We start from the raw sequence: 67,780 nt of genomic DNA on the forward strand, positions 1-67,780 counted from the left end.
AGCATCCTTATAAGTTCAAGACTCTTTTAAGGGTTATATCCCCACACTTCTTAGATATCATAATTTCACAATTTGAGTTTCTAAACCCTCACGTTTGGGTTTTCAACCATTTCAAAATTCACATGTATATACACATTGTAATTACATACATCAAAATGTAATAATCAAACGTAGTGAATTTCTTTAAAATTATATGAATGATTTAAAAAAAATATCAAACTAATAACACAAATATTTATTAGTGCATAGATATTAAAATCTATCTTTTCCTTTTTCAAACCTTCTACAACTAATCTTAGGCCAAAAGATTTTATATCTTGTTCTAATACTCCACTCTCAACCAATTGGCTTTGAAATTAGAGGGAGATCCATTAAGACCCAATTATTATTAAATATTATTGAGTCTATCTCAACATTAGTAGCTTTTATATTAGAAAGCTACATCTTTTAGAAGCACAAAGCTCTTTCAAAGTTTAGGATCACTTCCCTCAAAGAATAATATAGGCATTTGTTTGGGACTACATTTTAATTACCTTAAAAAATGTAAACAAGAGCTTCTCATGAAATAAAATTTGAATCGAAATCCTTTTATTTCTTACACTTCTACTCCACCTTTGTTCACTTGGTGAACCACATTTGAATCTTTAATATAACTTACTGTGATATTTAACATTGGAGTAATTTATTCGTGTTAAGTAGATATCAGGGTATCCTTGAAATTATTTTTGAATTTAAACTCAATAAATTCAATCTCTTTTGATTTCACTGTTATATTAGACATAAGTGTCATAAGTTATATACCCATGAATTTTTTTTAAAAAACCTACATATACACTTTATATAGCTCTTTGACTAATTAGTCATTTTTGGTCTATCATTTTACAGAAGGTTAAACACCCCTACACTTTAAAATGATAAGCATTTGGTCACTTTCTCATTTTATATCACATATGAAATACCTTTGAGATGGAACTCTATTATGCACATAGCATATACTAAGCAAAACGTTTTTCTTTTTTTTTTTGTCAAATAGGAATTTAACTGATTGCACTCAAGATTATGGCATTCACCATACCAACTAGAGTTATCTGCTCTTTTCTTTTTGACCAAAACAGTTTATTAGGGTGTATGAGGGACTACACATTGGTGTATTATGACATGTTCCTCACAAAGAAGAATGTCCATTTAGAAATGTTCACAATCTCTAGTTAATACACCATTCAACGTAAATCATGCTTATATAAAATTATATCATGCTTTAATATAAACTTCAAGATTTTGAAATTTAAATGTTCCAGTTTAGCATGCCACAAATAAAAATAATCAACAATATAAGCACAACCAGAACCATCTTAATTAATAATACTCAGTTTGAACATGTCATTAGTTGCATATCCATTGCCTACTAATATCCCATTCTTGGACCAGACCATTCTTAAATAACAAATTAGCTTTTCTTAATATCAAGTATGTGAAAAACATTGGTCAAAAGAACTTATTGCCAAAACTCAATTTCACTTCAACAATGCACTTTTCATGAACTTTAGTCTTGCTGTGGATGCCAACAAGCACCTCTAGTTCTATGAAAAACTCATCATAAGTCTTAAAATATGCCTTATAGTTGCACACCTGCAATATTGCACCCGAATCAAACCACCAATCGAAAGGATTTGTAATTACAACCATATGAATTACAATGATCATATTATTACATACGTCACTCACTATAGCAGTAATGTCCTTAATGACAATTGTTTTATTGACATTTTCATCATCATCCTTCTTATTCTTTTAAGAACTTACATTCTCAAATATAATGATCTTTCTTTCCACAAAGGAAACATGACATATTCTACTTGTCATCGTTGGGATTCTTGGAGTTGTTCTTTTAAAACCACTCACAATCTTATTCACATTCAAGTGCTTATTGGTCTTACTAGAACTTCCACTTTGAACATTGTTCACAATCACTTTTGAATTGATATAAAGTGAGATCTTTTGACATGTTATTTTCAAATAATTTAGAAAAATCCCTTAGGAAAATATTCACATACTCTATCACTTTAAAAGTTTAATTTCTCATCCTTTAGATTTTCTACTTCACTTTACAACATTTAAACATATCAAAAGTTCATTCTTATTTCTCAATTCATATAAATTCGCAATACATGCAAATATTCTAATAAAGAAACTCATCAATCAATTTAAAATTCAAATTGCCCATGAACAAGGAATCCGTACCTTCAATATTCAAACTATGAACATGGTTTTAATGCATCCACAATATGAAAGAATCATCGCCTTGTCTTGCCAAAAATGACACTTTGTTTCTTTAAGCTTTGTTCCATTGAATTTTTTCATTATGATCGATTCATCATTTGAAGTAGGGGTGTCCACGGGTCGATCCGGGGCAGGTTTGTGTCCAACCCAGACTTGACCCGACAAACTCAACTGGGAGAAATCATAACTTGCAATCGACCCGTGTAGAGCTTCAAATCGGCCGAATTTGGTCTTGTCGATTTCAGGTTCACTTCAGGGATCAAACTCTGGCCAAATTTTGGCCGAAATCTGGCCGGATCTTGATAGATCTGGACGGATATTGGCTGAAATCTTGCAAGATCTGGCCATTATTCCTCCATATCCTTCGATATCTGGCCGAGATTTTGCTATATTTGTCAAGATCCAACTGAGATCTCTTTATATCAACGGAGTTTTAAGTTTAGGCTTACTGGTTTTTCGCCGAAACACGAGATCTTTGACTGGAAGAGAGAAAGGCATCGGGCAAGTCAGATGCTTCGGTTTCTCAAACAGGCAAACCAAGACTCGAACCAATGGCATCAGGTCTTCGCGCCAAAGACCTGCAGTCGACTGAACCACCGCTTAGATCGGGCGATTATCAGGTCGGAGAGCGTCAAGCCGGTCGAATGCTTCAGGTCTGGGTGAGTGCTGGACAACTATAATTTGAAGACCTCTTCATATCCAAGCCAATTGCTCTTTCCTCGGAGTAAAATTGGTTCCATCAAAGCGATCCAATTTCATCAAATCATGGTTCAACATCTTCAAAGTTATACCATCATTCACTCCTTGTCTTGTAGCAAATACTGTTTAAGATTGTTAGGGATTTCACCAAATCAAGGAGTAATACTAAAAAAACAAAATGAATACATCAAGTAAATAGAAGTTAGTGATTGACTTGGAGACAAAATTGAATGTTATCCTTAGACAATATTTGTCTCCATATACAAGTTGATAATGGGTTTTTACAAACTTGTCCCCAGGATACAATCAAGTTTATAGGGTTCTACAAATAGCAATTTTAGAAAATACCCACAAAATTTCTTGCGTTTCTTAGAAACTAACTTTTTTAGAAAGAAAAAGTAGTTATTAAGTGAATATAAGCCACTATTTATACCCAAATGATTATAACCCTTTAGTAGGTACATTTTCATCAAAAGACACTTTTGATACACACACACACACAAGGAGATATTGGAATAATGAGATAAGGTTAGAGTGTATTCATTTGTAAAATGAATAAAGTGAAAATTTTGAATATTGGAATTTTCTTTATGAAAATTCAAGTTCCACATATATATATATAATTATATACACACACACACAACAGATGAGAGTTATGAAAGACAGGGAACTACGTGTTTTCAGGGATGCCAATAGAATATATAAATGTATTAAATTATTTATAAGATTTATGAAAAATATTAAATATATATAGAAATAATTTAGACAGTATATTTTAATTAAAAATATATGTGCACGTTTAAGGCAAGAAAAAATCGTGGGAGGTATGGTTGGGTATGGTGGGTCACTACCAGGGCAGGCTAAGGCATTTTACCATCCTTACATTCTACTACCTTATCTTGTAACATCAAAATAAGTTTTAAGATTATTTTTAAACGATGATAAAAAAAAGTTGTCACTTTCGTGAAATGTTAAAACTCTAATCAAGTACACTGCTTCTTATGAATAGGATAAAGTCTTCCTCCAATCGGTGTTGAAGGATTCTCCTCCAAGGTTTATAAGAACACCCATCTATATTAAATAGCATAATTCATTAGATCTTTATTTATTTATGCATACATAATACATATGTATGTATCATGTTTTTTTTTTTTTAAAAAAAAAAAAACTTTCACATGTAATACATGGGTTTTTGACTATGTCAACTTGTTAGTATTCTTATCCCTTATTCTTCACAGACACACAGATGTATCATGGATATCCTGTCACTATTCACTTTCAATGGCAGAATCTCTCAACCAGGGAATCCTTCCAGAAATTGTCCCCGCCGACCCAGACATTTGCAGACAGCAATGGCCTCATCAACACCATTGGGATGTTCAGAGCAGCCAATGGAGAAACATTCAGATACTTTTGCTGCCACACTTCACTACCAAATTGCTTACAGACTTTGGACAATTTTTTGCAAAATGACCGGGCTTGAGATTGTTTAAAGGATGAGGAGCATATCACCTATAATTGACAAGAATGAAATTCCCACAATATATCCAGTTGGACCAATAACAAGGTGCCAATTTTTTTTTTTAAAGACAAGTCATTTCTAATTCACCAATTGATATTTTAAACCATAAACAAAACAACTGTTACTCACTCTCTCTAACAATCGAACAACCCCAAATATTATCGACTAGTTGTCAGCGTACTAGATTTAAAGCCACAACGAGGAACGATTGTGACCCCAGCCACCAAAGGCATCCCGATTAAGGGAAAGAAAGATTGTTTATATTCTAAAATAACATATGGGTTACTACAAATTGGATCTAAAAATTCAGGACTAAAAGAAATACATTATATGTTATGTTATTTTTTTTAATTTTTTTTACATTTCAATTTAATAGCATACTTATGTTATTTTAATGTAATTCTATAAGATCTTTATAAAAAAATCAACTTATTAAACATTTGATATAATTAGTAATTTTTTCTTTAATTTTTATTTGTGTTTTGATTATCAAATACTTAACAAGTTAATAGAGAAGACCGTGTTTCATATATTCCTTTAACAAGCCAAAAACAAAAAACAAAAAAAAAAAACAAAAACAAAATACTGTATCATATTATTATTGTATGGGCCAAAATCCGAAAATCCCGAATAGGTTATTGGGATGAATCAAAGTGCACAATAATTAAATTTATTGGAGTTAATAGTATTGCGGGACCTATTTTTAATAAAAAATTGTTAAAAAAATATATGAACAGTGCGCGCACAGTACGCGCGCTTGTCCCCCGCAGTAGAAAAAAAAAAAAAAAACGTGGACGCAGCAATAAGCTGGATCCAAACTAGCACTAAGTCCACTTAAAAAAGTTTCCTTTTTATTTTTTATTTTTATCAATGAACGGTCCCACTTAAAAAAAGTGTGTGTATTAATACATTTTAGCCAACACAATTAGAGTATATGTTCAATTTTTTTTTTTTGTGTTTATATCATGTTGGCTCTAGTACAATGGAATAAGCCAAATTTAATTATCGGTTTGATATTACTAAAATTATAAAACTGTACAAGTCTTTTAAGTCCAATATTTATTATATAAAATATTGAATGTATCGAAAAATTATGTTTTTTTTTTCAATGAATGGTCCCACTTAAAAAGTAAGATTGAGTAATGTGTATTAGTACATTTGAATTGACATGATTAGAGTACATGTTTAATTCATGTGTTCAAATCATGCCAGCTCTAGTAAAGTGGAGTATTGAAGCCAAATCTTAATTATCAGTTTGATGTTACTAAAACTATAAAATTGTCCTAATCTTTTGAAGTCCAACATTTATTATATAAAGCATCGAATATATCGGAAAATTAAGTTTTTTTTTTCTTTCTATTTTTATCAATGAATGGTCCCACTTAAATAGTAAGATTGAGTGAATTTTGGTTTTGGGATAGACTTATCTAGTTTGTACTAGTGCATTTGAATCAACACAATCAGAGTACGTGTTCAATTCGCGTGTTCAAATCGTGTTGGCTCTAGTATAGTGGAGTATTAGAGTAAAATCTTATTAGTTTGAAGTTAAATTTTATTAACAATGCTTTAGATACCAAAAAAAAAAAATTTCAATATTTTTTTATAATTGTTGATTAATTTGGAAAAATTTTATTAATTTTTATTTGGACTCATCTTTAATGTTATTTTTTTTTTATTACTAATAATTTGTCACATGAGTTTGAGTGTCAAATTTTGTGTGTTAAAAAATTCTCAATTTTATTTGTTTATGTACCACATTTTGAAATTTCTTATCTTATTATATATACAAATAAAGCACAATGATATGTTAAATAACTTTCAATAAATCAACCAAAAAACATTTTAGCAAAAAGACAAAAAGTAGTAGATAAGCGCAAATGGAACATCAATTAAGGATAACATTCTCCTCAGGTAAATCCAAGGATCAACTTCTTGTGTATAAATTTAGTTATGGTTCTTTACAAGGTAATCTTGAATTCTTCTCACTATTCTCTTGTTACATAGAAAATGTTCATCCCCCTTTTTTGGGGGGTTCCCTTCCTTTTATATCTCTTTACCATGCATCCCAGCCCCCCACCTATATGTCTCAAGTCGTTTCTTAGGATACTTGTTCTATCAATATCCTGTTAAAGGTGGTAGAAGGAGCTACTAGTTGTGAAGTTACTATTCAGGGGTAATTTTCACATTAATGCAACTGATAAGATTGGTGTAGGACATTCAATGCGAAGGTGGGTGGTATATCCTTCAGGAAACTTCCTCCCACTATCCTTGCCCTTGTGACTATCTCTTCTCCTTTCCTTGGGCCTTTACAGGATATCAATTGTCCTGATTCTCTTATTCTCCTCGGGTAGGCGGAGTCCTCGGAGTTCACTTACCCTTCTTGGCTTGGATTGGGCAAATTAATTCTCGGTTGGGACTCCTCGGTCCTCGAACCTCACACAATTTTTAATTAAAAAAATTTATAGGTTGTACTCTAAATTGTATAACTAAGAAAAGCAAAGGTAACAGCCCTAAGTCCTATTTTGGGTATTTTAGGGCTCGTAAGTCTTATATAAGAAAGATTACCACACACTCTTAAATATCTTAAATTTGACTCATGCTCATTCTTCAACTCAAACAATGTGATGTCAATTTTCTTATATAGAACCTTATTTAAAACATGACAAGCAGTTTATATTGTTTATACCGAAAGGTTTACGAGAGCACATAATTCTATTAATATAACATTTGTTAACTCAATTATAGCTATTTTTTCTTTCATGCACTCCATTAGAAGTATGTGTGTATGGTTGAATAGTTTTATAGATAATTCCTAAGATTTAGCAAATGAGTAAAATATAATAGATTCATACTCTTGGCATCTATCACTTCTATATCTTCTAATTTTGCTATTGAATTGAATTTCAATTTTTTAAAGAAATACATAGATATTTTCCCAATACCAAAACCAAAACCATTGCACATTTATTTTCAACAAATAAGCAGTTGTTTACCATAAAAAAAAAAGAAAAAGTTATAAAGTGTCTATTTGCTCCATAAGTTAAAATTCCTTAAAATTCACATAAATAAATGTGAATTAATTCAAGATTTCTTTCTAACATTTTAAAATTAATTCAGGATATCTTTCAACACTATACAAGTCCGCATAAAAGAGTGCAAAACTTTTAGTGAGCATTTGCACGTGGAACCTTGCAAGTTGGTGTGTTACAATATATATATATATATATATATATATGTGTGTGTGTGTGTTAATGAAAAGAAAAGAAAAGATATCTTCTATCTTAAAAAAAAAACACTAAAAAAATCTAAAATAAAAATTAATTTAAATAATTATTCATTATATTGATTAAGTGATACCAATTATATTTTTGTGATAATATCAGTTGGTAAATTTTTTTTTAATAAAATTTGTTTGAAATCGTTTTAGTTTTAGTTTTTTTTTTTTAAATTATAAATTTTCACTTGGTTGCTGGTCACATTGTTAGACAAGTTATAGACTTATAGGTGGGAATAGCTTTACTGGTGAGCGATTGATGAGTAGACAAGCACGTCGTATACCTTGGAAGATTGTTTACACAAGCTTTATCATTGATTTTAACAATATTGGGTCCGTTTGGATAGAGCTTATTGCTAAAAATTGAAAACTGAAAACTGAAAACACTGTATCAAAATAATTTTTAAATGTGTAAATAGTGCCGTGGGACCCATTTTTAATAAAAAAAATTTTGTAAAGTGAAGTTTGTGAGTCCCGTGAACAGTACACGGACCCACATATGTGCTGAAAAGTCAGCAAAATGCGGCTACTGTTCATGCACAGTAGCATGAACAGTAGCCACTGTCCCCCTGACCCGTGCAGCAGCAGAAGAAAAAAAAAAAAAAAAAAACACAAAACGCGCAGATGCGGACGCTATAAGCTGTATCCAAACTCAGCTAATATTAAAAGAATTGATAGATGACGAATCTAGAATCACATGTACAAATCAAGTACAAAATTATATTTTAACTTGGGATTACTGTATATTATATAGAGGTACCTTGATGGTAAGAATTTTTATTCTTGTGCTTGCACTTAGAGAGAGCGCGAAGAATCATGTGGTACACGAGATATTACTTATTGTGGTCACGTGACTCGTGTGATACACATAGCGTGTGTTTGGATAACCTGCGTTTGCGTTTTGCTGAGAAATTTCAGCGTTTTTTTTTTTTTTTTTCCCTTCTGCTGCACGCTTTTCACAGGGGACAAGGTTACTGTTCATGCTACTGTACATGAACAGTAGCCGATTTTGTTGACTTTCAGCACATTTGTGGGTCCCGTATACTGTTCACGAGACCCACAAAACTTCACTTTTCAGATTTTTTAAAATTAAAAATGGGACCCACGACACTATTCACACATTTAAAAATTATTTTGGTGCAGTGTTTTTAGTTTTCAGTTTTCAATTTTCAGCAATAAGCTGTATCCAAACGGACCCATAATATCACCCATTATCTTTACGTAGCGGTGGTGTACAATTGAAGACATTTTTTTTTTTTTTTTCATTCAGAAAAAAAAAACACATGGATTACTGTATCAGACTGTGACATCCAGACTTATTTGAGAAGTTAACTCTAAAAAAAAGAAAAAAGAAAAAAAAGAAGACCACTTCTTTGACTCTAGTGTTCTGGTTCAACAGTTGCTTAATTCTTCAACAAATAGTCTTATGTAACTTCTTTTCACTGATTGCAAGAATATGTTCCATGCAATATTCAACAAGCAAATTAGGTTTGCCCAGAAGATAAGAACTACTTTGTTAACTAATTATGTATCTTTTGTTAAACCATTGGATGTGAAGGAACATTGGCAGAACCTAGACACGCTTATAATAGCTAATCTATCATATATCTATTTTTTTTAACCCAAAAAAAAAAAAAAATCCACTACTGCCTGTCTAATCGTACTCTGTATAGTGATTAAAAAGAGGTTTTTTTTTGGTTGATGCTAATTAGTGATTAACAAGACGATAGTAGAATAAAGTTTCTCTCCAAATTAGTTTGGAGAGAAATCCTTCAAATTAGTTTGGAGAGTAATTCTTCAAACTTATCATATATTTTTTTTTTAGGTGTGAATTTTGAAAATCTAACGGTTGAATTTTATGTTCTTTATGTTCTTAACATGTATATCAAATTTAGTTCAAATCGAATTTTATTTATTATTTGATCAATGAGCTTATTTTTTATACGCAATTTTAGATTACAAAAACTTAAAATTTTAACATTTGTTTGATGACATAGCAATTGATTTTTGATTTTCTTGAAATTTTGTAAGCATGAATAATATAATAAGAACATGCAATCCAACGTTTAGATTTTCAAATTTCATACTCAATATAAAGATATTTGATAAATTTAAAGGGTTTCTTTCCAAACTAGTTTTGAGAGAAACTTTTTCCTTAGTAGAAATGTAGAATAGAGGAATAATTATCATTCTTAAAAGAATTCATATATGAAGAATCTAGAATCACACTTGCAAATCAAGTCCAAAATTATATTTTAACTTGGTTTACTGAATACTATATATGGTATGACTTGATGGTAAGAGTTTTTAGTCCTACACTTAGAAAGAAGTGAAGACTTATGTGGTATACATAATATTGTCCATAACATTAGTGGCATGTAGATTGAAAAAAAATGTATATATATATATATATATTTTTTTTTCCATTAAAAAAACACATGGGGTTACTGTATCAGACTGTGACATCCAGACTTCTTTGAGAAGTTAACTCTAAAAGAAAGAAAAAAAAGAAAAAAGAAAAAAAAGAAGACGACTTCGTTGAGAAGTTTGGTGGGAATGGCTTTACCGAGTGATGCATTGAGAAGTCTATATAAGGCACGAAGACTGAGCTCTTCCTACCCAACAAAGACAGACGACCAACACCAACTGCATTCATTTTCTCTGTTCCTGCCTTGTTCTTAAATAGTTTCTGAGTAAAGCTTTGTGTGTGAGTGTGAGTGTGAGTGTGAGTGTGATGGAAAAGTTGAGTTTGGAGTTGCCACCTGGGTACAGATTTAGTCCGAAGGACAAGGAGCTCATCGAAGACTTCCTGAAGCCGAAGATCACTGGGAATGACAAAAAGATTTACTTTGTTACCGAAATCGAGTTTTATGAACATGAGCCCTGGGACTTACAGCGTAATCTTCTTATTTTTATTATCACACACCCACCTTCATTTCTTGGATATTTTATACTTTGTTGTCAAAGGTAGGAAAATGTTATTTTTATTTTTCTTGTATTTGTTTGTTAATTGTTAATGTTGGAATTCTGTTGTAGATTGTTGCTTGTTATAGATTTTTTTTGTTTTTTTTTTGTTTAGCGTATTAGATTAATTAATCAAAACATATGGTTACAGGGATCCTATGGCAGCTACCTGAATCTACATGGACCCACCACTTTTGGTCCATTATTCACCCTCAACAAGTTGTGAAATTGAGAGTGAAAATGGAAGTTATAATGTTTTTGTTTTTGGTTTTTGGATCTTGGTGAAGTCTGGTTGGGTTCATGTAGTGTTAGCAATGGAAGGGTTTTTTAGGCCTGGCCTATACGCATGTAGTTTGCGTTTTATAAAGACTGATGCTTTCTTGGGCTGTGTTCCTCTGCTCTTGTATAGTTGTTTTTCCTTCTTTAATACATTTACAGATTTACTAACCCAGAAAAAAAAGTTGATTGAATTTTGGTTTCTAGTATTTCTTTTGCATAATTGTGACAAGAAAATTGATTTTTTTATTTGTTTGACTACAAAGTATGATTTAGCACTTATTTATGATCTAGCATTGGTAACTTCATAGTTAGTTTTTCAGTATATTTATTTGCTATGTTGAATTTGGTAGTACTATAATTGTGGTAACAGTTTTGGTAGTGCTATTATTTTTCCTTTTTGTTAACTTTGATAACAAAATTATGAATCACTCTTTGTAAGAACTTTTATTTGACTTTCATTGTTTTGTGACTTTTTGGCCTTGCAACATAAATTTCTTAAGTAGTACATTTGCTTAGTTTGCCCATATGATTATCTCATTGTTGAGCAATTAATAATATTTATAAATGCTTATGTGGGTTTCTCATTTTGGGTGTCAAAATTTTGTGCTGAGTCTGGCTTCTTGGTATGTAGATAAATCTGGGATAGATTCAAAGGACCAAGAGTGGTTCTTCTTCAATACACCGAGCTGGAAGCATGGGAGTAAGAGGAACAGGGCAACCAGGGAAGGGTTCTGGAAAACAACTGGTAAAGATAAGGAAATCCGGTCCAGAGAGGGTTTGATTGGAATGAAAAAGATTCTAGTCTACCATAGAGGGCGTACTCCTAATGGAGAAGGGACCAAGTGGGTGATGCATGAATACCGCACAACCCAGGAAGAGTTTGATGGAAATCACCCTGGTCAGGTTGGCTTTTGCTTCTCAGTTTGTTTAATTGATGTGATATTGACCTGAAATTTTTTCTGATTGCTCAAGAGAAATTTTCTTTTGTTTATTTTCTTTTCATTTTTTGTGTTGATTTAAGATCGTTTTGCCTCCAAAATCATTGGAAGGTAACTTTAGAGAGGGTTGATTCAATTAAAAAGGGTTGTGGAAGCTGTTAAAATTTGTTAATTTTAAGTGAGAGTTAACATTCTTGCTGAATTGATGATCTCTTGATATGTTTAATTGGTGAATTAAGCGAGTTATCCTTAATTTGAAAGGTAGGCTGTTGGCTTTTATGATTCTCTTATAACTTCAGAATACGTAGATACTTGTATAACTTGCCAAACCTCTGCTAATGGGATTAAATCTAAGGGCCATTTCCCCTCAACCCTGAAAGTCAGTTTTTTGAGCTTATTTTTGCCGGTTTCACACCAAAAAAAAAAAAAAAAGAAAGCTTTTCCACTTTTTCTTTTCTTTATTTTAAATTTTTAATAGCAATTAGCAAAGTGCATCTAAACTCCACTTTGTTGTGTGTTATGATTCTAAAGAGAAGTAAGAGGATGAGATAGTCTTATAAATAGAGCGTTAGTGTAGCTTTTGTGTTGTGTGTGAGAATTATGACACAATGCTTTGCCAAGTGCATTAATGGCACGAACACCTTGATGTATTAAGTATTTGGGTTGCTTATGTTTGTGTTTGTGGTTGTAATTCATATAATTAATAGTAGATTCTGGTTGGGTACATTACTACTATATATAGGACTATCACATCTCCTCACTTTTACGAATGTGGGATTTATCACTTATAATAGGAATTGATATGCCTCATTAAATTTGTCAGAATTTGGCTCAAATTTGTACTCAGGCTTGATTTGGTTAAAATGGCGTGGAATAAAACTCTATTCCTTGCTAAAGAAGGATTTTGATATTTCTTATCCATTAAAGAAGGTATTCTTAATCCCATATAGGATTAGATGTTGAAATCTTATATAAAGACAGTGTTGTAAGAGATTGGTGGCTTTAGCTCAAGAGTTCTACTTTAAGGAGAGGAGGAGACTCTTAGAAGAATATGGAGTGGTTTTTTTATAGGAAGTAGTCTAATGGTTTCTTTTGGATTGGACAGTACCCACACGTATGAATAGAGAGTTTGTATGTTTTCGTACGCTAAGAGCAATGTTGGATGTATTAAGGTTTGAGATTATGAGTGTCTCCTTGTCAATTGGTATTTAGAGTTTGTTTTGGGTGTTATGGGATTTGTGATAGTCTGTGTTTGTGACATTTGTGTGTGATTCTTGTGAGAGTATGCTAAATTGTTTGAGGTTTTGTTGAAGGTGGTTGTAATTCATATCGTTGATAGTGGGTTTTGATTGGTGTTGTTGCTTGTGGAAGTAGGCATGGAGTTGGCCAAACCTTGTTAAATATGTTATCTTGTATGAGAATTCTTTTTTTTGTGTGAATGCGCTTAAAGATAAGGGTAGCCCTATTGATGAAAATATGAGAGTCGCTTAAGGTAGTTTGGTCAAGTTCAAAGGAGAGTGACTAATGCACCAGTAAAGAAGAGTGAATTGATCTTAATAGAGGGAACAAAAAAAGTAGAAGAAGATCAAAAATCACATTAGTAGAAGTAATAATAAATGACATATCAATTAAGGGAGTAACAGAGAATATGCCTTTAGATAGAGTAGAATGGAGGAGAAGAATATATATGGCCAACCCTAACTAATCTGTCGAGGAGCCATAATTATTCCCCAAATTTTGGTACTAAAACTTTATTTGTTTGTTTGTTTGTTTTGTGAATGTGCTTCCATTAGCCCTAAATCAGAGTATTTTTTTAATCACTGTTGGATTTGAAAACCAATAAGGAAAATTTTAAACTATCCCCTCACTGGACTCAAAACAAAATTTATGTTGATTCCTTTTTTGTTAGTTTTCTTTACTGAAGGTGCTTTCTGAAACCGACACCTATTATTGGGTGCTTTACTTTATGCAGAAGGCCTTTGTCCTCTGCCGATTATTCAATAACGAAGAAGAGAGTAATGAAGGTGGATTTGCGAAGTCTGATGTTACAGTACCTGTTCAGAGTAACAACTACAACTATCATAATGCAGATGTTGCAAAAAATCAAGTGGCAGAATTGACATCTAATGAGGTGATAGGAACTTTGTTCATCATAAGACACTTCCATGTTTTTGTTTTTGGAATTGAGAAGTATTATAAATTAATCAAGTACTTATCTTGTGCACTTATGTCTCTTCCATCAGGATTATTTCAATGTGGCAGAATTGTTGGATATGTCCAATGTCCCGTCCCCAGGGCACACTCCATCAAGTTTATCCCCCATCGCTCTTGACGTTTTGACTCCCGGTATCGCTGAGGATTCAACTCTTATCAATCCTCTTAATAATCTAGGTGAGTGCTTTCATAGCACGTCTTGCAGTCAAAATAATATTGCCGTTGACAATGAGACCCTGAAAAACATGGCCTCTTTTACAGACAATGGGTCATGCGGTGGGTCAGATGCCAATGCACAGGCAAGTGAAAACTCTCAAGATGTTGTTTATTATTTGATCTTGAAAGTTATTCCAGGATATTTTAAATTGTGTTAATTTGCACCTCAAGACTTGTTTTACTCCTTTGTGGGTACAATTGTCATTATTATTATTTTTTGGGGAATTAGAAGTGCAGATAACTAATTATATGCTTATCTTGGTTATTCATTTTTCTTCCATTAGGTTGACCAGGATCTGGATATGAGTGAAGCAGCCTTGCAAACAGGCTATATTTATCTACCAGGGCCATGTTGCAACTCTCTCTCTCCATCAACTTTAAACGATTATAATGCAGGTGTTGCAAAAAAAAAAGCGGCAGAATTGACATCTAATGAGGTGATAGGAACTTTGTTCATCATAAGACACTTCCATGTTTTTGTTTTTGGAATTGAGAAGTATTATAAATTAATCAAGTACTTATCTTGTGCACTTATGTCTCTTCCATCAGGATTATTTCAATGTGGCAGAATTGTTGGATATGTCCAATGTCCCGTCTCCAAGGCACACTCCATCAAGTTTATCCCCCATCGCTCTTGACGTTTTGACTCCCAGTATCGCTGAGGATTCAACTCTTATCAATCCTCTTAATAATCTAGGTGAGTGCTTTCATAGCACGTCTTGCAGTCAAAATAATATTGCTGTTGACAATGAGACCCTGAAAAACATGGCCTCTTTTACAGACAATGGGTCATGCGGTGGGTCAGATGCCAATGCACAGGCAAGTGAAAACTCTCAAGATGTTGTTTATTATTTGATCTTGAAAGTTTTTCCAGGATATTTTAAATTGTGTTAATTTGCACCTCAAGACTTGCTGTACTCCTTTGTGGGTACAATTGTCATTATTATTATTTTTTGGGGAATTAGAAGTGCAGATAACTAATTGTATGCTTATCTTGGTTATTCATTTTTCTTCCATCAGGTTGACCAGGATCTGGATATGAGGGAAGCAGCCTTGCAAACAGGCTATATTTATCTACCAGGGCCATGTTGCAACTCTCTCTCTCCATTAACTTTAAACGATTATAATGCAGATGTTGCAAAAAATCAAGCGGCAGAACTGACATCTAATGAGGTGATAGGAACTTTGTTCATCATAAGACACTTTCTATGTTTTTGTTTTTGGAATTGAGAAGTATTATAAATTAATCAAGTACTTATCTTGTGCACTTATGTTTCTTCCATCAGGATTATTTTAATGTGGCAGAATTGTTGGATATGTCCAATGTCCCGTCTCTAGGGAACACTCCATCAAGTTTATACCCCATCGCTCCTGGCGTTTTGACTCCCACTATCTTTAAGGATTCAACTCTTATCAATCCTCCTAATAATCTAGGTGAGTGCTTTCATAGCACGCCTTGCAGTTAAAATAATATTGCTGTTGACAATGAGACCCTGAAAAAATGGCCTCTTTTACAGACAATGAATCATGCGGTGGGTCAGAGTCCAATGTACAAGCAAGTGAAAACTCTCAAGATGTTGTTTATTATTTGATCTTGAAAGTTTTTCCAGGATATTTTAAATTGTGTTAATTTGCACCTCAAGACTTGCTGTACTCCTTTGTGGGTACAATTGTCATTATTATTACTTTTTGGGGAATTAGAAGTGCAGATAACTAATTGTATTCTTATCTTGGTTATTCATTTTTCTTCCATCAGGTTGACCAGGATCTGGATATGAGGGAAGCAGCCTTGCAAACAGGCTATATTTATCTACCAGGGCCATGTTGCAACTCTCTCTCTCCATCAACTTTAAACGATTATAATGCAGATGTTGCAAAAAATCAAGCGGCAGATCTGACATCTAATGAGGTGATAGGAACTTTGCTCATCATAAGACACTTTCTATGTTTTTGTTTTTGGAATTGAGAAGTATTATAAATTAATCAAGTACTTATCTTGTGCACTTATGTTTCTTCCATCAGGATTATTTTAATGTGGCAGAATTGTTGGATATGTCCAATGTCCCGTCTCTAGGGGACACTCCATCAAGTTTATACCCCATCGCTCCTGGCGTTTTGACTCCCACTATCTTTAAGGATTCAACTCTTATCAATCCTCTTAATAATCTAGGTGAGTGCTTTCATAGCACGCCTTGCAGTCAAAATAATATTGCTGTTGACAATGAGACCCTGAAAAACATGGCCTCTTTTACAGACAATGAATCATGCGGTGGGTCAGAGGCCAATGTACAGGCAAGTGAAAACTCTCAAGATGTTGTTTATTATTTGATCTTGAAAGTTTTTCAAGGATATTTTAAATTGTGTTAATTTGCACCTCAAGACTTGCTGTACTCCTTTGTTGGTACAATTGTCATTATTATTATTTTTTGGGGAATTAGAAGTGCAGATAACTAATAATATGCTTATCTTGGTTATTCATTTTTCTTCCATCAGGTTGAACAGGATTTGGATATGAGGGAAGCAGCCTTAAAAACAGGCTATATCCATCTACCAGGGCCATATTGCAACTCTCTCTCTCCATCAACTTTAAACGATTATTATTGGGACCAATTCCTCATGAGTTGGCCAGGTCCCATTGTCTTTGAGTACTGAGTTTTGGGTCATGCGGTGGGTCGGATGCCAATGCACAGGTATGTCAAAACAAATATGCCAATGCACATCACAGTTGACCCCGCCACACACTAATTAATAATTTATCACATTTTTTTTAATGCATACTCTTACTTTATCAATTATTATAAATTATCACACCAATTAATAATTTGATGTGTATCATATCAACTCATAGCTAAGTGCAGTCCACGGGTGAACAGTGATTTGTATCGATAAAAAATATTTTACTAGTGTTTTCAGCTATAAGTTTTCAGTTTTCAACAAAATAAGCGGTATCCAAACGCACAAACGCACACTGAGTGACAAATATTTGTCTGAATTATATTTGTTGTGTATAGAACTTTTACATTGGTCTGAATATATAGATGTTTTTACAATGAACCTAGACAAACATATTGATAGTGATAGCTTAATCCCATAATTGCAGCTAGACAAAATATATAATTACAGTTGATCGGGAACCCCTTAATTGAGCTGATTGGGAATCCTTTAATTGTCTCTAATACTCCCCCTCAAGGTGGAGTGTGTACACGAGTAACGCCTAGCTTGTTGATAAGACGATGAAAAGAATCTTTACCCTAAGGTTTGGTAAAAAATGTCAGCAATTTGATCATGGGATCGAATATGACAAGGTTGGACCAATTTGGATTGGATTTTCTCTCGTATAAAATGGCAATCAAGTTCAATATGTTTTGTACATTCATGGAACACCGGATTCTCAACAATATGGATTGCCGCTTGGTTATCACAATGAATTGGGATGGGTGAGGTGTGTGAAGCACGAAGATCATCCAAAATATATTTCAGCCATTGGAGTTTGCTTCTTTGTTTTCCATGAGATGGGATTAGAGCCAAGGAAAACACAAAAACCAGTAGTAAAGCGTCGAGTCACAGGGCTGCCTGCCCAATTTGAGTCACAAAAACCACTTAAAGTGAGTGGATTGGTTGAGGAGAGTAATATGCCTTTTCTAGGAGTGCCTTTGAGGTATCGGAGCACCCGAATGGCAACATCCATGTGACTGGTGAGAGGATCTTGCATAAATTGACTCAAAATGTGGATTGAGTAGATGATGTCTAGCCTAGTGACAGTAAGGTGGATGAGATGACCTACAAGTCAACGATATGCAAAGGGATCTGATAAAGAAGTTCCATTTGTGGGAGTCATGTGAAGCTGTTCCATGGGGAAAGCAGATGGTTTAGCACCAAATAACCTTGCATCTTCAAGGATATCCAATGTATATTTTTGTTGACACAAGAAGATGCCTTACTTAGATCGTGCAATGATGTCATTAACATACACCAAGACAAAGGTGGAGGATGTCCTTGTAATCTTGGTAAATAAGGAATAATCTGCCTGTGATTGAGAGAAGCCAGCATTGTGAATAGTTTGAGAAAACTTTACAAACCATTGGCGAGAAGCTTGTTTGAACCCATATATGGACTTACGGAGATTGGAAACTCAAGTCTCCCCATGTCGGGCAAAACGAGGTGGAAGTTTCATGTACACTTCCTTGTCTAAATTACCATGGAGAAAAGCATTGTTGACATCAAGTTGATGGAGGGACTAGTTTTAGCAGAGACAACAGATTTTTGTGTAAAGCCCTTTTCATCCAAATCACCATGGAGAAAAGCATTATTGACATGAAGTTGATGGAGGGAGTAGTTTTTAGCAGAGGCAACAGATAACAAAGTTCGAACAGTGACCAACTTGGCAACAGGAGCAAATGTGTCATGGTAATCCCGCCCTTCTTTTTGTGTAAAGCCCTTTGCAACTAAGCAGACTTTATATCTTTCAATGGTCCCATCAGATAGATACTTGATTTTATATCTTCCAGTTGTTTTTAAGAGCTTCAAGCTTGGTAGTCATGGCATCACGCCAATGTTGCATCTTAAATGCTTGAGAAAATGATTATGGCTCATCATTGGAGGAAATGGCAGAAAGGAAGGCTCGATAGGTACCTGAAAAATTAGTGTAGGAAATGAATTGTTCATGGGGATATAGAATACCTGTTGGTTTGGAATTGTTTGGAGTGGGTAGTGCAGCCCCAGAGACATTTGAGCAATGGTGATTTTGAAGATATGTAGGATTATGCCGGTCTCTAGTAGAGTGGATGATAGGTTGGGAGATGTCTATTTCAGGAATTACTTCTTGAGGTGAAGATGCTGGTGAGATTGATGGAGCCTCAACAGGTGTGGTCGGAGTAGTTTTCTGGCGATGATATGTTTGGATTATGGGGGGTGGCTGTTGTGAAATTTTAAAGTATTTGCAGGTGTATGAACCGTACCGAAGTATAGTTTGACAAGAATAAGGTTGAACTCACATGGACTTGAATGAATGTAGGAAAATTAATCAAATCTTAATCAAATTAGATAAAAATTGATTGTTTGTAATTAAATATACTAAGCGAATAATTATACTAAGCAAATATATGATATAAAGCAATAAAGAGATGTAAACGATCTAGAGAAAGGAATTAAAGTTTTTTATCCGTCTTAATTCATATCAGCATATATTTATGATCATTAATTTTTTCCAACCATTACATGATAATCTAGAAATCAATCTTGAGTGATTGAGTGACAAATATTTGTCTGAATTATATTTGATGTGCATAGAACTTTTACATTGGTTTGAACATATAGATGTTACAATGAACCTAGACAAAAATATTGACAGCCTAATTCCATAATTGCAGCTTGACAGAGTATATAATTACAGTTGATTGGAAACCCGTTAATTGGGCTGATTGGGAATCCCTTAATTGTCTCTAATACTCCCCCTCAAGGTGGAGCATGTACATGAGTAATGCCTAGCTTGCTGATAAGATGATGAAAAGAATCTTTACCCTAGGTTTGGTAAAAATGTCAGCAATTTGGTCATGAGATCGAATATGACAAGGTTGGACCAATTTGGATTGGATTTTCTCTCGTATAAAATGGCAATCAAGTTCAATATGTTTTGTACATTCATGGAACACCGGATTCTCAGCAATATGGATTGCTGCTTGGTTATCACAATGGATTGGGATGGGTGAGGTGTGTGAAACACAAATATCATCCAAAAGATATTTTTGCAACTGGTGTGTTATGTGTTGCCAAGATGGGGAGTCGGTAGACCACCTTCTTCTTCATTGTCTTGTTACTCTTTCCCTATGGTCTCTTATTGTTTTATCATTTTTTTTTCTGGAGTTTTGATGTTAGTATTGCCATGGCACGGTATTCTGCTTTAGCAGTGGAACGGGAGATAGTAGTGTGCTTCTTTGTTTTCCATGAGATGGGATTAGAGCCAAGGAAAACATGAAAACCAATAGTACAGTGAAACTCATGGATAGTACAAAAAAAGTTAATGAGACCCATGAATGGTTGTAAGACTTACTATAACTAGTAAAAAAAGTTGTCTTTTTTAGCTAATGCTAAACGTAGCAAAATAGAAAATGAATACAAACTTTTTATTTTTTTGATACTTTCATTAACATGAAGTAAAAAACCCAAGTTTAACATTACAAAAATGTTGGATGGGTCCAGCTGAGGTGAATTGGCTTCTTAACAGCAATAGAGACCATTTTGTTCCGACTTATATTGTCCCAATGACGAGAAATTAAATCGCTACCAAAATGATTATTAGCATATGTGGAGCCCAATGAATAGTGTTCTTGAGCCCAAAATGATTTGGATGTATGGTCAAGAAAACTATTCTCATAGTTTTCTTGACCATACACACAAAGTTGTGGTAGTCGATTTCAATTGAGGGACCAATCAATCAACATTCCTTTTTTTTTTTTTTTTCTCTTTATTTGTTTTATTGTTATTTTATGTTGTTTTATTGCTTTATTGTTCTTATCAATATGATGCATGGTGTATTTGATGATTCTGTGATAACATGCTCTTTACATATGCTTCATTGTTGCTTTCTATGCACAACATTAATCTGGAAATCGGGTTTAAGTCCTAGGCGTGTACACCAGCATAATGGTGCGTACGCATCCATTATGTTGCGTACGCACTTCTAGGGCAAAATCCGTTCTTCATGGTATTTCTGTTTATTTATTTAGTTTATTTTAATAATGTTGTATAGTTTTTATTTTTTTATTATGTAATTTAATTTATTATTTGCATGTATATATCTTGTTAGTTTGTTTTCTTTTCCTTTTTTATTAATATATCAAAAAAATACCAAAAACACTCAAATTTGTATAATCGATCTGCTTTCCTTTTTTAATAAAATCCTCATTAATTCTCTAGGGTTAGTCAAGGAGCATAAAATCTGAATGATAATCATGGAAGGTTATCAAGCATTAATTGTGAGACATTTCTTAAAAGATAATGGTCTTAAATGCATAGAAGACTAAAAGATAGTCAATTAGATTTTAATGTCAATATTTAAATCTAATTCTTTTTAATAAGGAAGTCCTAATAGTCTAATTCAAGATAAAATCTTTCCAAGAATGAGGCAATCAAGCTTTAATGATAAAATATGAGATATCTGAATTTAAGCCTAGAAGTCAATTAGGGAAAAGATAAGTGATTAATGAGGTATTAATTACAATCTTACCTAAAAGGCTTAAGGGTTGTAATTCGAAAATAGTTGACAATCAAGAGATTATATTGCCTAATATATTGGAGATAGTTGAGTTTGAATCTAAAGGTTAATTAGGAAAGGACAAAGCAATCAATGACTTATTTAATGTGATGATCCTTCCTAAGAGACTTAGATATTTGAAATCGAACTAATTTGATATCTAAGGCAATAAAAGTCAATTGATTAAAGAACACTTCAAAAGGCAAGAGCACATATAAATATGAAGAGCACATTCAATGATTGATGTTGAGTTTAATAAAAGGAAGACATTCAACACTTAATGAAGAGTCCACTGCAATTAAGTGTCACACCTTTATAAGACTTAATCATTAATTTTCATTAAGCGTAAACTCTTTGCTTGTATCCACATGTGCACACACTTGGATGATGATATATCTATAAGCTTGAAGGCTTAAGTGATCATGCAGTTGGACATTCACATGCTCATGCACTTTGATGATTGTGCTTAAATGCTGAGGTGATTGGCGGTAAAAGGTACGTGTTTGGATGCTTATATCTTCGCATGCTTTGATGATCACATGCTCACATGCTTAGATGTTCATATGCTCACATGCTTGAATGCTTGGATGCTCACATGCTTTGATACTCACATGCTTTGATGCTCACAGGTTCACATGTTTTGATGCTCATACGCTCGCATACTTAGATGTTCACATGCTTGTATTGTAACGGCCCCGCCCTAACTGTGTAGATATTGTCCGCCTTGAGGCGGGGTTGTTACAGATGGTATTAGAGCCATGCCCAAGCTGGAAGTGTGGGGCTCACACGCGAGGACTCGTGTGCTCATAAGAGGGTGGATTGTAGTGATCCAAAAGGGGGTTTTGCAATCCATGGAATCCCACATTGGCTAGGGGAGCACACGGGGATGTGCTTATAAGTAGCGACCTCCTTTTAATGTATAGAGGCCTTTTCCCTCACTGCTATGTGCTTTTGGGGAGAACAAAAGCGTGAGGGGTATGGGCCCTAAAGTGGACAATATCTACACAGTTGGGACGAGGTCGTTACATGTATGCTCATGCCCTTACATGCTTGCACATTCACATGCTTACATGCTCATACATTCCTTTGACCTTCACATGATTGATTGCCTTTCACATGTCTATAATGCTTTCCGTATTAGTCTCACATGACTTGTAGACGAACTCTAGGGCTTAGATGCATGTGCACGTTCACATAGGCTCATTAGATAGACACCATTTATCCATTATCCAAGAACGATATATGAAGGCCGACTACGGCTGGGCAGGGTACCTAACCTCTTCTCATTTTGTACCCTAACTCCAGACCTTGTCTGGTAGGTAGACCTTCATGGAGTCCTGTTTTGGTTCCCAGACCTATAACCAGGTGGCGACTCCTTTTGCCTCTTTTTTTAGAGGCACCACGTACTCCCAGGCCCACGTCAGGTTGAGTCTAAAATCGCTTTTTAGGGAGATTTAAGTACTGCGTACCCCGCCTTCGCAAGAAGGAACTGACGTGCCGAAATGTCATCTAAAGGGGGTACGGATCATGGAACTTACACTTAGCAACATCATATAAAATTGGTTTGGGAACTACAATGACCTGGAAAGACATTCCCTGCTGTTGAAGAAAATTAATATCAATTAGCATAACTTGATCACTCTAGTGGGGACTCTTCTTGTTACATAGCTGTTCCAAGCTCTTTCTTTCGGTGAGTATGATGATGTGATGAAAGCCTTGGCTCTTAGCCTGTAAACTTGTCTCCACCAATGCTTCCTGAGTCGCCAAGTGAGCAGTGCGTGCTTCTGTGCTGTGGCACTCATTAAACATGATTCTTTCTTCATTTTTCCTAGCTTTATAAGCATCCTGCATAAGAGATTTTGAGATGTGAGTAAGACCTCTGTTGGATTGGGACATTTCCCATTATGTACAACTTGGTTTCTATAGTTTGAGATTGTCCACATGGTAGTGAAAATTGTTTGCAAGTAGAGCATTTGATCATGCTCAAGTTTTTTCTATGATGCAACTAGCCAGTGAAGTTTAGACCTTGATATCATTGATCTCTCTAGTTCTGATAGGAAAAACAGACCCAAGCCGGCTCTAGCCATAGGGCAATAGAGAAAGAGATGTGAAGAAGTTTCACTGCTTTCATTACACATGGGTCACATATCTGTAACTGAGATGCCTTTACCGTTAAGATTTGAGAACACAGGAAGGCAGTCATGAAGAAGTCCCCATGTAAAATGAAGAATTTTCAAAGGGAGTTTAACTTTCCAGAATAGTGACCAAATTTATTTTGGAAAATTTAGGTGTCTCCTCTGTTGTGAATTGCCTTCCAGATGACACAGTAGCTCATAGCTCATAAACTTTTTACACTTGATACTCTCCCGAGCTAGAATACTTCCACAATAACCTATCCCTTTCACCGGCGGTTTTAGTTGGGGGATTTTGTAAGATTTCCTCACAAGTAGGTTGTTCATACAAATTCCTTACCAGTTTGGGTTGCCAACAGTTGGATGAATTGTTTATAAGATCAGAAACGGATTGAAGGTTTGGATGGTTTTCAATAGGTTGCCTGGAAAGATTAGGAAACCAATCCGGATGATTGATGGGTATATCTTTTCCAGAACCTACTAACCATTTACCATGATGTAGGGTAGAGTTATTTTACACAGAATATTTCTCCATGTCCAAGAATGATAAGTTTTTGGTTTGAAATTGGAGATATTGTTCCTTGGGAAGTATTTAGCTTTGAAAGTTCTGGCGAGAAGGGAGTTTGGATGATGGACAATTCAAGAAGGGAGTTTGTTTGGCTAGCATTGCTTGATTGAATTTCTTGAGCCCCAGACCATCATCACTCATAGGTTGACATATGGTATCCCTGAGACGCAGCTTTCTTTGATTTGGCTTATGACCCCACCAAAAAGCTTTTGAGATGGAGTCCATCTTCTTGCATATAGTCTCAGGAACTTCAAAACAAGAAAAAGTACAGAGTGACATTGCTTGAACGACAGAAGATATGAATACAACTTTTCAACATATTCATTTTCTGCAAAAACGAACACATGGAATTCTTGTAATAAAACTGAAAACGAGTGGGCCCACTTCCATGCCTTGTCTCACTCAAGTCAACTTTGCTGTAAATGGACTTAATGAGCCAACGGCTCTTTCTCCCTAAACATAACTACTCTATTTAGTCTCTCCTTTCTTTCAAGCTGGTGCCTCTCATCTTAATGAGGTTTGGGTTTTCATCGAGGAATTGGTTATGTGATTTTTTCTGATGAGTGGGTCAGTGGAGTTTCTGATGATTTTTCTTCATATCTATCAGTTTGTCTACATATCAGTTTGTCTGATGTAGGACAAATTAGGGATTTGTCTAATTTTAGTTTTAGTGGGTATAGGGTTAGGAATGAAGAATAATTAGAGAGAAGTGGGGCTGTGTGAACAATACCCGTGAACAGCAACCTTAGATAGAAAGAAGAGAAAACAAAGAGATGAGAGAAGGAGAGAGAAACAACAAAAGCAAACATGCCTTTTGCTCAATACACTGAATTTTATTAATCAACTCATTTTACTTCTTTGAATACATTAAACACTGTATATAAAGACTCTTACTTGTACTAGTAGTAATATGATTCCTTCTTGTATTAGGACTACTAATAAATACTTAACTTGGACCCTAAGAAAATAAACCTAAGATACTTAGAAACCTAGAAGATTCTAGAATCAAGAAAATTACCAAAATACCCTTAATTTGCAGTAATTCCAGAAATTACAGATTTGCCCCTGAATATAAAATTGACCATAACTAATAAAAAATAAAAACCCAAATTAAAAACTGGTTTAACCCTAAAAAACTCATACATAGATCATTAAACAGGTACAACCTTCACCTCAATTGGAGTTCACACAAGGACACAATAAAATAATTCTTGAATAGGCAAATTTGCAAAATAATAGCATATTAATCTTCCATGATTCCATCATTGTCTCTCTCGTTATCTCATTTAAGCATGTGATTTTTCTGATGAGGTATCTCGGCCTTGGGCGTGTCATTTTTTCAACTTAAGGTTTATTCACAAACCATATTTGTAAAGAGAGTACTGAAATCATGAGATATTTGTAAACAAAATCATAAATTACAAGTCAAAAGAAAATCCACAAATCACAAGTCAAAAGAAAACCCCAATTAGTGCCGATGTTGCTGGTCTGGGCTGATCTAGATGAGAGATGAGAGATATGTTGCTGTTCTGAGAGTTGAAAGAAAAATTTTGGTGGGAGAAGAAAATTGTTTGGTTCTTTACGCAGGTGGGATCTTCTGAATAGGCATGTGTAAGTGAAAAAAGTTGCTTTCTTTTAAGTGAAAAAAAGAAGGGAACAAGTGCTAAACTGGTATGTATAGAAAATGAATGTGAAAATGGGTCCTTTATTGTGTATTCATATTTAAAAAATGAATACACAAAAATGAAAATGAAAATTGAATACCATTTTTTTTTAACCAAACAGCACCTTATTATTTGATCTTGCAAGTTTTTCCAGGATATTTTGTGTTAATTTGCACCTCAAGACTAGTTATACTCCATTGTGGGTGTTTTAACCAGTTCAAAGTGGTTTATATGTGTATTTAGTCTTCGGATAAATTGGTGTTTGAAAAACTAACCTTGCATTGTTTTTATGTACAACAGTTTGAGCAAGAGTATCAAGGTTTTGTGAGGCTTGAAGAGATCACCAATCCAAAGGTTTCATCATCTGTGTGAGGGTCTTCGGATCTGATTGAAGATCATAAAATTTTACAACTAAAAAAGCGTTAATGATTTAGATAGATAAATAATTATTAATATTACTTTAAAGACAAGGCTAAAACCAAAAGAATTATTAATCTTTGTACAAAAGAACTCATAAGATTTTTTTTTCCTCAGAAAGTATATAAGAATTTTTAATACTCTTTGAAGACAAATCTATAAAACTCAAAAGAATACTCTCTCTCTCTCTCTCTCTGTTTTTTGAAACCAAAAGAATGCTATTTCTTAAAAAGTTCAAAACAAAGTTTAAATATTTTTTGAAGACAAAGCTAAAAGTCAAAAAGATCTATTAATAATCTCTAAAGTCTAGTATGCATCGTTACGTTCCACCAAAATTTTGGGGATTTTGCTGAAAAATGGAAGCTCTTCCTTTTCCCACTTACATGTGCAAACATTCTCCAAAGTCTATTCAAAGAGATACACTCTTTTTCAACTCAAACAGACTTGTAGTCTTTTTTGAACTCAAAAGAGACATATAGCCTTTTCCAAGTCAAACAGACTTAACAGTCTTCTACTCCTTTTCAAACCACAGACCCGCATGGTCTGTTACATTCAAAGGCCTATGGCCTCCTTTACAACTCAAACGGACTTACAGTCATTGGAACTTGGGTTATTTCTCTCCCCCACTCCACCCTCTACCCAAAAAAGAAGTACAAATTTTTTTTACCAAATTGGGGTCCTTATTTTAGCTCTTATGTTAAATTTAAAGGTTTCTCTAAAAGAAACCACAATCTGGGTTGGCATTTTTAAAAATCCTAATCTTAGAAGACTCTAATTGCGGTTTAAATCATTGTACGTTCTAGAATTGTGGAATTATGAGATTCAAGATTTTAACAACCGTCAGACTCCGTTACAGAGAAACAACTATGGTAGATTATTGTACTGTCACTTCTGTGTATAATATTGCAGAGCACTGGTAGTGTGTCCTCAGTTGCTGGTGCTGTGAACAAATTCTATATGTATATAATAAATTTCGCTATCGATTGGAATTAGTATGAGGATTTGGCAACTACGAAATTGGAAGCAAGGCTTCATTGTTGTTAAATCTGTATGCTGTGTGAATTATATTTAAGCTGTACTGATAATTGTCTACTTCTGTAAACATGTAATGATATGTACTCTTAAGTCAACCGATGATTTTTGCTGGTGTTATCATCTTTAAAGCTTGGGATGGTTAAAATTTGTATGCTGGAATGTGGTTGTTTTTTTATGCTTCTGTGTGTTTAGACAAGAAGAATGCATGAAAGCTGAAATCAAGTTGAGCTAGAATTGAAGCCTGTACAATGAAAAAGGCTGATGTACACATGATTGGAATGAGTGACATGGTCCAGGGCCTCCAGATTGAAGGTGCCATAATCAGGTTATAATCCAGTAGTTAAATGCAGGAATGTCTTTAGGTAAAGCTTTAATGGTTGTTGAATCTCTATGTTTTATTATTAAAGTTGCTATTATTCTAAGTGCATATATTCAAGCTTGAAGGATGGGTTGCTTGCTATGGTGGTAGTTTTACAATTGAAACTCACACAATATTGTTTTAGAATATTCGATAAATCTTCTTACATAAGTTTAAGGCAACCTAAAGTTTGGCTAAAGCATATTCAGAATTTGTTAGCTATGCTAGACATTTTTACGTACTTAAGGATGTTCTCTTTTGACTTTCAAAACCTATATTATTCTCGCTTTTCTGTTTTCATAATTTTGTTTTGGAGTGGATCTTTTCCGAGGCTTGCTTCGAAAGGTAAGACTTAGAAGCAACTTTTTTGTTGGTTAAAAGGCAAATTTTTTGAAAAGAAACGAAATATTTACCAAGTACTATTATTAGAGTTCACCTCATGCTCTTGCCGTGTTTTTTGTTTCTAAAAAAAGAAAAAAAAAAAAAAACCAATTGTGTAGTATAATTTGCCCAGTTCTTTTTAAAAGCTCTTAGTTTTCGATTATGACTCTTGAGTGGAACTTAAAATCGTGGTGGCTCAAGGCTTAAGACCCCTTTAAAAAAGGTTTCTAACCTCCTTACAAAAAAAAAAAAAATTAAAAAAAAAAACTAAAAATTGTAAAGTGACGTTAGGAATATTACAAAATTTACAATATATCAAACGGATTTCTTAGTATATTTTTTTGTCTCATTTATAAGATGCAAATTAAAACCAAACATTAATAAATCATCCACATAGAGGTTATCGGGCTAACAATGACATTTGACTTTTCCCAATATCTTAAGCTAAATGCATTTGTCACATTCATTTGACTTCTATCCATTGAATTTTCATGCCATTGTTTTGGGGGCCTCTTTTAAGCCATGTACTTCTCTAATTACATTACATACCTTTTTTTCTTGGCCAAGTTCTATAAAGCCTTCAGTTTGGTCTAATAAATTCTTCTTCTAAGTCTCCATTTAAACAAAAAAAATCATATTTATATCCATTTAATGAATTTTCAAATCACATATTATAGCATCAGTAATTAGCAATATAATGCACGTAATCCTAGAAACTAGAGAAAATGTGTAAAGAAAAAAAAATCAAGATCATCTTTTTGTTTAAAGCTTTTTGCAGCAGTTTTAGCATTTAAACTTATCTATAAATCCATTTGAATTAGGTTTCTTTGTTAGGGCTTTTATAATCAGATGGTAAGCCTACTAATTTTCAAGTTTTATTGGAATTTAAGGAATTTGTCTTATTGTTTACAACTTTTTCCCAAAATACAGGGTTAAATGATGCTAAACTTATTTATGATTTGGAGGGTTTTCCTTAATATTGAAACATTATAATATGATCTAGAATCTCTCTACTTTAGTTCTTTTACTTCTTATAAGTTTAATTCAAAATTTTCTTGTGTTTGTAAAGGAAAAGTAGAAGATTGACACTGATAAAAGAGTTTCTCGAACTTCTTTACCTCCACTAATTTTCAATTTAAATGGAATTTTGTCATCATGAAAAATCACAGAAAAAACAAAAACATTGTGTGACAAAACAAAAAAAAAAAAGTTTGCAATTTAGCCTAAGTTTTGTTATATAAACCTTATAGATTGAGATATCTTTTATCATCTTCTCATAAAAAAACAAAAGAGATATCTTCTATCATAAAAAAAAAAACACTTAAAAAAAAATCTAACATGAAAAATAATTTAAATATTTATTTATTACATTGATTACGTGATACCAATTATATTTTTGTGATCTTATCAGTTGGTAGAATTTTGTAATTAAATTTTTTTTTGTAGTAGTTTTAGTATTAAAAAAAAATTAAAATGCAAACAAATATGGTGTTGTCGAGCTGTTATTAGTTATTACTCCTAAAGTTAACAGGTTTGAAATGCGCAGAAATGCACACGCAAAATTTAATAAAATCTCTATGTATATTTGGGCTTTAGGTTCAAGAAAATAGAATTTGGCACCCCCTCCCTCCAAAATCTTGGCCCTTAACCAAATTCTAACACAAATAGCATCCCAAATCAAACTAAAAAACCACGTATAAGCCCAAACAATCACAAATCAGCCCACAAAATTTAATAAAAACTTTACAAAAACTAATTAAAAAAGTTGATACCCACAGATCCACAGATCAGCCCATTTTATCATTGGGATATTGACAAAAAAAAAAAAAAAAAACTATGGCTTTGTGTTTTGGAGACAGAGTTAGAAAAAGCTATAAAAGTAGTTAAAGTTACGTAATAGAGACCTAGAAATGACAAACTCAGGTGTGGGGCAGTGCCTAAATGGGCTACAGTGTGGTGGCAAAGGGTAGAATGATAGAGTGAGTGAGTGTAGACAGTAGATCATGTTCTTGAATGATTTATAGTATATTCTAACTATTTTTTAGATAGGGAAGAGGACATAATAAAATATAAAAATGTAACACAAATTTAACCAAATAAAAATTTTCACTCTCGCCTACGGGTGCGTTTGTTTCGACAGTAAAGCAATTCCGGAAAATGTTTTCAAGAAAAGAAAATATTTTCCGGAAAGGAAAATATTTTTAGGTGTTTGGTGGCATTTTAAAAAATACTTTGGAAAATATTTTCAGGTGTTTGGTTGTGATCTTGAAAATATTATAGAAAATACATTTTTTACTTGATGCTCACATTTTCTCAACTTCCAATCAAATATTTATCATCATTTCTCAGTAAAATCACAAAAGAAACAAAACCCAAAAAAAAAAAAAATCCTAAAATCCGAGAGAGAAGCGGCGCGATCGCGAAGGAGGAGGCGCGATCAAGGATCGCGAAGGCAGCGCGATCAAGGATCCTGGGGTGCGACGGCGCAATCGCGAAGGCTGGGGTGCGTCGGCGCGATCGCGAGGGCTGGGGTGCGTCGGCGCGATCGCGATGCTGGGGTGCGCTATCGCGATCGGTGCTGGGGTGCGACTGCGCAAGATCGCAGTGCCAGGGTGCAACGGCGCGATCTCGCGGTGGGTCATGGCGCGATCTCGCGCCGTTGGTGGGCTGGTAAAGTGGGTCGGAGGTGTGTGGGTGTGGGTTTGTCCAGTGGGCCGGAGCTGTGTGGGGATCGGAGGTGTGTGGGTGAGGTTTCGTCCAGTGGGCCGGAGCTGTGGGAGAGTGGCGGCGCTCGTCGGACGGTGGGTGAAGCTCGGACCGGCTTGGGGCAGGGAGTGGAGCTTGACTGGAGCTTGACTTGAGGCAGCGAGAAGGCGAGAGGGAAAATGAGGGCTGAATCCAATTGAAGGTAAAATACGAATGGAAAAGGATTTCCGGATCAGAGGCCCTTTTTTACAGTCAAATGTTTGCTATTTTCCATTTGACCAAATTTTCCGCACCTGCCAAACATCCGAAAATGCGTAAAACCATTTCCTGAAATCGTTTACCGTCGAAACAAACGCAGCCTACGTTGCTAACTCATAATGCTATAAATTAATTAATTGAAAACTAATAAATCTTAAATTAAGAAGAATGAACGTAATTTTTTAGTACTTTTGTGAAATAATAAACGTAATTCTTATTTGATTTGTGTCATTATCTTTGTTGGTAGATGAATGCATTGTAATGTATTAAGAAATAATGATTTTGTTATGTATTTTTGTTTATAATTTCTTAGTATTAAATGGATGCTTATTGGAGCTTTATGAATTTTTTTTCTTACACTTTGATGCCCTAACTTGAAATCCTGGTTCTGTGTCTTGTGTATATAGAAAACCAAAAACGTCTATCACATGAATTGTTCTTGTATAGCGATGGTAAGAAACAATTGATAGATAAAGAATCTCGAATCTCATGAAAAATCCAAGTCCAAAATTATAAGTTTCACTTGGTTACTTCGAGGGCGTTTGGATCCAAGTTTCTGCGTCCACGTCCGCGTTTTGCTTTTTTTTTTTTTTTTTTTTTTTTAACCCAGCCGCAAGGTTTGACTTTTCAGCCATGAGCAGTGCACAAATGCACTGTTCATGGGTCTCACAAATTTTACTTTTCAGCAACTTTTTCATTAAAAATGGGTCCCACAGTACTATTCACACATTTAAAAATTATTTTGCTACAGTGTTTTCAATTTTCAGTTTTCAGTTTCAGCAAAATAAGTTCTATCCAAACGGACTCTTCATCAACCTTTTTAGACAAGTTATATTACCTTGTTAGACAAGTTATATCCTTTGTTTACCCAAAAAAATTAAAAAAAAAACGTTTACCACTGCCAACTGACTAATTATACTTTGTACAGTGAGCGGAGGATATATTCTAATTATTTTAAAAGAATTGATAGATGAAGAATCTAGAATCACATTCACAAATCAAGTCCAAAATTATATTTTAACTTGGTTACTGTATACTTTCTCAAAAAATAAAAAGAACTTGGTTACTGTATAGACTTGCTATTGAAGTTTGGTGGGAATAACCTCACTGATAAGCGACGAGGACTATAAATACAGGAAGACCAAGGAGTTCCTACCACGAAAAAACAGAAGACCAACCCCAACAGCATTAAAGCCCGTTTGATAGAAATACAAACAACGTTACCTAAAAACCCATTTTTCTCAGTTTTTGTTTCTTTCTTAGATAGTTATGAAAAAAAAGTTGAGTTTGAAATTGCCACTTGGGTACAGATTTTATCCGAAGGACGAGGAGATCATCGAACTCTTCCTGAAGCCGAAGATCACTCGGAATGATAAAGATATTAACCATGTTCCCGAAATTGAATTTTATGATCATGAGCCTTGGGATTTACAGCGTAATCTTCTTATTTATATTATCACACACCCACCTCTATTTCTTGGATATTTTATACTTTGTTGTCAAACGTAGGAAACTGTAGTCTTTTTTTTCTTTCTCTCTTTCCTTGTATTAGTTTGTTAATTGTTAACGTTGGAATTCTATTATAGATTGTTGCATGTTATAGATTTTTTTTTCCTGGTTAAGTGTATTATAGAGTAGGGCAGCCAACTGAATCTATATCGGAGTCCTTACCGTGTGTGTCTTTTGTTTTTGAATAATTCTAGGACATACCCAATTTCACAAGAGGTTGGTGTGTGCGTGAGTTTTGGACATTTTCTGCTCACTCATATCTGCATGGACCTGTCACTTTTGTTCTATCTGCATTGGTAACTTCATTGTTAGTTTTTCAGTATATTTACTTGCTATGTTGAGTTTGGTAGTACTATTATTTTGGTAACTGTTTTAGAGTCCGTTTGGATAGAATTTATTGCTGAAAACTGAAAACTGAAAACACTGTATAAAAATAATTTTTTAATGGGTAAAAATTACTGTTCATCCCAAAAAGTACTGTTCATTGGCCTAAAATCACTGTTCATGGCCAATGAACAGTAACACATGCGCATGGAAGAAAAAAAAAAAAAAAAAAAAACTGGCCAGACGTGGACGCAGCCCTCCTATCCAAACGCATTCTTAGTAGTGCCTTTATTTTTCCTTTTTGTTAACTTTGATGACAAAATTATGAGTCACTCTTCGTAAGAACTTTTATTTGTCTTTCATTGTTTTGTGACTTTTTGGTCTCGCAACATAAATTTTGAAAGTAGCACATTTGTTTAGTATGCCCTTATGATTATCTCATTGTTGAGCAAATAATAATATTTACAAATGCTTATGTGAGTTTCTCATTTTGAGTGTCAAAATTTTGTGTTGAGTCTGGCTTCCTGGAATGTAGATATATGTGGGATAGATTCAAAGGACCAAGAGTGGTGCTTCTTCAACGCACAGAGCCTGAAGCATCAGAATGGGAATCGGAAGAACAGGAAAACCAGGGAAGGGTTCTGGAAAGCAACTGGTAAAGATAGGGAAATCTGGTACAGAGGGAGGTTGATTGGAATGAAAAAGACTTTCGTCTACCATAGAGGGCGCACTCCTAACGGAGAAGGGACCAAGTGGGTGATGCATGAATACCGCATAACCCAGGAAGAGTTCGATGGAACACACCCTGGTCAGGTTGGCTTTTGCTTTTCAGTTTGTTTAATTGATGTGATATTGACCTGAAAGTTTTTCTTGATTGCTCAAGAGAATTTTTCTTTTGTTTATTTTGCCTTTTTATTTTTTGTGTTGGTTTAAGATCGTTTTGCCATCAAAATCATTGGAGGTAACTTTAAAGAGGGTTGATTCAATTAAAAAGGGTTGTGGAAGCAGTTAAATTTGTTAATTTTAAGTGAGAGTTAACATTCTTGCTGGATTAATGATCTCTTGATATGTTTAATTGGTGAATTACGCGAGTCATCCTTACTTTAAAAAGGTAGGCTGTTGGCTTTTATGATTCTAGCTCTTATAACTTCAGAATACACAATTGCTATTATAACTTGCCAAACCTCTACTAATTGGATTAAATCTAAGGGCCATTTCCCCTCAACCCTGAAAGTCAGTTTTTTGAGCTTATTTTGGTCGGTTTCACACCAAAAAAAGAAAGCTTTTCCTCTTATTCTTTTTCTTTTAAAATATTTTTATAGCAAATAGCAAAGTGTATCTAAACTCCACTTTGTTGTGTGTTACGATTCTAAGGAGAAGTAAGAAGATGAGATAGTCTTTAGTGTTAGTGTAGCTTTTGTGTTGTGGGTGAGAATCATAACACAATGCTTTGCCAAGTGAATTAATGGCTAGAACACCTTGATGTATTAAGGATTTGGGTTTTTTATGTTTATGTTTGTGTTTGTGGTTATAATTCATATAATTAATAGTATATTTTGGTTGGGTACATTTCTACACTATATTCATTATTGGCAAGAACACCTTGTCAACTCCCAACTTTTGGAACTAGGACTTTGTTTGTTTGTATGTTTTGTGAATGAGCTTCTATTAGCTCCAAATCACATTTTTTTAATCACTGGGATTTACCTCACTGCTGGACTCAATTTTTTTGTTTTTGTTTTTGTAGATTCCTTTATCACTAGTTTGCTTTTGCTTTACTGAAGGAACTTCCTTAAATTGACTCCTATTATATAACAAAGGGAAATGTTAACAAGTACCGTACTATGCTTGTTAACATTTTCTTTTCTGTGTTTTACTTAAAAAAGTAAAAAAGTTGTCAAAAAAATTACCAAAAGAGAAAAAATTGTCAAAAGTTGTCAAAAATTGCCCAAAAAGTTAAAAAGCTGCCAATAACTGTGTTGTTAACGGGCACCTTACGGTGCCAGTTAACACAACCCTCTAACAAATGTCTCTATAGGACAACCTCCTCTATTTCATTATTGTTAATTATAACGTTTCTGACATTTGCATAATGTTATTTGCATTTTTGTGGAAACTCAATTTGTTGTGTATATCACGCCATGATGTTACGTTCACCTAATTCACTTGGGTGCTTTACTTTATGCAGAAAGCCTTTGTCTTCTGCCGCTTATTCAATAATGAAGAAAAGAGTAAAAAAGGTGGATCTGCAAAGTCCAACCCAGCAGTGGCTCCTTTATCTCCAACATTAGAGGTGCAAGTTGAAACTCTTCAAACAAGTATTCAATCTTGTTATTCTGAAATTTCTGATGAAATGATGTCTGACGTTACATTACCTGTTCAGAGTAACAACAACAACACCAACTATCATAATGCAGATATTGCAAAATATCAAGCTGCAGAAATGACATATACCGATGTGGTAAGAGCTTTGTTCGTCATAAGACACTTTCTATGTTTTTATTTTTGGAATTGAGAAGTATTATAAATTAATCAAGTACTTATCTTGTGCACTTATGTTTCTTCCCTCAGGATTATTTTAATGTGGCAGAATTTTTGAATGTGTCCAATGTCCCATTTCTAGGAGACACTCCATCAAGTTTATACCCCATCGCTCCTGACGTTTTGATTCCCAATATCTCTGAGGATTCAACTCTTAATAATCAAGATGTTGGCAATGAGACCCTGAAAAACAATGGGTCATGCGGTGGGTTAGATGCCTATGAACAGGTAAGTGAAAACTCTCAAGATGTTGTTTATTATTTGATCTTGCAAAATTTTCCAGAATATTTTAAGTCGTGTTAATTTGCACCTCAATACTTGTCATTGTTATTATTATTTGGGGAATTAGAAGTGCAGATAACTAATCATATACTTGGTTATTCATTTTTCATCCATTAGGTTGACCTGGATATCTGGGAAGCCTTTAAAATAGGCTGTATCTGTCCACCAGGGCAATCAGAGTGCAACTGTTTCTCTCCATCAAATTCAACCCTTGTTACAGCTGTTGTTTCTTCTCGTACCATAGCCGAAGCTCCTCTTAAAGAAGCAGAGTCTATGCTAGCACCAGCTTCAGTGCCTCCAGAATTAGGCTGTGAAGCTGAGAATTATCCCACTAGTTTTCGATTTTCTCCTGCGACAAATTATGATGGAATAACATCAAACACTAAAACACCCATTGAGTACAAGAACGATGGTTACAAGACTTATGTTGATAGAAATCAGGTGGAAGTAGTCACATCTGATAAGGTGAGAAAGGCTAGTTAACTGGTTTAGTACCTATCTTTTTTATTTATGTTTCTAACATTAGGTTGATTTGCAGGTGGAGGCACGTACGAATATGTTCTCCGTCTCTCCAGAGCCACTACTTGGCAACATGTTATTCCCATTTCACTCAGAAGTGCAAGGAGAGTTATATTCTTCTTACAACTATCACCCTTCTGCCAATGATTGTCATTGGGGGGTGTATAACCAATATGGCACAAATGAGCCAGATCCCATTATTTTTAAGTCGTGGGAGTACTTTCGTAACGCATCTTTGAGTCAAAATAATCTTGCTATTGATGATGAGACCCTGAAAAACATGGCCTCTTTTATGGACAATGGGTCATGTAGTGGGTCAGGTGCCAATGCACAGGTACGTAAAAACTCTCAAGATGTTTTATTGTTGCAAGTTTTATTGTGGCAAGTTTTTCCAGGATAATTTAATTTGTGTTAATTTGCACCTCAAGACTTGTTATACTCCTTTGTGGGTACATTTTTACTTGTTCAAAGTGGTTTATTTGTGTCTTTCGAAAACTAACATTGCATTGTTTTTATGTACAACAGTCCGAGCAAGAGTATCAAGGTTTGGTGAGGTTTGAAGAGAGATCATCAAGCCAAAGGATTCATCATCTGTGTGAGGGTTTTCGGATTTGATCATAGGATTGAAGATCATAAAATTCTACAACTTCAAAACGTCAATGATTTAGATAGATACATAATTAGTAATATTAAAGACAAGGCTAAATTAGAAGAATTATTAATCTTTCTAGGAAAGAACTTACAAGAAAAAATAGTTTTTCCTTAGAAAGAAAAAAAGAATTTTTAGTGCTCTTTGAAAACAAAGCTACTGTTTCTTAAAAGGTTCAAAACAAAGTTTAAATATTCTTTGAAGACAAAGCTAAAACTCAAAGATTTATTAATATTCTCTGAAGTCTAGTATGTATTGGTACGTTCCACCAATATTCTGGAGATTTTGCCAAAAATGGGAGCTTTTCCTCTTCCTAGTTACATTCGCAAACATTCTCTGAAGTCTCTTTTGAAGAGATTCACTCTTTTTCGACTCAAACAGACTTCGTCTTATAGCCTTTTCCAAGTCAAATAGAGTTATTAGTCTTCTACTCTTTTTCAAACCACCGACCTATGGTCTTTTACATTCAAAGGCCTATGCCTTCCTGACTTACAGTCATTGGAACTTGGATTGTTACTCTCCCCCCACAATCTAGGTTGGGATTTTTTAGAATCCCCTATTCTTAGAAGACTCTAATTGTGGTTTAAGTCATTGACGTTTTAGAATAGTAGAATTGTGAGATTCAAGATCCTGATCAAGATTTTAATAACCTCCGGACAGACTCCATTACAAAGACAAACAACTATGGTAGATTATTGTATCGTCACTTCTGTGTATAATGTTGATGAGCACTGGTAATGCGTCCTCAGTTGCTGGTGATGTGAACGAATTCTATATGTATGTAATGAATTAAGCTATCGTTTGGAATTAGTATGAGGATTTGGCAACTACGAAATTGGAAGCAAGGCTTCATTGTTGTTAAAGCTATATGCAGTGTGAATTACATTCAGTTGTACTGATAATTGTCTACTTTCTGTAAACATGTAATGTTATGTACTCTTTAAGTCAACCAATGATTTTCGTTATTGTTATCATCTTTAATGTTTGGGATGGTTAAAATTTGTTTGCTGGAATGTGTTATCATCTTCTGTGTGTTTTGACAAGAATGTTGGGTTAAAATAGATTGACTCCCATTAATTAATTCAGTTACCCAAGTTAAATACAAGAATTTCTGCAGGTAAAGCTTTAATGGCCTGTTTGGATGTTTAAAAAAGGAGGGGGAGTAGAGTAGAGGGAAGGGGAGTAATTTAATTACCTTGTTTGGGAGTTTTTTAAGGAAGGAGGGGGAGGGGTTTGGAGGGGTTTGAAGAGGTTTCAACTACCTCCAATCCCCTCATTTTTAATTCCCCCAAATTGAAGAGATTTGGAGGGAGAGTAGAGCACATATAAATTATTGATAAAGTAAATTACCTAATTTACCCTTATTATATTTATAAAATTACAATGTTAAAAACAAGGGGAAGAGCTAATTACTCCCTTTCCCCTTACTAATTATAAAAACATCCAAACAAGGTGGAGGGTAATCATTCTCCTCTACTCTCCTTCCCACTACTCCCCTCCCCTCTACTCCCCTCTACTCTCCTCCCTCTCTAAACTTCCAAACAGGCAATAATGGTTGCTGAATTTCAATGTTCTATTATTAATGTTGCTATTATTCTAAGTGCATATTCAAGCTTCAAAGATGGGTTGCTTGCAGTGAAGGTAGTTTTACATTTGAAACACACAATATTGTTTCAGAATATTTGATAAATCTTCTTACATAAGTTTAAGGTGTCCTAAAGTTTGTTAATGCATATTCAGAATTTGTTAGTTATGCTAGACATTTTTATGTACTTAGGATGTTCTCTTTTGACTTTCAAAACCTATTATTCTTGCTTTTCTTTTTTCATAATATTGTTTTGGAGTGGATCTTTTCCGTGGCTTGCTTCGAAAGGTTGGACTTAGAAGCAACTTTCTTTTCTTTTTTCTTGTTTTGAATAAAAGGTTTTCGTAGCTGCTTGATTAGGGAGAAGGAGAGTCATAGAGTTGAAGGGAGTTTGAATTATTATCAAATTGAGTTTGATGGAATAATAAATGGAAAGTTGAAAAGTTAAGAAATGTTAATTGAGAGCAAGAGAAAGAGATGGCGGTTGAATAGAAAATGGCAATAGATTTGGCTTGATGGAGTAATAAATGAGAAGTTGAGAGAGAGAGAGAGAGAGAGATGAATTATTGATGTTCACGAATTAGGTTTGATGGAGTTTTTTTAATTATTATGTGATGGAGTGATAATTGGGAAAATATTAATTTGCAAAAGGAAGGAAAAGAAAAAGAAATAAAAACATTGTTTACAACTCAGTTTACATTGATCGTACATTCCAATACAAAGAGCTACCTTTTAGATGTCATGTTTTACTACCCATATATCAATATATTTTTGTCATGATCATGGTTGAATGATCATGATAGAAATATTGTAACAAAGCCACTTGTAGTTCCAATAATAAAAAGCCTCCCATCAAAATTTAAGCTCTCAAGGTTTTGCATTAAGTTGGATGCTTTGATTTGGTCCAGAATATCATAAACTCCTACCATTGAATATTTAGTTAGTTGTTCTTTTATATCACCAAATAAATCATCGCAAAAAGAATAACGAAAAACATCAATCTCTATTGAATTTTAAGTAGGATGCTCCAATATGATCCAGAATAATATCAACTCCTACCATTAAACATTTAGTTAGTTGTTCTTTTGTTTATCACCTAATAATCATTGCAAAAGGAATAACAAAAAAAATCAATCTCTACAAACATTGAGGAAAACTAAGGTTTTGATATTAAAGAAAATACATTTTCCACTTGTTTATTCCTTCACCCTTTTAACAAAGTCCTTTGTCTTGTAATTGATGCACACATCAGCCCCAAGATCCTTGCAAACAGCTAATTTTTCATCACTCCTTGTCAATCACAATCTAAAACTATATGAATACTTGGAAACCAAACTTATTCTTTAGAAGAAAAGTCATATTGGACCTGCAATAACAAACACTTGCTCCATAGTATTTAGCTATCCAAATTGCAAATGTACCAATACCGCTTGAGCCCCCATGAACCTGAAATTTTAATATTCACTAGTTTTGCATTGGAGACACCATGTTGCAACAAACAAAAAAGATTGAAATTATCATTTTAAGCTATTATCAAGCATAAATTATCAAACCATTTGTAAATTGGACCAAAAATTACACTAAATAATCATAAAGGCTCAGAAATTAACCAAAAAAAAAATCTACCAAAAAATTGAGAGAGAGAGAGAGAGAGAGAGAGAGAGAGAGAGAGAGAGAGAACTTTTTTGTGAGAGGAAACTATGCATAGAATGGAAGAGAAAATGAAAAATTTATAATAAGAGAGTGATAATATGAAGAGACAAAATAGAAGATAATGTGAAAGAGTAAGAGTGAAATTAAGGTAGAGGGTAGTGGAGAGATGAAAAGGTAAGAGAGGGAGAAAGGTTTGAGAAAGTATAAATATTAAAAAAAATGAGTGAATGAGTAATGTTAAAAAATTATAAGAAAATTCAAAATAAAAAAGATAATGACGTCGACGCTGATGTAGTTCAACAAAAGTGTAAAAACAATAAGTGCTACGTTTTAGCTTTTAAATATACTAGTCGCATACCCATGCATTGCGTGTGATAATTTTTTTAGGATGGTCTCATTAAATATTTTATTAATACTATAATTTTAGTTATTAACCATTGGTTTTTCATTAGTTTTTAAGTTAATAAAAACCTTAAATAATATACCTTTACACACACACACACACACACACACACACACACACACACACACACATATAGTGAATCTTTACACATAACTTTAAAAAAACTCTATACATTCCACTTTTTTTGGATATGTAAAATTATAGACTACTACTCCATAATATAGTGGCTAATTAATTTTATATATATTTTTTAATAATCTCATTTGTAATGCTTCTTACCATTATCATATATTTAATAACTGATGATTTGCATAACAAAGAAGATAAATGAGAGGTAGCATTGTTCATTAGATTTTCAAAAGTAATAGTGTATTAAAATTATATATATATATATATATATATATATATATATATATATATATATATATATATATATATATTATAAATAAGGTTAAATGAAATGTCAAAAAATGGATTTTTAAATTTTCTAACTTTATTTCTTATGTAATTTCTACTACTATCAAAGAACATCTCTTTTTTAGTTATGATTAATATGGTTTCCATAGTTAGAGTTTGATGAGTTTTAAATTTAAATTTAGTACTATGATTATATTTAATCTTTGATTATTGATTTAGTTTTTTAAGCGAATTTAACGGTTTATGCTACTAAACTGTAAAGTTTTTAATGTTCTTTACACGGTAATCCCTATTTTATTTTTTTACTTCTCCTTAAAACCTCTTTATTTTCCAATCAACGATTACTAATTGATGTTTAGTTTCTTTTTTCATTATCTACTATTTATTACTTTGTATTGTTTTTTTTTCTATACCATCTCTCTCTCTCTCTCTCTCTCTCTCCATTGGCAACCTATCATTTTCCAAAATTTGATGATGATTCTATGACATTAAATATGCATTATTAGTTTTTTATTTTATTTTATTTTATTTTAAATTTAGTGTTTCTAACTTGATTTGTTTTGTATTTCATTCTTCCTTTGATGCATTGGGTGAGAGAATGAGTGTTTCCCTAGCATTACTCCACTTTATGTGGAAAATTTTATTTATTTAATTTAGGAAAAATATTATATTTTGAATTTTTAAAATAAAAAAGAGTGGAAATATAAATAATTTAATGATATATATGAGGGATGTGGCTGAATTTAAATGTTAAATAAAATGATACGAGAAAAAAAATAAAAATAAAATACATAAAAATAAACAATAACTTATCCAAATAATTCTATGTAATATAATAATAATAATACATTCTTATATACTATTTTTAATTATTTATAATGCAATATGATAATATTTAACAATCAAAGTCATAAAAAAAAAACTTAAAATACAAAACTAAATCTCATCAACCAAAATAGAGTTCTAAAGAATACAAAACTTTATCAAGCTAAAATAGAGATACAAGAAAAATAAAAATAAAAATCCACCAAAAAATTGAGGGAGAAAGAGTGGGTAATAACCACTTTTTTTTTAGAGAAAATTATGTAAAGAATGGAAGAGTAAATGACAAATTTATACTAAAAGGATGATAATAAAAAGAAACGAAATAATGGAAGATAAAAGGAAAGAGGAAGAGTGATATCAAGGTAGAATGTTTGGGGAGATGAAAAGGTAAAGAGAAGGAGAAAGGTTGGAGAGAGTGTAAATGTTAAAAAAAATGAGTACAATTTGATGAGCACAATTTTCTTTTATTTGAATTTAAGTAAAATATTACATTTTTTTATTTTTTAAAACAAAAAGAGAGAGAGAATATAATGATAAGGAGGATGTGGTTGAATTTCAATATTGAGTAAAATAGAAGAGAAGAAAAAATAGGAAAAATTAAAAGATATAACAATAAACACTAAATTACCCAAATTATGCTATGTAATGGAATACTATTTTATTTTTATCTACTATCTTTAATTTTTTATAATGTAATTAGATAAAATTTAACAATCAAAGAGAAAAATAATAATAATAATAACTTCTTAAAACACAAAACTAAATTGTATCAACTTAAATTAGAGTTCTTACAAACACAAAAATTTATCAACCTAAAGTGGAGATGCAATAAAAAATATAAATCCACTAAAACATTGAGAGAGAGAGAGAAAAAAAAAACCCTTTTGTGAGAGAGAACTATGCAAAGAATGGAAAAGAGTGACAATTTATAATAAGAGAGAATGGGTAAGAAGAGACAAATAAAGGAAGATGAAGGGAAAAATGAATATCAATATTAAAGTAGAGGTTAGTGGAGAGATGAAAAGGTAAGAGAAGAAAAAAGGTTGAAGAAAGTGTAAATATTTAAAAAATAAGTGAAGGTAAAAAAAGTTATAGGAAAATTGGAAATAAAAAAGAAATATATATATAGATGTTAAAACCGACAAAGATGAATATATAATGTCAATAATCTATTAATATATTTTGTAAAAAAAATAGGAATAAATAATAAATAATATATATATATATATATATATAGATAGATTTAATGAATTAATTGTCTCATTGTTCACAACTTTTTTTCCAAAATACATTGTTAAATGATGCTAAACTTCTTTTTGATTTGGAGGGTTTTCCCTAATATGGAAACATTATAATATGATCTAGAATCTCTCTACTTTAGTTCTTTTACTTCTTACAGGTTCTAATTCAAATTTTTCTTGTGTTTGTAAAGGAAAAATAGAAGATTGACACTGTGATAAAATTTTTTCTTGAACTTCTTCACCCCCACTAATTTTCAATTTAAATGGAATTTTTTCATCATGAAAAATCACATCACTTGATTCTAAAATTATATTATTTTTAATGTAAAATCTGTAAGCCTTATATAAGCAAGAAAACTGCACACTATTAAATTTCTTAAATTTAACTTTTGCTTATTCCACAACTCAAAAGGTGTGAAGTTAGTTTTCTTACATGGAGCCTTATTTAAAACTTGACAAGCAGTTAATATTGTTTATACCAAAAGGTTTACGAGATGCCTAATTCTAGTAATATAACATATGTTAGCTCAATTAGAGCTATTTTTTCTCTCATGCACTCCATTAGAAGTATGTGAGTATGGTTGAGTAGCTTTATCGATAATTCCTAAGATTTAACAAATGAGTTTAATCTAATAAATTCATACTCTTGGCATCTATCAGTTCTATATCTTCTAATTTATCTATTGAATTGATTTTCAATTTCTTTAAGAAATTCTAAGAACTTTTTCAAAACCATCACACTTTTATTTTTCAACAAATAAGCAGTTGTTTACCTTAAAAAATCAAAACTCAAAGTGATAAAGTGTCTATTTGCTCCAGAAGTTAAAATTCCTTAAAATTCACATAAATAAATGTGAATTGATTCAAGATTTCTTTCAACATTTTAAAAATTAATTCAGGATTTCTTAATGATACTATACAAGTCCAAAACTTTTAGCAAGCGTTTGCACGTTGAACCTTGCAAGTTGGTGTGTTGTAATATGTATATGGTGTATTTAGCCAATTTTTTTTTTTAAAATAATAATGAAACTAGAAAAAGTTTTAGGCTAAATTGAAAACTACATCCCCAAAATTTAGGAGTGTTTGAATTTTACATCTAGAAATTTCAGAATTTGAATTTTACCCCCTGAAAATCGGGATGTTTGGATTTAACACCCTGAAGTTTTATAATTTGGACTTTATACCTTAAAGTTTCAGAATTTAGATTTTATCCCATAAAATTCTATTTTGTTTGCATAAGTAGCCCTTCCATCCATATTTTCCGTTAAGTGCCACAAAACTTGCTATGCGAGATTAGTTCATGTAATAAAATGATGTCACGTCATTTTTATTAAGTCATGCCATTTTTAATTATTTAAATCTTTTAGGTTACAAAAACGATGTGAAAAATCCAAACACCCAAAAACTTTAGGGAGTAAAATCCAAATTATGAAATTCCAGAGTGTAAAATCCAAACTACCCCATTACTTTAAGGGGGTAAATCCAAATTCTGAAACTTTAAGATATAAAATTTAAATACCCTGAAATTTCAAGGGTGTAAAATCCAAATACCCAAAATTTAAGGGTGAAGTTTGCAATTTAGCCTAAGTTTTATTATATAAACCTTATAGATTGAGATATCTTTTATCATCTTCTCATAAAAATACAAAATAGATATCTTCTATCACAAAAAAAAAAAACTTTAAAAAAAATCTAACATAAAAAATAATTTAAATATTTATTTATTATATTGATTAAGTGATACCAATTATATTTTTGTGATCTTATCAATTGGTAAAATTTATAATTAAATTTTTTTTTTAGTAGTTTTAGTATTTTAAAAAAATGCAAACACGTATGGTGTTGATGAGTTGTTATTACTCCTAAAGTTAACACCTTTTTTTTTTTTTTTTTGGATACAAGATATAAATTTTACCCTAGCCTAATATATGTGTATGAGTGTGTAAAATTCCCTCTTAAAAACTTGAACCTTGACTCTTGTCCCATGCACACTCAAAATTTAATAAAAACTCTATGTATATTTGGGCTTTGGGTTCAAGAAAATAGAATTTGGCACCCCCTCCCTCCAAAATCTTGGCCCTTAACCAAATTCTAGCACGAATAGCATCACAAATCAAACTAAAAAAAACCATGTATAAGCCCAAACAATCACAAATCATCATCCCACAAAATTTAATAAAAACTTTACAAAAATTAATCAAAAAAGTTGATACCCACAGATCCACAGATCAGCCCATTTTATCTTTGAGATATTGACCAAAAAAAAAATTCTATGACTTTGTGTTTTGGAGACAGAGTACTTAGAATAAGCTATAAAAGTAGTTAAGTTATGTAATAGAGACTTAGAGTGATAGAGTGAGTGAGTGTAGACCACGTGCTTGAGTGATTTATAGTGTATTCTAACTATTTTTTAGATAGGGATAAAGACATAATAAAATAAAAATGTTACACAAATTTAACCAAATAAAAATTTTCACACTCGCCTACATTGCTAACTCATAATGGTATAAATTAATTAATTGAAAACTAATAAATCTATAAATTAAGAGGTAATTATTGAGTATTCCCGGAGTACCATAAATACATACTCCCCTTTCTCACATAATTGTGGGTCCTACTAATTAAATTTATGGTGGGACCCACAATTCATGTGAGTACTCTGGAGTACGCATTTATAGTATTCCTGAAGTATTCAAAAATTTTCCTAAATTAAGAAGAATGGAATTTATAATTAATGCATCATGCATGTCACTTATATTTTTGTATTTTTCTTTACTTAGTGACAGCAATTAGTACTTTTGTGAAAAAAAAAATGTAATTCTTATTTAGTTTGTGTCATTATCTTTGTTGGGAGATGAATGAATTGTAATGTATTAATAAATAATGATTCTGTTTTGTGTTTTTGTTCATAATTCGTAGTATTAAATGGATACTTATTTGGAGCTTTATGATTTTTTTTTCTTATACCTTGACTCCCTAACTTGAAATCCTAGTTTCATGTCCTGTGCGTATAGAAAACCAAAAATGTCTACCACATGAATTGTTCTTGTATAGTGATGGTAAGAAACAATTGATAGATAAAGAATCTAGAATCTCATGAAAAAATCAAGTCCAAAATTATAAATTTCACTTGGTTACTTTATCAACCTTTTTAGACAAGTTATATTACCTTGTTAGACAAGTTATAGATGGGAATAGCTTTACTGATGAGTGATTGAGTAGTATCAACCTTGTTAGACAAGCATCTGCATATCCCCTGGAAGATTTTGTTTCCACAAGCTTTGTGATTGATTTGGCTTTAAAGCAGGGGCGGAGGGAGGGGGGGTGAGGGGGGCAGGTGCCCCCCTGAAATTTCAATTGTTTTGACTAGGAAATACCATATTTGCCCCCCAACCCCCCTACAAAAAAGAAAAAAAAAAAAAAGGTAAAAAGGAAAAGTAACGTGACTTAAAAGCTAGAAAGGAAAAGTAACGTGACTTAAAATCTAGAAACGAAAAGTAACGTGACTTAATTGAGTTTTTTTTTTTTTTTTTTTTGATAGAAGTGATAAAACCTTTCCTACTTTCCTAGTAGTAGTAGACTTCTACCCCTAGAAGTAGTACAATTCTAATGATCTCTATAACAACTTTGCTACACCTACCCGGATTAGAAGTCAGTAGAACTCTGAAAAAAAAAAGTATATATAATGCAAACAAGGCACGCCTCCCATCACAACGAAAAAATTTCTTTTCAATCCAGTTTCTTTATTTGGATCTCAGAGTTGCTGTGCAGTTTTTAAAAGCATTCAAGTTGGGTTTTTAAGTTACATTCAAATATTTATAGGTATGCATACTCTTAATACTTTTGCTTTGATTTATTTATTTATTTATTTTTTTAAAGAATCAAATTATATGTTTAAACTGTTTATATTTAGATGGATCTCTTAATTTGACTATTCTTAACCATAAATTTATAATTCAAATTATATGTTTAAACTATTTGTATTTATAATGATCTCCTCATTTGATTATTCTTAATCATAGAGGAACTCTTTGCTAGAGGAGGTTTCTGCATTTTGTGCAAAAAATAATATTGATGTTCCTGATATGGATGATTTTTATCAACCTCGGCCACGACGAAAAGCTCAAAACATGAAAAATTCACATCATTATCAAGTGGAGCTTTTTTATACTGTTATAGATATGCAACTTCAGGAACTCAATAGTCGTTTTGAAAATTCTGAATTATTACTTTGTGTTGCATGTTTGAACCCAGATAACTTATTTTCAGCATTCAACAAGGAGAAATTAATTCGGCTTGCTCAGTTTTATCCAAGTGATTTTTCAACAGTTCAAGTTTCTTCCTTGGATAACCAACTTGAGACATACATCCATTACATGCGGTCCTCTGAAGAGTTTTCAGCACTTAAAGGAATTGGACAGCTTACTGAAAAGATGGTAGAAATGAAAAAGAATGTTTCATATCCATTGGTTTACTCATTAGTGACTTTGGCATTGATCTTACCAGTTGCAACAGCTACTGTTGAAAGAGCTTTTTCAGCAATGAACATAATTAAAAATCGATTGCGTAATCGAATAGGAGATCAGTGGATGAATGATTGCTTAGTCACATATATTGAGAAAAATATATTCAAGACTATTGAGTGTGAAGAAATTATGCAGCGGTTTCAAAATATGAAAAATCGTCGAGGGCAATTGAGTAAAATAAGCTAGGTGTGAAAAAATAAATTAAAGTTTACATTTTATGTTAGATTTTGTATGACAATTACATTATCATATAGTTGTTTACTTATTTTGTTATTAATATTGATTAATTTTTTTAGATTAATTTTTTACTTCCAATCTTGTCTTTTAATCTTGCCCCCCCTGACCTAAATTCCTGGCTCCGCCACTGCTTTAAAGGAACAAGTTTGTGTTCCAAACAGGTAGAACTGATCCTGGTACTTATTCCCATTGCATCAAAAAAGAAACCGAATTATATGCTATTGTTCCTGATGAGTCCATCAAACCAAATAGAACCCAGGTGCAGGTGAAATGGACTAAGCCCCCTCCCAATCTGGGTGAAGCTTAATACTGATGGGTCAGTGTGTGGGAATTCTAAGTTGGCTGGTGGTGGTGGGGTCCTTCTTGGGATAACTTCTGTTATTATGGCTGAGCAATGGCCCTTAAAGATGGCCTATCCCTAGCTATGCATCTGGATTTTAACAACATTAATGCAGAAGTGGATGTTGATATGCTTGTTTATATGCTTTCTAACTTGTCCTTAAAAATCTTATGTTGGAACAATCCTAACTAATTGTAGGAACTTGACAAGGACCTTCATCACAAAGTGTCACGTGCTTATAGGAAAGTTAATAGATGTGCTAACAGCTTAGCTTGATTGGGCGCTACGCAAAGAACTAATTTCCACTTTTTGTATGATTTACCACCTATGGTGGAAAGTATGCTACCTTTTGCTAAAGCTGAGCGTTTTCGTAGCAGAATGGTTATTTCTAGTTAATATTATGTGCTTGTTTAACAAAAACAAAAACAAAAGAAGAAGACTGGGCCCGTTTGACAATGTTATTCTAGTAACGTTGTTTGTATTTTTTGGAAATACATGTGGGTGAAAAAGTTTGTGAAAATACGTGTAATGTTGTTTAAATACTGAAAACTATTGTTTAAAATACACTACCAAACAACCCCACATTTCTCAAAATTGGGCTAATTTTCTCTTCTCTTGAAATCCATTACGGAAAACAAGAGCTTTTCCAATGTCTAATTCCTAATATTTTTATTTCTTTTTATGCATCATCAATATTTTTACAATATTAATTTGTAAGTTTTTTCTAATAAAATTTGTTTATACTAGATTTAGAGCCCGTTTATTTTCCCATCTCAAACTCATATTTTTACATTTTAAACAACATTACACACATTTTCACACACTATTTCACCCACACGTATTTCAAAAATTACAAAAAATTTCATCTGAAACTACTGTATCAAACACCCTCTTAGTATTTCTTTATTTATTTTAATTTTTAAAAGCAACACATATGGGTGGGCTAACGTTTTGCTCCTCCTGTATTTACAAAGACGTTTTTTTGTGTGCCATTATTATGTTTTCACAAACTTATTTGTTAATGACCTCAAAAAATAGATATTATAGCCTTATTTGAAACTCGAGTACCTGAGAGTTGAGTTCCAACGTGAAGAACTTGACTTTCTAAAAGTTGAGTTCTATTGTGGACTTCAATAAAAAAAAAAAAAATCAACTCAGGTTTTTTTTGTCCATAGAACTAAGACTCGAGTTACCCTTTAGAACTCAACTCTTAAGGACTTAAATTCCAAATGAGGCTACATAACTAATATGTTTTGTTTAAAGCCATACAACGAATAAGTTTGTGAAAATAGAATAATGGGCAAAATAGTAGTACAAAGACGTGTATAGAAAACCTGAGATTGCAGGTGAGTAGGGGTGTCCAAGGGTCGGTCTGGGTCGGGTTTATGCCCAACTCGAGATCGACCCGATAGAATCGGGTTGAAGAAATTCTGACCCGCCGCCGACCGACGAGGGAGTCGGATTGGTGCGGTCGGTTTTGCATCGGAAACACGGTGGGTTCGGTCGGCACCGTCCAAGGTGAAAAATTCTGCCACAATAGTTGATTTCAGGCGAAGAAACGTCAAATTCGGTGGACATCTCACCGGATCTAGTGAGATCTCGCTAGATTCGGTGAGATTTTATTAGATTTGGACGAAATATCACTAGATCTACTTGATAGGTCGCCAAAATATGAAAATTTGTTGCCAAAATATAAAAATTTGAAGTCGGAATCTGGAAATTTGAGGTTGGAATATGGAAAAACTCGCCAGATTCTGGAAAAGGTGGTCTGAATCTGGAAATATTGCTGGAATCTAGAAATCTTTTGCTGGAACTTCTTAGTACATCGGTCTGGACACCCCTACAGGTGGGGGAGGGCTCCTTGAAGATTATTAATGGACAATGGAACAAAGGTTTCACAAGACATATGAGTAACACCAACAATATCACAACTGAAATTTGGGCTCCACATGATGGATTGCTATTGGCTAAAGAACTTGAACATTTCATATCTTATTGTAGAACTTGACTTTAGTGCTATTGTTTAGTTAATGCTTAATTCTTCTACAAATGCTCTTATAGAACCTCTTTTGACTGATTGCAGTAACCTGTTTCATGTTATACCCAACATGCATATTAGGCATGTCTTCTGAGAAGTTAACTAGTGTACTGATATGCACCTGCTAATATAAGAACTACTTTGTTATCTTATCATGTAACAGACTTATTAATAGCTAATTTATTATATATTAGAAAGCACGGACACTTCATTTAAGGAAATGTACCCGTATTGTACCAGCCGTTTCACGTTATAATTTCTCAGAAATTGTTTGTGTTACCATGTCGTAGCCCGTACCGTGTTTGTGCTTCCTAGATTATCTATTCTTTGTTTAACCCAAAAAAAAAAAGACGCTTACCACTGCAAACTGACTAATTATACTTTGTACAGTGATTAGAGGATATATTCTTATTATTATAAAAGAATTGATAGATGAAGCATCTAAAATCACATTCACAAATCAAGTTCAAAATTATATTTTAACTTGGTTGCTGTATACTTTCTCAAAAAAGAAAAAGAAAAAGAAAAGAACTTGGTTACTGTATAGACTTGCTATTGAAGTTTGGTGGGAATAACTTCACTGATAAGCGACGAGGACTATAAAGACAAGAAGACCAAGGAGTTCCTACCATGAAAAAAAGAAGATCAACACCAACAGCATTAAATTTTCTCAGTTTTCGTTTTCTTTCTTAGATCTATGAAGAAGTTGAAGTTGAAATTGCCACCTGGGTACAGATTTTATCCGACAGACCAGGAGATCATCGAACTCTTCCTGAAGCCGAAGATCACTGGGAATGATAAAGATATTAGCCATGTTCGCGAAACAGAGTTTTATAACCATGAGCCCTGGGATTTACAGCGTAAAATCTTCTTATTTATATTATCACACACCCACTTCTATTTCTTGGATATTTTATACTTTGTTGTCAAACGTAGGGAAATGTTGTCTTTTTTTTTTTTTTTTCCTTGTATTAGTTTGTTAATTGTTAACGTTGGAATTCTATTATAGATTGTTGCATGTTATAGATTTTTTTTTTCTAGTTAAGGGTATTATATGGTATGGCAGCTAACTGAATCTATATTGGAGTCCTAACCGTGTGTGTATTTTGTTTTTGAATAATTCTAGGACATACCCAATTTCACAAGAGGTTGGTGTGTGCGTGAGTTTTGGACATTTTCTGCTCACTCATATCTACATGGACCTGTCACTCTTGTTCTATTACTCACACTAGCACAAGTCAACAAGTTGTAAAATTCAGAATGAAAATCAAATTATTGTATTGTTTATTGTTTTCTGATCTTGGTGTAGTCTGGTTGGGTTCATGTAGTTAGCGTTTTCTTATGTTTAGTCTTTGTATAAAGACTGATGCCTTCTTGGGCTGTGTACCTCTGCTCTTGTATGGTTGTTTTTTCCTTCTATAATGCACTTACAGATTTACTTACCCAGAAAAAATAAATGGTTGAATTTTGGTTAGTAGTTTTTCTTTTTCATTATTGTGACAAGAAAATTGATTTTTTTTTTCGTATGAGTTGTAAGTATGATTTAGAACTTACTCAATATGAACATTTGATTTAAAAAAAAAAAAAAAAATTTTAAACCTTGCATTGGTAACTTCATTGTTAGTTTTTCAGTATATTTACTTGCTATGTTGAGTTTGGTAGTACTATTATTTTGGTAACTGTTTTAGTAGTGCCATTATTTTTCCTTTTTGTTAACTTTGATGACAAAATTATGAGTCACTCTTTGTAAGAACTTTTATTTGTCTTTCATTGTTTTGTGACTTTTTGGTCTCGCAACATAAATTTTGAAAGTAGCACATTTGTTTAGTATGCCCTTATGATTATGTCATTGTTGAGCAAATAATAATTTTTACAAATGCTTATGTGAGTTTCTCATTTTGAGTGTCAAAATTTTGTGTTGAGTCTGGCTTCCTGGAATGTAGATATATGTGGGATAGATTCAAAGGACCAAGAGTGGTTCTTCTTCCACGCACAGAGCCTGAAGCATCAGAATGGGAATCGGAAGAACAGGAAAACCAGGGAAGGGTTCTGGAAAGCAACTGGTAAAGACAGGGAAATCTGGTACAGAGGGAGTTTGATTGAAATGAAAAAGACTTTCGTCTACCATAGAGGGCGTACTCCTAACGGAGAAGGGACCAAGTGGGTGATGCATGAATACCGCATAACCCTGGAAGAGTTCGATGGAACACACCCTGGTCAGGTTGGCTTTTGCTTTTCAGTTTGTTTAATTGATGTGATATTGACCTGAAAGTTTTTCTTGATTGCTCAAGAGAATTTTTCTTTTGTTTATTTTGCCTTTTTATTTTTTGAGCTGATTTAAGATCGTTTTGCCTTCAAAATCATTGGAGGTAACTTTAAAGAGGGTTGATTCAATTAAAAAGGGTTGTGGAAGCTGTTAAATTTGTTGATTTTAAGTGAGAGTTAACATTCTTGCTGAATTAATGATCTCTTGATATGTTTAATTGGTGAATTAAGCAAGTTATCCTTACTTTAAAAAGGTAGGCTGTTGGCTTTCATGATTCTAGCTCTTATAACTTCAGAATACACAATTACTATTATAACTTGCCAAACCTCTACTAATGGAATTAAATCTAAGGGCCATTTCCCCTTAACCCTGAAAGTCAGTTTTTTGAGCCTATTTTGGTCGGTTTCACACCAAAAAAAGGGAAAGCTTTTCCTCTAATTCTTTTAATATATATATATATATATATATATATATATATATATATATATATATATATATATATATATATTATAGCAATTAGCAAAGTGAATCTAAACTCCACTTTGTTGTGTGTTATGATTCTAAGGAGAAGTAAGAAAATGAGATAGTCTTATTAATAGAGTGTTAGTGTAGCTTTTGTATTGTGTGTGAGAGTCATAACACAATGCTTTGCCAAGAAAATGAATGGCTAGAACACCTTTATGTATTAAGGATTTGGGTTTTTTATGTTTATGTTTGTGTTAGTGGTTATAATTCATATAATTAATAGTAGATTTTGGTTGGGTACATTACTACTCTATATTCATTATTGGCAAGAACACCTTGTCAACCCCCAAATTTTGGGACTAGGACTTTGTTTGTTTGTATGTTTTGTGAATGCGCTTCTACTAGCCCTAAATCACAAGTTTTTTTTTAATCACTGTGGGATTACCCTCATTGGACTCAAAACAAAATTTATGTAGATTCCTTTATCGTTAGTTTGCTTTTGCTTTACTGAAGGCGCTTCCTTCAACTGACACCTATTATATAACAAATGTTTTTGTAGGACAACCTCCTCTATTCATTATTGTTAGTTATAACGTTTCTGACACATATTTGCATACTGTTATTTGCATTTTTGTAGAAACTCAATTTGTTGTTTATATCAGGCAATGATGTTACGTTCACCCAATTCACTTGGGTGCTTAACTTTATGCAGAAAGCCTTTGTCTTCTGCCGCTTATTCAATAATGAAGAAAAGAGTAAAAAAGGTAGATCTGCGAAGTCCAAGCTAGCACTGGCTCCTTTATCTCCAGCATCAGAAGTGCAAGTTGAAACTCTTCAAACAAGTATTCAATCTTGTTATTGTGAAATTTCTGATGAAATGATGTCTGAGGTTAGAGTACCTGTTCAGAGTAACAACAACAACAACAACTATCATAATGCAGATATTGCAAAATATCAAGTTGCAGAATTGACATATACCGAGGTGATAGAAACTTTGTTCATCATAAGACACTTTCTATGTTTTTATTTTTGGAATTGAGAAGTATTTTAAATTAATCAAGTACTTATCTTGTGCACTTATGTTTCTTCCATCAGGATGTTTTTAATGTGGCAGAATTTTTGAATATGTTCAATGTCCCGTCTCCAGGGGACACTCCATCAAGTTTATCCCCCATCGCTTCTGACGTTTTGACTCCCAATATCTCTGAGGATTCAACTCTTATCAATCCTCTTAATAATCAAGATGAGTGCTTTCATAACACATCTTGCAGTCAAAATAATCTTCTTGTTGACAATGAGACCCTGAAAAACAATGGGTCATGTGGTGGGTTAGATGCCAATGGACAGGTAAGTGAAAACTCTCAAGATGTTGTTTATTATTTGATCTTGCAAATTTTTCCAGAATATTTTAAGTCGTGTTAATTTGCACCTCAATACTTGTCATTGTTATTATTATTTGGGGAATTAGAAGTGCAGATAACTAATCATATACTTGGTTATCCATTTTTCTTCCATCAGGTTGACCAGGATCTGGATATCTGGGAAGCCATTGAAACAGGCTATATCTGTCCACCAGGGCAATCAGAGTGCAACTCTTTCTCTCCATCAAATTCAAGCCCCGTTACACTTGTTGTTTCTTCTCGTACCATAGCCGAAGCTCCTCTTAAAGAAGCAGAGTCTATGCTAGCACTAGCTTCAGTGCCTCCAGAATTAGGTTGTGAAGCTGAGAATTATCCCACTAGTTTTCAATTTTCTCCTGCGAAAAATTATGATGGAATAACATCAAACACTAAAACACCCATTGAGTACAAGAACGATGGTTACAACACTTATGTTGATAGAAATCAAGTGGAAGTAGTTACATTTGATAAGGTGAGAAAGGCTAGTTAACTGGTTTAGTACGTATCTTATTTATTTATGTTTCTAACATCAGGTTGATTTGCAGGTGAAGGCACGCTCGAATATGTTCTCCGCCTCTCCAAAGCCACTACTTGGCAACATACTATCCCCATTTCACTCACAATTGCAAGGAGGGTTATATTCTTCTTGCACCTATAACCAATATGGCACGAATGAGCCAGATCCCATTATTTCTAAGTCGTGGGATTCAATTTATAATCTAGATGAGTACTTTCGTAACACATCTTTGAGTCAAAATAATCTTGCTGTTGATGATGAGACCCTGAAAAACATGGCCTCTTTTATCGACAACGGGTCATGCAGTGGGTCAGGTGCCAATGCATAGGTACGTCAAAACTCTCAAGATGTTTTATTGTTGCAAGTTTTATTGTTGCAAGTTTTATTGTGGCAAGTTTTTCTAGGATATTTTAATTTGTGTCAATCTGCACCTCAAGACTTGTTATACTCCTTTGTGGGTACATTTTAACTTGTTCAAAGTGGTTTATTTGTGTCTTTCGAAAACTAACCTTGCATTGTTTTTATGTACAACAGTCCGAGCAAGAGTATCAAGGTTTGGTGAGGTTTGAAGAGATCATCAAGCCAAAGGTTTCATCATCTGTGTGAGGGTCTTCGGATCTGATCAAAGGATTGAAGATCATAAAATTCTACAACTAAAAAAACGTCAATGATTTAGATAGATAAATAATTAGTAATATTAAAGACAAGGCTAAAATCAGAAGAATTATTAATCTTTCTAGGAAAGAACTTACAAGAAAAAAAAAGTTTTTCCTTAGAAAGAAAAAAAAAAGAATTTTTAATACTCTTTGAAAACAAAGCTGTAAAGTTCAAAAGAATATTCTCTGTTTTTTGAAGCCGAAAGAATACTGTTTCTTAAAAGGTTCAAAACAAAGTTTAAATATTCTTTGAAGACAAAGCTAAAACTCAAAGATTTATTAATATTCTCTGAAGTCTAGTATGTGTTGGTACGTTCCACTAAAATTATGGGGATTTTGCTGAAAATGGGAGCTCTTCCTCTTCCCAGTTACATTCGCAAAGATTCTCCAAAGTCTCTTTTGAAGAGATTCACTCTTTGTTGACTCAAACAGACTTGGACTTATAGTCTTTTCCAAGTCAAACAGCATTAATAGTCTTCTACTCTTTTTCAAACCACAGACCTATGGTCTTTTACATTCAAAGGCCTATGGCTTCCTGACTTACAGTCATTGGAACCTGGATTGTTACTCTCCCCCCACAATCTGGGTTGGGATTTTTTAAAATCCCCTATTCTTAGAAGACTCTAATTGTGGTTTAAATCATTGACGTTTAAAAATAGTAGAATTGTGAGATTCAAGATCTCGATCAAGATTTTAACAACCTTCGGACAAACTCCATTACAGAGACAAACAACTATGGTAGATTACTGTATCGTCACTTCTGTGTATAATGTTGATGAGCACTTGTAATGCGTCCTCAGTTGCTGGTGATGTGAACGAATTCTATATGTATGTAATGAATTAAGCTATCATTTGGAATTAGTATGAGGATTTGACAACTACGAAATTGGAAGCAAGGCTTCATTGTTGTTAAGTTCGTATGCAGTGTGAATTATGTTTAGTTGTACTGATAATTTTCTACTTCCTGTAAACGTGTAATGTTATATACCCTTTAAGTCAACCGATGATTTTTGTTAGTGTTATCATCTTTAATGTTTGGGATGGTTAAAATTTGTTCACTGGAATGTGGTTGTTTTTAAGATGCTTCTGTGTGTTTTAACAAGACTGTTGGGTTAAAATAAATTGACTCCGATTAATTAATTCAATTACTCAAGTTAAATACAAGAATTTCTGCCGGTAAAGCTTTAACTGTTGCTGAATTTCAATGTTCTATTATTAATGTTGCTATTATTCTAAGTGCATATTTAAGCTTCAAAGATAGGTTGCTTGCAGTGATGGTAGTTTTACATTTGGAACACACAATATTGTTTCGGAATATTTGATAAATCTCCTTACATAAGTTTAAGGTGTCCTAAAGTTTGGCTAATGCATCTTCAGAATTTGTAAGTTATGCTAGACATTTTTATGTAATTAGGATGATCTTTTTTGACTTTCAAAACCTATTATTCTTGCTTTTCTGTTGTCATAATATTTTTTTGGAGTGGATCTTTTCTGTGGCTTGCTTTTTGGATCTTCAATAGTATACTCCCTTACTAAGGAGCTATTAAATGTGCATTGTCGCCTTTTCTGGGACCGTCCCTTGCTAAGGACTAACTACAGTATGATTGTCCCTTGCTAAGAACTAAATACAATACTGAGTTTTTAATCACAACTTGCCATAGGTTTTCAAAACCTATTCAATATGCTCACAAAAATAATCCATTCATATTTCTCAAAATATAAAGTTATATTCACACATACAAGTTTAAATAAATTTAGGTTGTCCCACAAGTTTTTCATAAAACGAACAGTCAATGTGCACACCAAACATTTATAAAACATCAATTTATATATAGAATATCAACATATTTCTTTGATATAGAATAGTTTAATAATCAACACTATTTTGAGAAAACCCTCCAAAATTAGTAAACACCACTTACCTCTTATTTTCAAAAATATGAAACCAACCTCCCTTGAATCACAATAACTCAGTAGGATTAGAGCCTAGCAACACCAAAAATAGGTCCATCAATACACAATTTTCTACTTAAAATCTGTTTTCACACTTAAACGATTAGACAATACTAATATATCAAAAATTCTCTATTTATTTGCTTACAGCCCAATTCACTTTTAGCTTTGATCCAATTGTTCTATTTCACATATTCTCGTTATCTATTAATTGACATGTTTGTACTACAACTCTATGGAACTCTAGGATTTTATTACGTGTCTAGCCATCATATAGATTACTACAATTGTTAGAATACACATAATATAATCTTGATTGATTAATCCAATATTCATATCTGATCATTCTTTCTCTCTCTCTCTCTCTCTCTCTCTCTCTCTCTCTCTCTCTCTCTCTCTCTCTCTCTCTCTCTCTTTATAAGCAAGAAATTAATATATTTCAATAACCATATCAACCTTGTCACCAAGAAACAAAACACAATAAAATCCTAAGAAGAGGACACGCGAACCTAATGGCAGAGTCATAAGTATGGAATAGATTCAAGTAAAATAAAACTTCAATATAGACCGAATGATGGATATCTGATCCATCTAATAATAAAAGCCATATATTATATCTTAGTTCATCAACCCAATGACCCATAATCCTCTTGATGCCGCAAAACATAAAGACATTGCCGGACACGTATATGGACAATGACAATGGCGGTGAAATAGAGTGAGACTATAAACAATTATATATAAACCACAAAGCACCCCATGTTCTAATATAATAATCCTAGCTTTAGATCCATAACAGCAGCCCCTATTTTTATTTTTATTTTTCTATTAGGTACGCCAATAATAGATGCTATAAGAGTGGGAACAAAAGCTAGCCATTAAGTATTTCAACTTTCCTAAGTTTAGAGCAGAAGAGAGCAATACTTGTAGTCTCCACTCATAGCCATAGTGAAGCAAAGTAAGGTTCAGTAGTGTGTTGCTGCTGAAGCAAAAGGAAGCCCCATCAGCAAATACACATGTAGCTTAAGAAGTAAAAGACTAGGGTTTTTTTTTTAAAAGCTTATCAAGGCCCATATATATACTTATGCCACCTCACTTGGGCTTTATATTCCATAGTATTTATTTTATTTTTAATATCTTAGGCCCAAATCAATTATATCCATTTAATTGTGGGCCTCCTTTTTAATTTACGTATAAGAATTAAATAAGTAATAAAATTATGGAGTGTTACAGTATCAACCAAACAAGTTATAGGTGGGAATAGGTTTAATTAGAAAGCACAGACATTTCATTTAGGGTGTCGTACTCGTGTTGTATCCATGTTATACCCGTGTCATACCAGTATTGTTTCGACCGTTTTATGTTATAAATCACAAAAGAAACTGAATTCTATGCTATTGTTCGTGATGAAACCTCCAAACCAAATAGAACCCAGGTGCAGGTGAAGTGGACTAAACCCCCTCCCAAGTTGGGTGAAGTTAATAGTGATGGGTCAGTGTGTGGGAATTCTAAGATTATGTTTGGCATTGGTTGAAAAATGCAGCTTTTTATTATTTAGCTTATTTTTGCTATTATTCAGCTTATTTTTACTACTATTCATGAGCCTTGTTGTACTTTTTAGTACTATTTATGGGTCTCACTGTATTATTTCAATTAGCTTTCAGTTTTATTTACAGTACTTTTAGCAAAAAAATTTCAGTTTCAGCTAAATAAACTGTTTTCAAATGGACTCTAAGTTGGCTGCTGGTGGTGGGGTCCTTCTAGGGATAAGTTATGATATTACGGTTGAGCTATGGGCCCTTGAAGATGGCCTATCTTGTTTATATGCTTTCTAACTTGTCCTTTAAAAATCTTATGTTGATTGCAGGAACCTGGCGAGAATCTTTACTAATTGCACAATGTCGCATGTTTATAGAAACTAATAGATGTGTTGACAGCGTAGCTAAAATAAGACTTCATAATTAATATTGTTACGTTTAAAGCCATGCAACGAATAAGTTTGTGAAAATAGAATAATGGGCAAAAAAAGCCCTACAAAGACGTTTATGGAAAACCTAGGATTGTAGCTAAGGAGGGCTCATTAAAGATTATAATGGGCAATGTATTAAAGGTTTTTGGCAAGATACATGGGTAATACCAATATCATCACCACTGAAATCTTGACTCTAGTGTGTGGTTCAGTTGATACTTTATTCTTCTACAAATGCTTTTATGGAACCTAGCTTTCACTAATTGCAGGAACCTGTTCCATTACTTCTATACTATACCCAACAAACAAATTAAGCATGTCTTTCAAGGAGCTAACGAGTGTATTAATGCACCTGCTAATATAATAACTACTTTGTTATCTAATTATGTGTCTTCTGTTGAGCATGATATACTTATTAATAGAGCTAAACTATTATATATTCTTTGTTTACCCCCCCCCCACCCCTGACCACCCAGTTGCCTCCTTTACCCCATCCTTGGAAAGGGAAGGGTTTAATGATGGACCCTGGTCTCGTCTCTAAGAAGCGCACCGTCCTCCTCCACAAGGATTCGCAGTACGCCATTGGGCAACTTTCATTTATCATCAAGGCTGATGATTACGAGGACTTAGGCAACCATGCAACTGAGGTTATGGGGGAGATGGGCCTCTTTAGCCTGGCACAGGTATGCATCCGTCCTTCTTTCTTTCCTGTTGCTTCATTACCTTTGTTACTAATGATGTTTTGTTTTTCTCAGGAGGTGCTTATGATGAAGGGCCTAATGGACCATTGCATGGCCCGAGAGCAACTGGTGGATCGTCTCAAAGAGAGGGCTAAGACCACGGAGATGGGGCTTCGTAAGCTTAATGCCTAGAAGGATGTTCAGATCAAGAAACTTGACTTGATGAAGAAAGCTTTAAAGGAGTCAGAGGAGCAAACTGAGGTGCACACAAAGGTTCTTAAGGACAAGGAGGGGAAGTCTCCTCGCTAAAGAAGCAAGTTTGTCACGCCAAGGAGGATGCGGTACGCCTTCCTATATAAGCTAGGCGGTTGTTTTGCCGATGACTTCAACGACTGCCTCTGTCAGGTTAAGGCATTCTTCCCAGATATAGACTTGTTCCAGATTTCAATTGAAATCATGGCCCAAAACCCTAGCTCGACCCGTCGGCCTCGAAGGCACTGACGAATTGTTTATGGACGACCTTACTCCCAACAATCAAGGTGACGGAGAGGCCTGCTCTTCATGACGATCAGGTGAAATCCGTTGAGGATGAGACCTGTCCTCTTAAAGAAGCCAAGATGGTTGATAAAGAGAAGGATGAGGAGACCCCTGTTGATCAATCATAAATTTTTGAATTGTCATCGTTATCTTTTTAATCTTTTTCCCCTTTTTTTCTTGTAAAAATTCCTGGGAGAACAAAATTCATGTTATTATTACAATCGCCCATTGTTTTTGGGTTTTGGATGTAAACATTTACCCTCCATGGGCCTTTATCTACTATGTTTTTATATTTGTTAAGCACACCCATTCATTCATAAACTTAGCAATCTTTGAATTTAATAAATACCCGTCTATAATACAGGTTTAGAAGGCACTCGTCGAGATGCATCTGTCCACATAGGGACAGCGCACCTTTAAGGCGTCCCCGAGATGTACCATCCCGATAAGGACATGGTAATTTTCAAAGCATCCTGTGAGATGCACCATCCACGTATTTATGTAGTAAATTTTAAGGCATCCCTTGGGATGTATCTGTCCTTTTAAGGACTTGGTAAATTTCAAAGCATCCTTTGAGATGCACTGTCCATGTGTGGACGTAGTAAATTTTAAGGCATCCCTTGGGATGTATCCGTCCTCTTAAGGTCTTGGTAAATTTCAAAGCATCCTTTGAGATGCATCGTCCACGTATGGACGTAGTAAATTTTAAGGCATCCCTTGGGATGTATCCGTCCTCTTAAGGACTTGGTAAATTTCAAAGCATCCTTTGAGATGCATCGTCCACGTATGGACGTAGTAAATTTTAAGGCATCCCTTGGGATGTATCCGTCCTCTTAAGGACTTGGTAAATTTCAAAGCATCCTTGGGATGCATCCGTCCACGTATGGACGTGGTAAATTTTAAGGCATCCCTTGGGATGTATCCATCCACGTATGGACTTTAATAATAGATGCATTTTTGTAGAGACTTATATACACACGACATATTTGAATAACTTCTCTTATTATGGTCAATAAGTGCATAAGCCAAAAAAATTTCTTCGAAAAAGTAAAAAGCTGCCCTTTGGGCTTAAAAATTATTGTAGATAATAAAAATTAATTGAAAAAAAATAAACTGGAAATGAGGAATGGTGCTCTACGTGCCGTTGTCTACTAGTAGTATTTCTTTAGGTGCTGGGGGTTCCATGGATTGTGTAACTTTCGTCCGTCGAGTGTTTCCAGGTGATAGGTGTATTTCCTCTACCACGAAGTGATTCTATAAGGTCCTTCCCAATTGGGTCCTACCTTTCCTTGGGAGGGATCTCTTGTAGCACCCATCACCTTACTCAAGACAGGATCTCCAACTTGAAAATCCCTGTGTTTTATTCTGGAATTGTAGTGCTTGGCCATGAAGTCCTGGTATCGTGCTAACCTTTGTTCGCTTGTCGCTCTGACCTCGTCCACTAAGTCCAGTTGTAGGCACATGGCCTCGTCATTCCTGCTCTCATCATGGTTCTCCACCCTGTAGCTTGTGAGTTCGACTTTAGTGAGAATAACGGTGTCGCTCCCATATGCTAGTCGAAAGTGTGTTTCTCTTGTAAGTGATTTGGCCATCGTCTTGTACGCCCACAATACACTTGGAAGCTCGTCGGGCCATATGCCATTTACCCCCTCGAGCTGAGTCTTGATGATATTGAGTAAGAATCAATTCGTGACCTCAACTTGCCGGTTGGCCTAAGGGTGTGCGGGTGAGGAGTAGTGATTCTTGATCCCCAATTGTGAGCAAAAATCCCTGAACGGTTCGTTGTCGAACTGCTTTCCGTTGTCCGAAACCAAGACTCTAGGGATCCCGTACTTGCAGATGATGTTTCTCCAAACGAAGCTTCGTACGTTTTTCTCCTTGATGGTGGTTAGGGCTTCAGCTTCTAACCATTTGGTAAAGTAATCTGTGCTGACTACTAGGAACTTTAGTTGCCTTATTGCTGTTGGGAATGAGCCCATGATGTCCAACCCCTATTAGGCAAAAGGCCATGGGGCCGTCATCGGAGTGAGCTCTTCTGTTGGCTGTCTGATGATGTTGTTGAACTTCTGACACTTGTCGCAAGCTTTGACATAGGCTTAGGCATCCTTCTGCATGGTAAGCCAATAGTATCCTGCTCGAATCAGCTTGTGTCTAGTGATCGTTACCTTGAATGGTTCCCGCAGATTTCTTCATGAACTTTTCTCATGACATAATCGGCTTTTTCAGGGCTTAGGCATCTTAGGTATGGTCGGGAGAAACCTCTTTCAAAGAAGACATCCTTTATCAGGACGAATTGTACCGCTTGAACCTTCAACTTCCTTGTGGCCTCCATACCGTCAGGTAATGTTCCGTCTTTCAGGTAGGAGACTATTGGTGTGGTTCAATTACTTTCGGAACCTATCTCCTGCACACTGATGCCATCTATTAAAGCTGAAAGCTAGAAAAAATAAAGTACCTTACTGGGGATGAGCATGTGTTCTGCTGATGCGGCCTTAGCAAGACGGTTGACATGCTCGTTCTCTTCCCTTGGGATTTGAACAAACTTGGCTTGAAGGTCATCCACCCGTTTCCTTTCTTGCTCTGGGTATTTCTTCATCCTTTCACCTTTGCATTTGTAATCACTATTCACCTGACTTATGACTACATGAAAATCGTAATAAACAACCACACTTGTGGCCCCTACTACTTTGGTAAGATCCAGTCCTGTCACCAGAGCTTCATACTCCGCCTCATTGTTGGTCGTAGGAAAGTCGAGACGAACCATGCATTTAATATTGTCTCCTTTTTGAGAGTGGAGTACTATATCTGCTTTGTCAGCCTACATGTTGGACGATCCGTCCATGTGGATACTCCACTAAGGATGCTCTTCTGCCCTCTGGCCTTCCATATTAGTGAATTCTGTAATGAAGTCAGCGACCACTTGTCCCTTCATGGTAGTACGCGGTTCGTACTATACGTTGAATTCACTCAACTCAATAGCCCATAGTGCCATCCGTCCTATGGCTTCAGGATTACTCATTGCTCTCCGTAGAGGCTTGTCTATCAGAATGATCACAGTGTAGGCCTAGAAATACGGTTTGAGATTGTAAGCTGCAGTTACTATGGCGAAGGCTAGCTTCTCCATTGGGGGCTACCTCTCCTCTATGCCTCAGAGTGCTCTGCTATTGTAGTATACAGGCTTCTACACCCTATCTTCTTCTCTGACCAATGCTACATTGACGGCAGCTAGAGAGATAGCGAGGTAAAGAAATAACTCTTCTCCATCTTTGGAAGGACATAAAAATGGCGGGGAGGAGAGATATTCTTTTAAGTCCTTAAATGCTTGTTGGCACTCGGCCGTCCACTCAAAGGACTTCTTCAATGTGTGAAAGAAAGGAAGGCGTTGTCCATTGCCCTTGATACAAACCTATTCAGCATCGCTACCTTGCCATTAAGGCTTTGCACCTTTTTAATGTTCCTGGGTGGTGCCATCTCCATTATGGCTTGAATCTTGTCTAGGTTGATTTCAATGCCCTTTTGAGACACCATGAACTCTAGGAATTTTCCGACCGTTACTCCAAATGCGCATTTACTTAGATTAAGTTTCATGTTGTAAGAGCGGAGGGTATCGAAAGTCTCCTTAAGGTTGTCCAGATGGTCATCTTCCCGTCGACTTATCACTACCATGTCGTCCACATAGACTTGGACATTCCTCCTAATCTAATGTGCAAATATTTTGTTTGTTAGCCTTTGATACGTTGCGCCCACGTTCTTGAAACCAAATGGCATCACTTTGTAGCAAAAGAGGCCTTGGTTGGTGACGAATAAGGTCTTCTCCTGATCAACCTCGTCTAGCTTGATCTGGTTGTAACTAGAAAACACATCCATGAAGCTCAACAACTAGTGTCTTGCTGTTGAGTCAACCAGGACATCAATCTGCGAGAGTGGGTAGCTATCTTTGGGGCATGCCTTATTTAAGCCTATGAAGTCTACACACATCCTCCATTTTCCATTGGCTTTCTTGACCATCACCACGTTGGCCAGCCAATTGGGGTAGTATACTTCTCGTATGAACTCTGCTTCCTACAATTTGTGAACTTCTTCTGCTATAGCCTTGTCTCGCTCCTGGGCTAACATTCGTTTCTTCTATTGGATAGGGGAAAAAGAGGGTAATACATTCAACTTGTAAACCATGACCGAAGGGTTAATCCCGGGCATGTCTTTGTGGCTCCAAGCAAAGACATCCTAGTTCTTTCTTAGGAATGTTGTGAGTGCTTGACGGACTGGGGGGCTAGCAAAGGGTGCCGATCCTAGTCATTTGCTTAGGTTTGGAGTCATCAAGGAGTATCTCTTTCAACCCTTCAACGGGCTCTGTAACCGTTTGTTGTTCTTCTATGCTTGTGGTCTATAAGTGGTCGTCCATCTCCAACATTGCTATGTCACACTCGCGCGCCACTTGCTCCATGTACCTCTCCTACTCTGTACTCAATGGGGAACTTGATCATCAGGTGATAGGTTAAAGTTACGGCCTTCCATGAATTTAGGATAGGACAACCCAGTATGGAATTGTAAGCAGACGAACAGTTGACGACATGGAATGTAACATTCTTAGTAATTTGTTAAGGGTAATCACCAACCGTCACGGGCATTATGACTACATCGAAGGGGTGTACTTTCATTCCTCTGAACCCAATGAGCGGTGCATTGGTCGGTACGAGCCATTCTCTCTTGATCCTCATCTGCTGGAACGCCGAGTAATAAAGGATATCAGTAAAGCTTCCATTATCAACTAGGACTTGGTGTGTGTCGTAATCCTTTACTTGTATGCTAACAATGAGCGCATCATCGTGTGGGTGGTAGAGACATCGAGAATCTTCCTCTGAGAACCCAATCATGGGGTTGTCGACCCGTGCCATCTTTGGAATGAAAACCGTTAGCTGGACGCTCTGAACCATCCTTAGGTAAGTCTTACGTGCCTTTCTAGACGAATCGGAAGCTGCGGTGCCCCCTACAATTATCCTTTTGTCTCCTAGGGGTGGCTTGGGGCACTCGTTATCCCTTCTTGTAGCTTGCTCCTATAGTGGGTCTGCCCTTTCTTTGCTGATGAATCATAGTAGTTTCCCTTGTCTGATAAGGGCTTCAATCTATTGCTTTAAGTCATAGCATTCAGATGTGTTGTGACCGTGATCCCAATGAAAATGGCAATACTTGTCTTTGGACCTCTTGCTGGGATCTCCTTTCAACTTGCCAGACCACGTCAAGGTTATATCGTCCTTGATCTACATCAATACCTGAACAATCGAGGCAGTCAGCGGGGTGAAGTTGGTGAACCTTCTTGTGGGGGGCTTGGAGTGCCTATCCTCTTATCTGTCTCTAGTCCTAGTCATCTTCCATCCCCTGTCCTGCCATGCATCTTCTTGCCTTTCCCTCTTTTTGGGTTTCTCCTCTCGGGCCAGTAGCGCGTCTTCTGCGTTCATGTACTTCGTAACTCGATAAAGTACATTTGACATGGTCTTTGGGTCATTTTTGTATAAAAATAACAAAAGCTTCCCCTTCCGCAGACCGTTGATGAATGTAGTAACAAGTATCTTGTCATTAGCTTTGTCTATCGAGAGGGCTTCCTTGTTAAAACGGGTTATGTAAGACCTCAGCGTCTTGTCCTCCCATTGTTTGATCCTCCCATTGTTTGAAGGTACCAATGGAGTTGGGCGTCAATCTGCTGAACCACACCCTTGCAGGACCCTTCAGTGCAGTTGGGAAGGCTTGGCACATGATTTCGTCTACCACACCTTGTAAGTGCATGAGGGTTTTGAATGACTCTAGGTGGTCCAAGGGATCTTTTAACCCATCATAGGCTTCTATCATCGACATACGAAACTTTGCAGGAAGGGGGAATGAAGTGACGGGTGCTGTGAATGGCGAGTCCGTCCGGTGGACCAGCTTGTCAAGGTTGTTTGACACCCGCCCCTTGAGGGTGTTCATCATGAAGTCCATCCTCTCCTTCATCATCTGCATCTTTGCGACCATATGTAGTGGTGCCGTATTTGCGACGGATGGACAGCTAGTATCCTATAGCTCTTATATGCTCGGGGCATTGTTGCCTTTTGGTCCTACTCGGTCCCTTATTTCGGCTCTAATGCCCTCTTGCTCCTCTCCGTGACTGTTGCGCCCAACATCCCTTTAGCGCAGCTGTTCCTCTAGGTTATGGTTTTGCTTAGTAAGGCATTCCATAGCCGCGACTAGGGTCTGTACCTGTCTTTAAAGGGAAGTAGTGTGTGGTTCATCTCCGTTATTGTTTTTGGTTGCCATTGAGCGAGTGACCACCATACAACTCTTTATCTGGGAAGTGTGAAATGGCTACTATTGCTTTCTTGTTCCTTCCCACAGATGATGCCAAAATTGTCAGTGAGCCGCACAGTCCTCACGTGCTCTAGACAGAACCTACGAAACAGAATTAAGAAGACCTTGTAGAGAGTACTCGTGTAGTACCGGCCAAATACCCTCTGAAGGTTAAGTTAAAGAATTTCTACAACTCTAGAATGCCAGAGCTAGGAGAATTACGCATATCTTGATTTGTGAGGGTTTTGGGTTTTTATAGTAGTGTAGAGTCGACCTTAATTTCTTGGTGGATAGGGTATTTTCTTGTAGGTAAGATCTTCATCAATATTCATAATTCACAAGATTATTTCCTTATAGGGATGCCTATAATTAAGGTGGGGAGTGTAGCACAAGATGTTTCCATACCAGAATCCTTGGAGACTACCCATGCCATGTGGGTGCCATGTAGATGCTATAAGGGTGACACATGGCTTCAACAGACCGTCTCCTTTTTATCTCTTCACTTAAAAGTGTCTGTTCATCTCCTTATCTTTCTGTCCGGGTCACAGATCCATCTACCAGCTTTTTTATACCAACTGTACCATCTCCTCTGGTTACTTTGTCTTTAAAGTCTGACCCTATTAATTCAATCTGTCTACCTTGGGATTTACCCCTATTAGTCACTCTCTTGGAATTGGAGAAAATTGGAGATAGAAAGAAAAACTAAGAAAAAAATAGAAGGGAGAAAGTGAGATAGAGAGAATGAGGAAAAAATTACAGATATAGATACATAT

General features: G+C 34.5%; 3 protein-coding genes and 1 pseudogene across 8 annotated transcripts; all 4 read left to right on the forward strand.

Annotated features, from left to right (window-relative positions):
- Positions 1–10,315: 10,315 nt before the first annotated feature.
- On the forward strand, positions 10,316–27,549 carry LOC142619911 (uncharacterized). Of its 6 annotated transcripts, none has more exons than XM_075793275.1 (16): positions 10,316–10,672; positions 11,650–11,921; positions 13,929–14,087; positions 14,200–14,347; positions 14,432–14,469; positions 14,671–14,823; positions 14,936–15,083; positions 15,168–15,205; positions 15,407–15,559; positions 15,673–15,820; positions 16,143–16,295; positions 16,409–16,556; positions 16,641–16,678; positions 16,880–17,076; positions 19,756–22,133; positions 26,303–27,549. In XM_075793275.1, exons 1-11 carry the CDS (start codon positions 10,510–10,512, stop codon positions 16,145–16,147), a joined length of 1,425 nt encoding a protein of 474 aa, XP_075649390.1. In that variant the 5' UTR covers positions 10,316–10,509; the 3' UTR covers positions 16,148–16,295; positions 16,409–16,556; positions 16,641–16,678; positions 16,880–17,076; positions 19,756–22,133; positions 26,303–27,549. The 6 variants fall into 6 exon arrangements, with proteins under 6 accessions (XP_075649390.1, XP_075649393.1, XP_075649391.1 ...); XM_075793278.1 differs by having other exon boundaries at positions 22,056–22,133; XM_075793276.1 differs by having other exon boundaries at positions 22,067–22,133.
- A 3,194-nt stretch (positions 27,550–30,743) lies between these two features.
- LOC142620070 (uncharacterized) lies at positions 30,744–36,931 on the forward strand (annotated as a pseudogene).
- Positions 36,932–47,286: 10,355 nt separating this feature from the next.
- Positions 47,287–48,175, forward strand: LOC142620071 (uncharacterized). The gene is made up of 2 exons (XM_075793506.1): positions 47,287–47,671; positions 48,030–48,175. Exons 1-2 carry the CDS (start codon positions 47,287–47,289, stop codon positions 48,173–48,175), a joined length of 531 nt encoding a protein of 176 aa, XP_075649621.1.
- Positions 48,176–50,898: 2,723 nt separating this feature from the next.
- LOC142621185 (uncharacterized) lies at positions 50,899–56,508 on the forward strand. The gene is made up of 7 exons (XM_075794504.1): positions 50,899–51,106; positions 52,190–52,467; positions 53,690–53,959; positions 54,073–54,324; positions 54,496–54,849; positions 54,923–55,222; positions 55,429–56,508. The coding sequence occupies exons 1-6, from the start codon at positions 50,944–50,946 to the stop codon at positions 55,220–55,222; spliced, it is 1,617 nt and encodes a 538-aa protein (XP_075650619.1). The 5' UTR covers positions 50,899–50,943; the 3' UTR covers positions 55,429–56,508.
- Positions 56,509–67,780: the final 11,272 nt, after the last annotated feature.

This window comes from Castanea sativa, chromosome 12 (assembly GCF_040712315.1).
Source record: "Castanea sativa cultivar Marrone di Chiusa Pesio chromosome 12, ASM4071231v1".
Classification (NCBI taxonomy): Eukaryota; Viridiplantae; Streptophyta; class Magnoliopsida; order Fagales; family Fagaceae; genus Castanea; species Castanea sativa.

Excerpts from the sequence above, each read along its gene's own strand:
- LOC142621185 (XM_075794504.1), top strand. The coding sequence starts at position 50,944 with ATGAAGAAGTTGAAGTTGAAATTGCCACCTGGGTACAGATTTTATCCG. Across the intron at positions 51,107-52,189 it reads TGAGCCCTGGGATTTACAGC|ATATATGTGGGATAGATTCA; the intron begins GTAAAATCTTCT and ends CCTGGAATGTAG. Across the intron at positions 53,960-54,072 it reads CAGAATTGACATATACCGAG|GATGTTTTTAATGTGGCAGA; the intron begins GTGATAGAAACT and ends TTCTTCCATCAG.
- LOC142619911 (XM_075793273.1), top strand. The coding sequence starts at position 10,510 with ATGGAAAAGTTGAGTTTGGAGTTGCCACCTGGGTACAGATTTAGTCCG. Across the intron at positions 11,922-13,928 it reads ATGGAAATCACCCTGGTCAG|AAGGCCTTTGTCCTCTGCCG; the intron begins GTTGGCTTTTGC and ends TACTTTATGCAG. Across the intron at positions 14,824-14,935 it reads CAGAATTGACATCTAATGAG|GATTATTTCAATGTGGCAGA; the intron begins GTGATAGGAACT and ends CTCTTCCATCAG.
- LOC142620071 (XM_075793506.1), top strand. The coding sequence starts at position 47,287 with ATGCAACTTCAGGAACTCAATAGTCGTTTTGAAAATTCTGAATTATTA. Across the intron at positions 47,672-48,029 it reads CATAATTAAAAATCGATTGC|GTAGAACTGATCCTGGTACT; the intron begins GTAATCGAATAG and ends TGTTCCAAACAG.